General features: G+C 40.8%; 1 protein-coding gene across 1 annotated transcript; it reads left to right on the forward strand.

The window, feature by feature from the left end:
• Nucleotides 1-39,383: 39,383 nt before the first annotated feature.
• LOC142179567 (uncharacterized) lies at nt 39,384-43,473 on the forward strand. The gene is made up of 4 exons (XM_075250344.1): nt 39,384-41,064; nt 41,152-41,283; nt 41,367-42,127; nt 42,212-43,473. Exons 1-4 carry the CDS (start codon nt 40,269-40,271, stop codon nt 43,016-43,018), a joined length of 2,496 nt encoding a protein of 831 aa, XP_075106445.1. The 5' UTR covers nt 39,384-40,268; the 3' UTR covers nt 43,019-43,473.
• Nucleotides 43,474-72,089: the final 28,616 nt, after the last annotated feature.

Consider the following 72,089-nt stretch of genomic DNA (forward strand, 5'->3'; position numbering starts at 1 on the left):
CTCAATTCAAATACTTAAAGTAAAACCGGATTTTCAATAATTAGCTCAAGTATGCACTCGTCACCTCACGTACAAGTCATTTTAATTACCAAATATATCATATCCTAAGGGTAAGGTCCCTCACACAAGGTTAGACAAGCCACTTACCTCGAACCGGCTCAAAATCAAACCGAGACCACGCTCTTGCCACGAGTACTCGACTCCAAATGGCCCAAATCTATTCAATTTAATTTCATAATGTAAATAACACTTCAAGTAACTGTTTCTACAATTAAATTCTAAGTTAATACGCGAAATTAAGTAAAACGACCAAAATGCCCCTCGGGCCCACATCTCGGAATCAAGTGAAATTTACATTTTCAGAAACCTCGTACTCTCACGAGTCTACACATAACAAGAACACTAAAATCAGAGTCCAAATGGCCCTTCAAATCCTCATTCAAAGGTCTCTTAAACTCAACTCCTAATTACCCATTTTTCCCAATTTTTTCACTACTAATTAGGTCTTTAATCACATCAAAATGAGTTATGAAGTCAAGGATGTTACCTCCAAGCGATTCCCCTCGAATCCTTCTTCTATCCCCTTTAAAGAGCTCCATGTCACACCTCCTTTTTCCGCGCCCGAGGGGCACAGGGGAGTTTTTTTCCAATTTAAAGGACAATCGAAACGGGATTGGTTTAATTATTTCAGAGTCGCCACTTGGGAGATTTAGGGTGTCCCAAGTCACCAATTTTAATCCCGAATCGAGGAAAAGAATGACTCCATATTACAGTCTGCATACCAGAAATCCGGATAAGGAATTCTGTTAACCCGGGAGAAGGTGTTAGGCATTCCCGAGTTCCGTGGTTCTAGCACGGTCGCTCAACTGTTATATTCGGCTTGATTATCTGATTTTATACAAGTGTGAACTTATGTGCAAAATTTAACTTTTAACCGCTTTTATCATTTACTGTTTTTATCAAGAATTGCAACGTTGTGAAAATGTATCTCGAACCGCGTTACAATCAATGTACCCGCGGTCGTCGACACACTTTGACTCCGTTGAGATTTGGATTTGGGTCACATCAATGTGCACCCGATTTTAAGGAAATTAAATTATTAAAGGCGCGCCTAAAGCGACTAGCGTATTTATTTTGGGTAGGACCGTGGAATTTTACTAAACGGTCCATCCCGAAGTCTAAACAATTTTTAAAGCAAATATTTACTGATGGCCCCGCAATTTGCATTTTTATTTGGCGAGGCTCATCTCATTCTTATTTTTTTTTTTAAAAATGAATTTGCAACGTCATGGACACGCATCTCGAACCACGTCACAATCAATGTACCCGTGATTAGAAACACATTTCGACTCCGTTGAGAATTGGATTTGGGTCACATAAATGCGCACCCGAGTTTAAGAAGGTAAGATTTATTAAGGCGCGTCCTAAAGAGTCTAACGCATTGTTATTTTTAGGAGAGTTGTGAGATTTGCTAAACAACCCGTCCTGGAAACTAAATGCTTCACTAATATGCATTTAACAAGGGCCCCGTATCTGCATTTTGTTTATTTTTATCGAGGCTCATCTCGTTGTTATTTTTAAGGGATATCCTATAGCAACTATGTTTCTCGTCGTGTTTGTCTCTATCAATTGAAAGCAGTAAATAGCCTTAGTTGATTATAAAACCGGATTTAAAGTGCTACTACAGAATAATAAAACGTGACTGCATTTATGGACAACTAGTCGCAAATTATGGGCCCAAACCCAGCTCATGCGAGATGGCCCGACTTGGGCCCTGTTTTTCCGATACAGGCCTAGCTGATTTTCGATTTGGGCTCGGCCTTCCTGGGGTGGAGGCCTAGAATTGATTCTTTGTTCTTTATCAATTTATATGTGACAAACTAGCAAAAGGGGAAAGAACTATACTAATAGTGGATAGTTTACATGTCTGGCCTACATTAAAGAGTATGTTACGCAATTTAAACCTAAGTCTGGGATACAACCTACTGCATTAGGGATATTCATCTAACAGCCTACATATACAACTAACATTCAATCCCCATACATTGATATTTACTAGGCGGGCAAGCTGCTTCCAGCATCCAAACCAAAATAAAAAATCATTCTACATTACATGATATTTAATGCAACAATCTACGTATAAAGACATTCTTCAGGTTTTCTCATTTTTGTATTCATCCTCAATTTCCAATTACATCTGACAGTGTATTAGGTGTGTACCTGGTATAGAGAACAAAAGAAGAAAGGAATGATCAGCTGGGCAGTATGCAGTAAATACAGCAGCAGCAGACACACAGCAAAAACCAACTAAACCAAGTGTTTTCCACAGCCACAGATAACCAACAATATCTCCCAGAATACAAGGACTAGCAGATAGTCGAAACCAAGCTAGCAATCCCAGGAAAGAGTAAGGAAATAACAGCAGTAACTGAGGGTTCAAATGCAGTAAAACTAACAGTTCAACAACCAACAAACAACTCAGCCAATGCAAGCAACAGAACTTGCCCAAGACAGCTTTGACCAATATGCACTCTTGTACAATTTTCAGGCAGTGTTTGGTTACAATGTCTATTGGAAACTACCTTGTGTTTACGCTATTGTGATTTGGGACTCACTAGACCTCTCTTCAGACTAAAGTTTTTTTCTTTCTGAAGACTCAAAAGTCCAGCCCTTTCTAAGTTCTCAAATGGCCTATTTATAAGCCAAATGACTAGTGCAGCTGAGCTGCCTGCCCTGCCAATTGGCAGAATACCCATACCCTTTAAACCCATGCCTAAGCATCTTTGGTGCCAGCCCCTTTTGTTCCCCACGCCTGGTCTTGTTTAATCAGGAGTTATGGGCATCCCTTTTTTATTCAATTTAAGCCCCATACCCTTGTGTCTTGCTCCCCATTAGTATTAGTTTAATCTTAATTAGTACCCTACTTGCCAGCTTCATTTAAACTAACCTTTTCTGCCTTTTTCAAACCCCAGAATACCCCTGCTTGACCTTGATTATTACTGCCCTGCCTATTGCAGCATCAGGGCATTTTTGAACTGATGAAAGTTCAAATTCAAAACTGCCTGGACTGAACCTTTTCAGTCAGTTTCACAATGCAAACAAACCATTTCAAACAATGCTGGGGCATTCAGTCAATGGCAAGGTTCAATTAGTCATGCGACATTATTAGCTCATTCGATTCATTAGTTATAGAAAACTGATCAACGACATTTATCGAGTCGACTATACTAATCATAACAGGTAATGATCAGTCATTCAAATAAACAACACATACAGGGACCTAAAGGGCTTCGGACAACTTGGTCAGTCACTAGGAACCTATATAAGTTTATTCATGCGACGACTATACTAATCGGACATGCTTATCATAGGATACATTTAAATCATACACAAAAACCAATCGACCAAATAAAAGGTCTTTACAGAGATGAAGAAATCCGAATGAAAAATAACAAAAATAACAAACAAACCCAACGAAACATGCTGACCACTTAATTAAAACTAACACAAAAGAAAGGAAAACGTACCGAAAATGTTTAAATCAAACAGACCCAAATCTGATTCAACTTCGAACTTTTGAGGCCGAACAAACTTTAATCAGGGTGTTCTCACATGAGAACACCTTGATTAAGGTCTATTAGACCTCAAACCCATGTCCAAACCGGCCGGATTCCCCAGGTGCATGTGTTCTAAAGTCTGGATTTCCAGATCTGATTTTTAGGGAGTTGTGGGTAGATTCGGACCAAACCAAGTTTGGTTTGGTCACGAGGAAGGTCAGGGGAGTGTCTGGTATGAAGATGGGATGGTTTGGCATAGATCCGGGTTCGACTCAAATCTTCAAATGAAGATTCGAGACGAACGAAAGTGATTCGAGGCTCGTGGTTAGTGGATTCGTGTTCAGGACAGTGAGGTGGTCCTAGGGTGTTCAGGAGGCGGTCATCGGCGTTCATGCTGCCGGCTTTAATGGCGAGGGATACTGGGGCGGCTGCTAGGGTTCGGGGGGTTTCAGATTTGGGTTTGGGGACGATGAAGGGTGGGGTTGGTATAGGGGGTGCGGGGTACGATAGGAGGCTTATATACGGGGAGGCTGATTGGATCTGAGCCGTTAGATCAGATGATCTCAACGGCTTAGATCTGATCCTGAGAAATGAGACGGGGTCGTTTGGTAGTGAAACGAGGTCGTTTGGTTTAAATGAGGGGTTGGGTCAGGCTGGTTATTTGGGTCGGGTTTTGAAACGGGTTACTGATAGAGGCCCTGAGCCGTTGGATTGGCCTGGACGGATGGCTCAGATCGAACGCCCTCATACGGCGTCGTTTGAATTGCTGCTTAGGCAGCCGGTTTTGGACTGGACTCGAGTGTCTGTTTGGGCCTGCATTGTTTTATTTCTTTGGGCCCAAACCGATTTTCCTTCACTCTTTTGCTTTTTTTTTCTTCAAATTAAACAAAAATTCCTAAAACAATGTAAAAATTAAAATAAACCTACACACATATTGAGTGATACCCACAACGATAAACACAAAAATGAACAAATAAAAATAAAAATAAAAATGGTTAGCTCACAGCTGAGAATGAACGATGCACACATACACATTTTTTTGAATTTTCTTTTAACGACAGACATTTTTGTATTTTTGTTTGATAATGCCTAGATGCAAAATGGACAGACCCATAAATGACTAACAACACATGTCACGGAAAACTCGAAGAATTGTACCGCGAAATCATTTGTCACTATTTTTATTTTCTTTTGGAGCGATTGCTCGTAAAGCAAAAATCACGTGCTTACAGCTGCCCCTCTTTGCCCGAAGACACGAAGGGTTTTCGCGCAAAGATAAAGCGAGCGATTTTTGCCCGTCCGAATACTCCGTGTGAAGCATTTTTTTTGAAAAAGATTTGACCGAACCTTTGCTTCAGAGGTTTCCTACATATCCTGGGCTGAACAGGAATCAGGTCAATGTAGTTCGGGAAATCTTTAGTAGCTGGGACTACCGTGTGACTGTAGTGTCTGCTGTTGTTGTGCGTTGTTGTATGCTGCTGTAGGATGCTACGGCTCAACCGATCTCCCTATTACATTGCTCTAAAAGGGAAAACAAGAAGCTAAGCTAAACTGAGGATCCTGAAATCTCATCCATCTTCGACTTGTTCTTGTTGCCTTGCTTTCTTGTCGGCTATCGCTTTCCTCCGATGCCTTTATCTTGTGACTTTGGGAGATGATGTTGGTCCTTTGCTGACGTTTGAATGCCAGTTTTCATCACTTTGCTTGATCCGCTGGGGATACGGCTTTCTTCTTTAAATCTTCCAATGGTTTCTTCAGTGGTATGTTTCTTCATCAGCATCGTTATACTGGGCATGCTACAACGTTCCCAAACTGCTTCTTTTGAGACGCGTTCCTTTTTCCTTTTGAATTATGCGCTTGCCCCTGCAGTTGTTTGCTTCTTGGTGCTGGGATTTCATTGTTTCCCGTTTGGGGATCTCTGTTGTACCCTTCCGTCTTCAGGTGGGGTGACTGATTCCACAATCTAGAGCTGAATGTATTCCCGCATTATACTGGTGGGCGACCTAGAACTTAAATGTATTCCCGCATTATACTGGTGGGCGACCTAGAACTTAAATGTATTCCCGCATTATACTGGTGGGCGACCTAGAACTTAAAATGTATTCCCGCATTATACTGGTGGGCGACCTAGAACTTAAATGTATTCCCGCATTATACTGGTGGGCGACCTAGAACTTAAATGTATTCCCGCATTATACTGGTGGGCGACCTAGAACTTAAATGTATTCCCGCATTATACTGGTGGGCAACCTAGAACTTAAATGTATTCCCGCATTATACTGGTGGGCGACCTAGAACTTAAATGTATTCCCGCATTATACTGGTGGGCGACCTAGAACTTAAATGTATTCCCGCATTATACTGGTGGGCGACCTAGAACTTAAAAGTATTCCCGCATTATACTGGTGGGCGACCTAGAACTTAAAATGTATTCCCGCATTATACTGGTGGGCGACCTAGAACTTAAATGTATTCCCGCATTATACTGGTGGGCGACCTAGAACTTAAATGTATTCCCGCATTATACTGGTGGGCGACCTAGAACTTAAATGTATTCCCGCATTATACTGGTGGGCAACCTAGAACTTAAATGTATTCCCGCATTATACTGGTGGGCGACCTAGAACTTAAATGTATTCCCGCATTATACTGGTGGGCGACCTAGAACTTAAAAGTATTCCCGCATTATACTGGTGGGCGACCTAGAACTTAAATGTATTCCCGCATTATACTGGTGGGCGACCTAGAACTTAAAATGTATTCCCGCATTATACTGGTGGGCGACCTAGAACTTAAATGTATTCCCGCATTATACTGGTGGGCGACCTAGAACTTAAAATGTATTCCCGCATTATACTGGTGGGCGACCTAGAACTTAAATGTATTCCCGCATTATACTGGTGGGCGACCTAGAACTTAAATGTATTCCCGCATTATACTGGTGGGCAACCTAGAACTTAAAATGTATTCCCGCATTATACTGGTGGGCGACCTAGAACTTAAAATGTATTCCCGCATTATACTGGTGGGCGACCTAGAACTTAAATGTATTCCCGCATTATACTGGTGGGCGACCTAGAACTTAAATGTATTCCCGCATTATACTGGTGGGCGACCTAGAACTTAAAAGTATTCCTGCATTATACTGGTGGGCGACCTAGAACTTAAATGTATTCCCGCATTATACTGGTGGGCGACCTAGAACTTAAAATGTATTCCCGCATTATACTGGTGGGCGACCTAGAACTTAAATGTATTCCCGCATTATACTGGTGGGCGACCTAGAACTTAAATGTATTCCCGCATTATACTGGTGGGCGACCTAGAACTTAAATGTATTCCCGCATTATACTGGTGGGCAACCTAGAACTTAAATGTATTCCCGCATTATACTGGTGGGCGACCTAGAACTTAAATGTATTCCCGCATTATACTGGTGGGCGACCTAGAACTTAAATGTATTCCCGCATTATACTGGTGGGCGACCTAGAACTTAAAAGTATTCCCGCATTATACTGGTGGGCGACCTAGAACTTAAAATGTATTCCCGCATTATACTGGTGGGCGACCTAGAACTTAAATGTATTCCCGCATTATACTGGTGGGCGACCTAGAACTTAAATGTATTCCCGCATTATACTGGTGGGCGACCTAGAACTTAAATGTATTCCCGCATTATACTGGTGGGCAACCTAGAACTTAAATGTATTCCCGCATTATACTGGTGGGCGACCTAGAACTTAAATGTATTCCCGCATTATACTGGTGGGCGACCTAGAACTTAAAAGTATTCCCGCATTATACTGGTGGGCGACCTAGAACTTAAATGTATTCCCGCATTATACTGGTGGGCGACCTAGAACTTAAAATGTATTCCCGCATTATACTGGTGGGCGACCTAGAACTTAAATGTATTCCCGCATTATACTGGTGGGCGACCTAGAACTTAAATGTATTCCCGCATTATACTGGTGGGCGACCTAGAACTTAAAATGTATTCCCGCATTATACTGGTGGGCGACCTAGAACTTAAATGTATTCCCGCATTATACTGGTGGGCGACCTAGAACTTAAATGTATTCCCGCATTATACTGGTGGGCGACCTAGAACTTAAATGTATTCCCGCATTATACTGGTGGGCGACCTAGAACTTAAAATGTATTCCCGCATTATACTGGTGGGCGACCTAGAACTTAAATGTATTCCCGCATTATACTGGTGGGCGACCTAGAACTTAAATGTATTGAAATTGTTTCCCCGTTCTTCCGAGAAAATTTTCGACAATCGGCAGAAAATTTTCTGCCCCAGTTTTTGGTGACTTCCATGGCGTTGCATCTTGCTGCCCTCATCAATCCTCTGTTCCCCTGCAACAGACAAAAGGATTTGGTCAGTTTTAATCGTGGTGGTAGAGGGTGCCTTTCTGGCGAGCAATTTTTCTCTCTTCCTCTTTTCTTGCTCTTTGTCCCCATAATTGGTTGGCGGGCAAAGTTGCCTGTTGGGGGTCTCTAGCCTGCTGGGGATTGGTTTTCAATTTATCCCCTTTTCTGCTTTCTTTTAAAACACATGATGTGGGAGTCTGCTTCTAACTCCCGAAACCACTCCCTTTTGGAGCTTACTTCTTCCAAAATTTTCGGGCACAATCACTGCATTGCCCGGGACCGGCCTTTAAGACTGTTTGTATTATCCTGCACTGGATGAATTCCCCTTTGGTTCCTGGTTGTAAGCTTTTTTTTTTTTTTTTTTAAAAAAAAAAATCCTTTCAAGTCACATTTTAGGAAAAGAAATAAAAGATATGGAAAGGAGAAAATCTCTCTGAACCAATATTTTTTGTGGGAGGAGACAATCAAAAGAACTTATCTGGAGGACACAACTGGTCCCCGTGATCATGGCATGCACCATAGATTCCGACCCAGTCTATTTGTATCAATCGATTTGTCCGATGGTCTGACTTGCTGGGGATGATAAATGGATGTTCATCTTGTTGCGAATGTGGTAGCTTTTGCTGCTCTATCTTGTCGCCTCATAGTGTCCTTCGAGGGGTTTTCACTAATGAGACTCTCTCTTTTCTTTCATCTCCCGGCGCCTTATGGTGCCTGTGAAGGTTTTCACCAATAAGACTCTCTCATTTCATATCCCTCATCTTACATCGCCTCTTGGTGCCTGCGAAGGTTTTCACCGACGAGACTCTCTCATTTTATTTCTTTCGATGAATCGGGGCGTTGTAGATACGACCCTCTCTTCTGGAGATTCCTTTGATTATCAATTCATTCTCAGTCTCACGATCCTCTTCTTTGCTGGGGATCAGTGTATTATTCTCGGTCTTATTTGCCGGATTTGGCATCTCTCGAACATTGATCGGGAGGTCTTTTGGATGTTGATGTTGGTTTTGGTGTGGGATTGAAGAAGGGCTATAAAAATGAAAACAACTTGAAGGGTGATGTGCTACAACTTTTGGAATCAGACCTTTGTTGGAATTTAAAACATAACCTCTGCCCCGGTTTTCTTGCTTGGGGAATTTATTTTTTTACGCTTATGTTGAGTTACGTGCGTTACGCACATTGTGCTATATTGTGCACACTATGTACATTATGCATTATATATTCTCTATGATGCATACTATGACCGAGCCGTGAGGCGCCTACGTATCCTCTTTGAGGAATCAGGTCAAACGTAGTTCCCACGGTTTTATATTCCTTGATTTTTCTTTTCTTTCTTTTCATTTTCTTCTCCTTTTCTTTCTTTTTCTTTTCTTTTCCTTTTTTTTTCGTATCTTTCCCATTAGTGATTCCAAAAGAGGGGTATTGAAAGAATTTGCTTAAGGCTCAAAGGGGGAAGCGAGGGTTAAAAGTGTTTGGATAGAAGAAAGAATTGCTTCCGTCATCTCATTATTCAATAAATGCCAAATACAAACAAATAAACCAAAATTGCCATAATTGAAGAAGTTACGCATAATATCTCTTGACTGCATCTGAATTGATAGCCATGTCGACACATCTACCTTCGACATCTGTCAAACACAAAGCACCGTTGGACAATACTCGGGTCACAATATAAGGCCCTTGCCAATTTGGGGCGAATTTGCCTTTTGCCTCGACCTGATGTGAGAGGATCTTCTTTAATACCAGCTGCCCTACATCAAACTTCCTGGGGCGCACCTTCTTATTATACGCTCTTGCCATTCTCTTCTGGTACAGCTGACCATGGCACACTGCTGCCAATCTTTTCTCATCTATCAGGCTCAACTGTTCCAATCGAGCTTTGGCCCATTCATCATCATCAATCCCGGCTTCAGCGACAATTCGGAGGGATGGAATTTCGACCTCCGCTGGTATCACGGCCTCAGTTCCATACACCAACAAATAAGGAGTTGTGCCTATGGAAGTCCAGACGGTAGTGCGGTAACCCAGCAAGGCAAAGGGTAATTTCTCGTGCCATTGTCTGGACCCTTCCACCATTTTTCGCAGTATCTTCTTGATATTCTTATTGGCTGCTTCGACTGCTCCATTCGCCTTGGGACGATATGGGGTGGAGTTGCGGTGTATAATCTTGAATTGTTGGCATACCTCTCTCATCAGGCTGCTATTAAGATTCGCACCGTTATCCGTGATGATCACTTTTGGGATCCCAAATCTGCAGATGATATGGGAGTGAACAAAGTCCACCACTGCCTTCTTGGTTACTGATTTGAAGGTTTTAGCCTCAACCCATTTGGTGAAGTAATCAATGGTCACTAGAATGAACCTATGACCGTTGGACGCTGCTGGCTCGATGGGCCCAATGACATCCATGCCCCATGCCACAAACGGCCAGGGTGCTGACATCGTATGTAACTCTGTTGGCGGAGAGTGAATCAAGTCTCCATGTATCTGGCACTGATGGCATTTCCTCACGAAAGTGATACAGTCGTGTTCCATGGTGAGCCAATAACACCCTGTTCGAAGGATTTTTCTTGCCAATACATATCCACTCATGTGTGGCCCACAAACTCCAGCATGTACTTCTGCCATAACCGTTGTTGCCTGCCTGGCGTCTATGCATCTCAACAATCCCAGATCCGGGGTTCTTTTGTACAATATTCCCCCACTGAGGAAGAAACCATTCGACAAACGCCGGAGGGCTCTTTTTTGGTCTCCAGAGGTATGTTCTGGATATATCCCCATCCTGAGGTATTCCTTGATATCATGAAACCAGGGTTCGCCATCTGCTTCTTCTTCTATGGCATTGCAGTAGGCGTGCTGATCACGGACCTGGATGTGTAGAGGATCAACATACATTTTGTCAGGGTGGTGCAGCATTGATGCCAAGGTGGCCAAGGCATCCGCAACCTCATTGTGAACTCTCGGGATGTGTTTGAACTTCACCGATCGAAATTGCTTGCTCAGATCATGCAAGCATTGTCGGTATGGTATGAGCTTTAGATCTCGTGTTTCCCATTCACCCTGAATTTGATGTACCAAGAGGTCCGAGTCTCCCAAGACCAAGACGTCTTGGACATCCATGTCGGCAGCCAGGCGCAGACCCAGAATGCAAGCCTCATATTCGGCCATATTGTTGGTGCAATAGAAGCGCAGTTGAGCCGTAACAGGATAATGTCGTCCTGTTTCAGAAATGAGTACTGCTCCTATTCCAACCCCTTTTGCGTTCGCAGCTCCATCGAAGAAAAGCTTCCAACCCGGTTCCTCAGGTAATTCCAACTCATTCGTATGCATCACCTCTTCGTCAGGAAAATACGTTCTTAAGGGCTCGTATTTTTCATCAACGGGATTCTCTGCCAAATGGTCTGCCAGTGCCTGGGCTTTCATGGCCGTCCTCGTTACGTAGATGATATCAAATTCTGTGAGCAGAATTTGCCATTTTGCCAACCTTCCCGTGGGCATAGGTTTCTGAAAGATATACTTCAACGGGTCCAAACGGGATATGAGATAAGTAGTATACGAAGACAGGTAGTGCTTCAATTTCTGAGCTACCCAAGTTAGGGCGCAACACGTTTTCTCGAGTTGAGTGTACTTGACCTCATGCACTGTGAATTTCTTGCTAAGATAGTAGATGGCCTGCTCCTTCCTTCCTGTGTCATCATGTTGCCCCAGTACACAACCAAATGAATTTTCTAAAACCGTCAGGTAAAGGATTAGAGGTTTCCCGGGCTTAGGCGGGACCAATACGGGTGGATTAGACAGATACCCTTTGATTTGGTCGAAAGCCTCCTGACACTCTGTCGTCCAACCTACTGCAGCATCCTTTCTCAGTAGCCGAAATATGGGCTCACAAGTTGCTGTGAGTTGAGCGATGAACCTGCTGATGTAATTGAGTCTACCCAACAAACTCATTACCTCTGTTTTGTTCCTTGGCGGTGGCAAGTCTCGGATGGATTCAATTTTGGATGGGTCTAACTCAATCCCCCGTCGACTGACGATGAATCCTAGCAACTTTCCTGATGGAACCCCGAATGCGCATTTGGTCGGGTTAAGCTTGATATCATACCTCCGGAGTCTTTGGAAAAATCTCCTTAGGTCTGCCACATGGTCCTCCTGACGCCAAGATTTGATGATCACATCATCGACGTACACCTCTATTTCTTTGTGTATCATGTCATGAAACACAGCAGTCATTGCTCGCATGTACGTTGCCCCGGCGTTCTTTAACCCGAACGGCATTACCCGATAGCAGTAGGTTCCCCATGGCGTAATAAACGCTGTCTTCTCAGCATCCTCTTCGTCCATTAGGATCTGATGATAACCCGCATAGCAATCCACAAAGGATCCGATCTCGCGCCCAGCGCAATTATCGATCAGGATATGAATGTTGGGTAACGGGAAATTGTCCTTGGGACTTGCTTTGTTGAGGTTGCGGTAGTCGACGCACACCCTAATTTTTCCATCCTTCTTTGGGACTGGTACCACATTGGCCAGCCACTCGGGATATCGAGTGACCCGAATGACCTTCGATTGCAACTGCTTGATCACTTCTTCTTTGATTTTTACACTCATTTTTGTTTTAAATTTCCTTAGTTTTTGCTTGACCGGAGGGTATGCCGGGTCAGTGGGTAGTTTGTGAACCACTAAATTGGTGCTCAATCCAGGCATATCATTATATGACCATGCAAAAACATCTTTGAATTCCCTGAGAGTTTCGATCAATTCTGCTTTGACATTCGGCTCAATGTGGATGCTAATTTTGGTCTCTTGGATGTTATCAGCGTCTCCTAGATTCACAGCCTCAGTGTCATTTAGGTTAGGCTTGGGTTTCTCTTCAAATTGGCACAGTTCTCGGTTTATTTCTTCGAAGGCTTCCCCTTCGTCACATTCGGATTCATTATCACAAACGACCTCTTGCATCATTGAGTCAGATTCAGATTGATTTATTAGACTAGGTCGAAGATCCGTTGTGCATGCCATGTCATTAGGACCAGTAAAAAGAGAACTGTTCAGAAAGAAAAAGAACAAAACAAGAAATTAAAATGGGACAAAAGAAAAGAACTTTATTAAATTTGCAGGATAAAAAGGGTTCACACTTTTACAAAACGAAAGTAAAATTGGGATTACACCCTTGAATAATCCGATCAAACAAACAAACAAACAAAACATTAATCAAAGCCTACTACCAAGACTCCCCTCGGACAGGAAGAGGAGTAACCGTCCAATTGTTGGTCTTGGCCTCAGGCCCCACGAATTGTATCTCTGCTCTGCTGGAACCCTCTCCAGCTTCCACCATACTGACATCCGCGAATAGTCTCTCACGACTCTGATTCAGGTCTTCACTTATGCCGATCAAAGGTCCTCGAATCTTTGGGATCGCTGACCCCTTGGCACTAGCTTTAACAAAAGACCTTGAGAGGCGTGGCACTGGTTTAGGCAGAGACCAGACTCTCTTCTTCATTTTTCGCGCTTGCTTCCTGTCTGCTGCGGTTGGTTTGAACCCCAACCCGAAAGTTTCCAGATTCTTAGGAAGGGAGACAGGTTGGACTATCCCTTGAAGTTCAACTCCCAGGCCTTTTCCCGGCACAAACCCATTACCCAGCATTTCTGATACCATCATGACTGTTGCGGCAGTCACCCTAGGGTGCGGGATGATTTCTCCTTCAGAAATTTTGTTGGCCGACCCTGTATCGAGAATCTGGTAGACCCAGGGACCCTTGTCATCAGTGGTCTCTATGAAAGGCACAATGGTTCCGCCCATGGTGCATGTTGTATCCTCGCCGTGCAACACGACCTCTTGTCTTTCCCACTCGAACTTCACTGTCTGATGTAGGGTGGAAGGCACCGCTTTAGCTGCATGAATCCAAGGTCGTCCTAACAGCAAGTTGTAAGATACCGTGGCGTCCAATACCTGGAATTCCATGGTAAACAGGACCGGGCCAATGGTCAGTTCAAGTACAACATCCCCCACAGTGGCTGTTCCGTTTCCGTCAAACCCCCGGACACAGATGCTATTCTCCCGGATTCTTCCACGATCAATCTTTAACTGGTCCAGGGTGGATAATGGACAAATATTGGCGCTTGAGCCGTTATCCACCAATACTCGAGTTACCACCGAGTCTTCACATTTGACAGCTAGGTATAGAGCTTTGTTATGCTCCGTACCTTCCACCGGCAGGTCATCATCTGAGAATGTTACCCTGTTCACCTCGAAAATCTTGCTGGCAATGGTTTCCAGGTGGTTTACAGAAATCTCACTGGGTACATGGGCCTCGTTCAATATCTTTAACAGGGCCCGGCGATGTTCCTCGGAATGGAGGAGTAATGACAATAGTGAGATCTGGGCAGGTGTTTTTCTCAGCTGCTCAACCACAGAATAGTCTTGCACTTTCATCTTCCTCAGGAAGTCTTCAGCCTCTTCTTCTGACACTGGCTTCTTGGTTGCCACTGGGTTGGTTTTTCTTAACTCCACCGGAGCAAAACATCGACCTGATCGAGTCAGCCCTTGCGCTTCACAACTGACTTCTTCCACCTGTTTTCCTTGGTACGTCACCACTGCTTTTTCATATTTCCAGGGCACAACCCTGCTGTCAAGCATTGGCAGTTGGACCACCGGCTTTATGGTCACCCGTTCTCCACATACCCCTTTCAACATGACTGCCGGTGTGGGCAGGATCCCTGGTATTACCAACTTGCTTGGCTCGGGTTTGCTTGCTATGACGGACGGGCTCTTCCCCTATATTACTACCGGCTTGACGCCTTCTCCCTGCGACTGTACATTTGTTCCTCCACTGGTTAAGACTTCTTTTGGGGCAGCTTGGATCATCATCACTGTTTGTGAGGGTTTTCTTAATTCTCCTCCCTCACACACCAACTCAATCATGTGAGTTTCGTGGTGCGCTGGCAGTGGGTTTTGGTTGATGTTAGGAGCCTCCGGTGTCTGGACATCGATCTTATTGGTGTCAATAAGATCCTGTATGGCATGCCTTAACTTCCAGCACTTCTCGGTATCGTGCCCGAGCATCCCTGAACAGTATTCACAACTGATTGAACGATCCAAATTCTGAGGCGGGGGATTTGGTTCCCGAGTATGGACAGGACTAACCAAACCCAATTGCCGCAGCTTGTGGAACACAACGGTGTAGGTTTCTCCCAGTTCGGTGAAGGTTCTTTGCTTCCGCAACCTGTCATTTCTGGCATCTGGATTTCCCCGGAAACCTGCCCCTGAAGGATTTCTATATGCCCTTGGTGGAGGGTAAGTGTTTTGTGGTGGTGCATATATGTTCTGGGGAGCCGGTGCACGCCATTGTGGGCGAACCGGAGGCTGAGTGTATACCTGGGCTTGGTGTACGGAACAATGTGGTTCTCGAGGTGGATAGAAATTTTGTGGTGGGTTGTATGGGTAGTTTGACCTGTGAGGCCTGGGTTGGTTGTAGTGCGGCCTGCCAGCCCTGGACCAACTGCTTGCCTCGATCGTGGCAACCTCTTCTTTCTTTCTTCTTAGCGCACCTCCCGTGCCGCTTTGAATAGCCTGGGTTGTGGCCTTAAGTGCCGAATAGTTTAAGATCTTGTCCGACCTCAAACCTTCTTCTATCATGACCCCTATTTTGACCACCTCATTGAAAGATTTTCCAACCGTTGTCACCAAGTGACCAAAGTAGGTTGGATCCAATGTCTGCAAAAAGTAGTCTACCATCTCTCCCTCTCTCATGGGAGGATCGACCCTAGCTGCTTGTTCTCTCCAGCGGAACCCGAATTCGCGAAAACTTTCCCCGGGTTTCTTCCCAGTTCTCAATAACGTGAGACGGTCAGGGACTATCTCCAGGTTGTACTGGAAATGACCTGTAAAAGCCTGCGCCAGATCATCCCACGTGTACCACCTGCTGAAATCTTGCCTGGTATACCATTCCAGTGCAGATCCACTCAGACTTTGGCCGAAATAAGCTATCAAAAGCTCATCCTTGCCTCCTGCCCCTCTCATTTTGCTACAGAATCCCCGCAAATGTTCCATGGGATCACCGTGCCCTTCATATAAATCAAACTTGGGCATCTTGAACCCAGCCGGGAGTTGGACATCTGGGAAAGGGCACAGATCTTTGTATGCCACGCTGACTTGATTGCCCAGCCCGTGCAAGTTCCTGAAGGATTGCTCCAGGCTTTTGAACTTTCTTAACACTTCATCCTGTTCAGGGGCCTTAACCGGCTTCTCAACCTCTGCCGGTACTTCCAAATGGGGATTGTAAGCCTGTGGTTCCGGTGCGTGGAATGTAGGCTCAGGGGGATAGTATTGTGTATCGTGAGCCTGAAACAATGGCTCACTGGTCGTTCGCTGCAAAGGGGCTGATGCAGGTCCCACAAAAATGGGAATATTGGGTGTTGGGAGAGGTTGATGGGGTGGTGGAGCTTGGGAATCATGAGGGCTTCTTTCTTGATGATAGAGGGGATTTGGGCGGCTTGTGGAAGGGCCAGAGTGAGGGTACTCCGGCACGTGTCCCAGTGTCTCAGGGCTCTTTTGCGTTTTGGCCAGGGCTAGCTGCATTGCATGCATCTCTAGTCCCATCCTTTCAATCTTTTCCATTGCCTCTTTTAGCAACTGGCTCATCGGCCTTTCTTCCTCATTACTATTCTCTGAAGTAGTCATGCTTGTTGCTACCGGTCCTTTGGATCTGGTTTGGTATGAATGTGTTGCCAGAATTCTTTAACAACTAACTGTCTGGTATTAGACAACAACAAACTTTGTTAGTGTTAGAGCTTAACAGATTTGATCGTAACACATAGAGGATGCAATGCACCTAGGCAGTTAACCGTTTCTACATGCTTTGCTTCAAACCACATGCGTCATTCCGGCTTGTTCATTCGTCTCTTTTAAAGTATTTTGCGAAACTCTGCGTTTTATTTTACTTACATTTTCTTTTATTTATTTATTAAAAGCGGTCGAATCTTATGGGGATTGCCTACGTATCACGTCCCCGCGTGAATCAGACCAGGCGTAGTTCTGCCTTAAAGTAAAGAAACGTACAATTCTTGTGAAATCATTAAATTCATTCCCAAAATTTTTGCTATTACAAATTACTTCAAGCAAGGGATAGCAATAGTACAGACTCCACAGTTCTTAACCCGTTTTGACTAAAAGAAAGGAAAACAACATATGGAAAAGCGACAAAGCCAAATAAACAGGACTCAACCAAAGATTAATTTTCCAACTTAGGGACCCGCGAGGCATCATTCGGCCTTTCCGCGGCCCTAGGTGTGAGGTCCCTCTGCAGGTTTTTCAGCTCATTCATGATTCGGTGGACGCAACCCATGATGGAAACAAGGAGGGTCTTTCGAGGCTTTTGCTCGCATGTCACGCATCTCATGTAGATGTAATGCCCGATCTCGTCGATCTTTCCCCGAATGTTGTCCCTTTCCGCGAACAACTGCCTTATCTGTCGGTTCTTCAATCCTAGTGTTTGTGCATTGCTGGCAAGCCGGTCTTGGAACATCTCCATCTGCCTTTCCATTCTGGTCATTGCCTCGTAACATTGCCTTCTGTCGGCTTGGGCATCTCGTGTTTGCTTGAAGATCCTCTCTTGAAGAGAGGCATTCGTTTCCCTTAATGTCCCGATGCTCAGTTCATAATCCCTTATGACTCGTTGCAGGCGCTGCCTCCGAGCTATCGCACCCTTTGCCCACTTGGTTCGCAATTTTGTTGTGCTGTCCCTGGCTTTTTCCAAATCTTCCCGGCATTCCGCAATCTGATCCTTTAACCCTGCTATCAATCTTTTATCTGCCCGGCTTCTCAGCTGGCTATTAGCCTCTTTTTTCATTCTCCGGATCTGAGCTTTGAGGATCTCGCCTTCTCTGATTAACCTGCTCTTTTCTCCCTCGTGGGCGGCAGACTGTAATTGGCACTCAAATCTCATATCCTGAACTTGTTGCTTCAGTTTGCCTGCTTTGACAAGATATTCCTGCTCTTTGGCCAACCAGCCCCACTGTTCTTGTGAAGATTTGGCAAATTCTTGCAGGTGAGGTCTTTTGGTCGGTCTTCCAGATGATGTCTCCCCTTTGTACCAGGCCTGATACCCGGGCGAAACTTCCCCTTTTGCCCGATTCATTACACAAGTATTTGCTTCTAAGTATTGACATTGGCTCCAAATTTGACGAACCCTTGCTTCAGGAAACTGGCCGTCGGGACTGATCTCGATTACCTGGATGCTCAGATCCTCATCTTTCGGCACTATCTGATACCTCCCAAGTTGCCTTAAAACCCGATGCGACGCGTATGGTTGAATACTTTTAAGTCCCATTAAGAGAAAATGGGGCCTGGCTGCTGGCATGTATATGACTTCGTCGATCGGTAACCACCCTAGCGCCCACTGTATTTGACTAGCGTTGAGGGTATGGAAATATGAGGTCCATGCTGTGACCCCTTCTGGTAGGTAGGTTTCATCAACTCTGGTATAGAACTCCTCTATGCAGGTCTTTCCAGCGGATCCATGGCTCAGAAACTGGGCTCGGTGACCTAGGTGTTCGGTCATCCACATTTGCAACAACAAATTGCAACCCTCGAAAAAGCTTCCTCCGGCTTTGCAAGAAGTGAGTGCCCGGAATATATCAGATACTATCATGGGTGCCAACGTACTATCACTCTGTGTGAGCAACGTACTGACGACCCCTGCTATCTTTATGTCAATATTCCCATCTTTTCTTGGGAATACTAGTAGTCCTAGAAAAGTTATCATGAAAGCAATCCGTCTATGTTCTTCCCACTTTTGGCGATTACCTTTGCTGCACAACTGGTTTTCTGGCTTGTCGAATCCTCCTATGTGACCATATCTTTGATATACGAAACTCATGCTGCAAAAACCTTTTGCCAAGTCAGGGTTATGAATTGTTCTGACTATCTTTAAAGAGTCTAGGAACCTGTGTATTGCTACAGCTCTTGGAGCAATCAGATATTTGTGCCTCAAAGGAGTCTCAGTGCTGCCGATATACCCTGCTATTTCTTCTAAAGTTGGGGTAAGTTCAAAATCTGAGAAACGGAAGACATTGTGCGCAGGATCCCAGTGGGGGACTAGTGCCCTTATGATATCTCCTCGTGGCCTGATATCCAACAAACTCGTGAGGCCTTTCAGATACTTCTTGATTTCGTCATGCCCTTCTTTGCCCAAATCATTCCACCAGAGCCGCAATTGGAGGGGGATTTTATTCATGATTGAAAAGGGTTCATTCGGAATCGTGCTCATTCTGCACATTTATTAATAAGATTTTAACAAACGACACTTATCCTGATAAAAACAAAAATATATGCGATTTTTTGTGAATTTTGAATTTTCGTATATATATATATAAAAACTTTCTAAAGAAGTCAATAACGGAAAATATTTTGGATTTTTGTTTCGAAAACTGGGAGCCTGAAAGGACTTTTCTAGACCTTTAGCAAGACAAATACTTTTGCCACAAATAAAGATATATATACATTTTGAAGTAAAGCAAAACTTTTGAATTTTTCATATATATATATATATACATACATATATTTGCAACAAATAATAAAAGTAAAGACAACACAAGACTCTTTTTATTATTATTTTCATAAAAAACCATTTTAAAAACAAGACAAACTCTATATTTCTATTGATATTTTTTTTTTTTTTGAAAAACAGAACGACTTTTTTTTCAAAATTTTGGCAGAGTTTTGACAGTATTTGTTTTTTTTCTTTTTTTCAACAATAAACAATCAATTCCTAACCGTTATTTCACTCTTTTTTTTTCCACAATATTCCAAATATTCAAACACCGGTCAGCATGCGGGCATGAGACAAATAAATGCACGGACAACAATAGGATGCATCAGAATGGTCTTTTCATATCAGGTTGCTAGTCCTAGACGGACCCAACCCCTGTGTTGAGTCCCCTAAGTCATATGCAACATGATGCAAATAAACGTTCCTACTAGGGATCCGGCATGAAGTCACGTTATTCTATGTTCAAAACCTGGGTCGGTGTTCTAGACAGTGTACCCGAGCGGACAACTCGAGTTGAGGAAGGAGCTCCTTTCCGGGAACCAAAAGGCCAGCCGGCTTAGAAACTTTCCGAGCCTCTTTTATTTAGGGTACGACACTAACAGAATAGGGAGTCTCAACCAGTAAGCACATCCCCAGAGGTAAGAAGAGAAGGGTTTCGGCACAGTTTATATACAGTTCAAATAATATCAAAGCGGTAAAAGTAGCATTTTGCACATTTAGGCTAAAACAAATAATAATAAAATCAGATAATAAATAAAGCCAAATAATAACAATTATTCTAAGCTCGAATTCTTAACCCTGAACCAGTGGTTCTGGGTTAGATCCCCAGCAGAGTCGCCAGAGCTGTCACACCTCCTTTTTCCGCGCCCGAGGGGCGCAGGGGAGTTTTTTTCCAATTTAAAGGACAATCGAAACGGGATTGGTTTAATTATTTCAGAGTCGCCACTTGGGAGATTTAGGGTGTCCCAAGTCACCAATTTTAATCCCGAATCGAGGAAAAGAATGACTCCATATTACAGTCTGCGTACCAGAAATCCGGATAAGGAATTCTGTTAACCCGGGAGAAGGTGTTAGGCATTCCCGAGTTCCGTGGTTCTAGCACGGTCGCTCAACTGTTATATTCGGCTTGATTATCTGATTTTATACAAGTGTGAACTTATGTGAAAAATTTAACTTTTAACCGCTTTTATCATTTACTGTTTTTATCAAGAATTGCAACGTTGTGAAAATGTATCTCGAACCGCGTTACAATCAATGTACCCGCGGTCGTCGACACACTTTGACTCCGTTGAGATTTGGATTTGGGTCACATCAATGTGCACCCGATTTTAAGGAAATTAAATTATTAAAGGCGCGCCTAAAGCGACTAGCGTATTTATTTTGGGTAGGACCGTGGAATTTTACTAAACGGTCCATCCCGAAGTCTAAACAATTTTTAAAGCAAATATTTACTGAGGGCCCCGCAATTTGCATTTTTATTTGGCGAGGCTCATCTCATTCTTATTTTTTTTAAAAAAAAATGAATTTGCAACGTCATGGACACGCATCTCGAACCACGTCACAATCAATGTACCCGTGATTAGAAACACATTTCGACTCCGTTGAGAATTGGATTTGGGTCACATAAATGCGCACCCGAGTTTAAGAAGGTAAGATTTATTAAGGCGCGTCCTAAAGAGTCTAACGCATTGTTATTTTTAGGAGAGTTGTGAGATTTGCTAAACAACCCGTCCTGGAAACTAAATGCTTCACTAATATGCATTTAACAAGGGCCCCGTATCTGCGTTTTGTTTATTTTTATCGAGGCTCATCTCGTTGTTATTTTTAAGGGATATCCTATAGCAACTATGTTTCTCGTCGTGTTTGTCTCTATCAATTGAAAGCAGTAAATAGCCTTAGTTGATTATAAAACCGGATTTAAAGTGCTACTACAGAATAATAAAATGTGACTGCATTTATGGACAACTAGTCGCAAATTATGGGCCCAAACCCAGCTCATGCGAGATGGCCCGACTTGGGCCCTGTTTTTCCGATACAGGCCTAGCTGATTTTCGATTTGGGCTCGGCCTTCCTGGGGTGGAGGCCTAGAACTGATTCTTTGTTCTTTATCAATTTATATGTGACAAACTAGCAAAAGGGGAAAGAACTATACTAATAGTGGATAGTTTACATGCCTGGCCTACATTAAAGAGTATGTTACACAATTTAAACCTAAGTCTGGGATACAACCTACTGCATTAGGGATATTCATCTAACAGCCTACATATACAACTAACATTCAATCCCCATACATTGATATTTACTAGGCGGGCAAGCTGCTTCCAGCATCCAAACCAAAATAAAAAATCATTCTACATTACATGATATTTAATGCAACAATCTACGTATAAAGACATTCTTCAGGTTTTCTCATTTTTGTATTCATCCTCAATTTCCAATTACATCTGACAGTGTATTAGGTGTGTACCTGGTATAGAGAACAAAAGAAGAAAGGAATGATCAGCTGGGCAGTATGCAGTAAATACAGCAGCAGCAGACACACAGCAAAAACCAACTAAACCAAGTGTTTTCCACAGCCACAGATAACCAACAATATCTCCCAGAATACAAGGACTAGCAGATAGTCGAAACCAAGCTAGCAATCCCAGGAAAGAGTAAGGAAATAACAGCAGTAACTGAGGGTTCAAATGCAGTAAAACTAACAGTTCAACAACCAACAAACAACTCAGCCAATGCAAGCAACAGAACTTGGCCAAGACAGCTTTGACCAATATGCACTCTTGTACAACTTTCAGGCAGTGTTTGGTTACAATGTCTATTGGAAACTACCTTGTGTTTACGCTATTGTGATTTGGGACTCACTAGACCTCTCTTCAGACTAAAGTTTTTTTCTTTCTGAAGACTCAAAAGTCCAACCCTCTTTAAGTTCTCCAATGGCCTCTTTATAGGCCAAATGCACTAGTGCAGCTGAGCTGCCTGCCCTGCCAATTGGCAGAATACCCATACCCTTTAAACCCATGCCTAAGCATCTTTGGTGCCAGCCCCTTTTGTTCCCCACGCCTGGTCTTGTTTAATCAGGAGTTATGGGCATCCCTTTTTTATTCAATTTAAGCCCCATACCCTTGTGTCTTGCTCCCCATTAGTATTAGTTTAATCTTAATTAGTACCCTACTTGCCAGCTTCATTTAAACTAACCTTTTCTGCCTTTTTCAAACCCCAGAATACCCCTGCTTGACCTTGATTATTACTGCCCTGCCTATTGCAGCATCAGGGCATTTTTGAACTGATGAAAGTTCAAATTCAAAACTGCCTGGACTGAACCTTTTCAGTCAGTTTCACAATGCAAACAAACCATTTCAAACAATGCTGGGGCATTCAGTCAATGGCAAGGTTCAATTAGTCATGCGACATTATTAGCTCATTCGATTCATTAGTTATAGAAAACTGATCGACGACATTTATCGAGTCGACTATACTAATCATAACAGGTAATGATCAGTCGTTCAAATAAACAACACATACAGGGACCTAAAGGGCTTCAGACAACTTGGTCAGTCACTAGGAACCTATATAAGTTTATTCATGCGACGACTATACTAATCGGACATGCTTATCATAGGATACATTTAAATCATACACAGAAACCAATCGACCAAATAAAAGGTCTTTACAGAGATGAAGAAATCCGAATGAAAAATAACAAAAATAACAAACAAACCCAACGAAACATGCTGACCACTTAATTAAAACTAACACAAAAGAAAGGAAAACGTACCGAAAATGTTTCAATCAAACAGACCCAAATCTGATTCAACTTCGAACTTTTGAGGCCGAACAAACTTTAATCAGGGTGTTCTCACATGAGAACACCTTGATTAAGGTCTATTAGACCTCAAACCCATGTCCAAACCGGCCGGATTCCCCAGGTGCATGTGTTCTAAAGTCTGGATTTCCAGATCTGATTTTTAGGGAGTTGTGGGTAGATTCGGACCAAACCAAGTTTGGTTTGGTTACGAGGAAGGTCAGGGGAGTGTCTGGTATGAAGATGGGATGGTTTGGCATAGATCCGGGTTCGACTCAAATCTTCAAATGAAGATTCGAGACGAACGAAAGTGATTCGAGGCTCGTGGTTAGTGGATTCGTGTTCAGGACAGTGAGGTGGTCCTAGGGTGTTCAGGAGGCGGTCATCGGCGTTCATGCCGCCGGCTTTAATGGCGAGGGATACTGGGGCGGCTGCTAGGGTTCGGGGGGTTTCAGATTTGGGTTTGGGGACGATGAAGGGTGGGGTTGGTATAGGGGGTGCGGGTACGATAGGAGGCTTATATACGGGGAGGCTGATTGGATCTGAGCCGTTAGATCAGATGATCTCAACGGCTTAGATCTGATCCTGAGAAATGAGACGGGGTCATTTGGTAGTGAAACGAGGTCGTTTGGTTTAAATGAGGGGTTGGGTCAGGCTGGTTATTTGGGTCGGGTTTTGAAACGGGTTACTGATAGAGGCCCTGAGCCGTTGGATTGGCCTGGACGGATGGCTCAGATCGAACGCCCTCATACGGCGTCGTTTGAATTGCTGCTTAGGCAGCCGGTTTTGGACTGGACTCGAGTGTCTGTTTGGGCCTGCATTGTTTTATTTCTTTGGGCCCAAACCGATTTTCCTTCACTCTTTTGCTTTTTTTTTCTTCAAATTAAACAAAAATTCCTAAAACAATGTAAAAATTAAAATAAACCTACACACATATTGAGTGATACCCACAACGATAAACACAAAAATGAACAAATAAAAATAAAAATAAAAATGGTTAGCTCACAGCTGAGAATGAACGATGCACACATACACATTTTTTTGAATTTTCTTTTAACGACAGGCATTTTTGTATTTTTGTTTGATAATGCCTAGATGCAAAACGGACAGACCCATAAATGACTAACAACACATGTCACGGAAAACTCGAAGAATTGTACCGCGAAATCATTTGTCACTATTTTTATTTTCTTTTGGAGCGATTGCTCGTAAAGCAAAAATCACGTGCTTACACTCCAAAAACGATTAGAAATGATTAAAATAAACCCCCAAGTCGCGGAACCCCTTTTAAAATATTGCCCAGCAGTTTCTGCATCTGTGGTCATGGGACCGCATTTGCGGTCCCGCTTCTCGGAACAAATGTCGCATCTGCGACTTTCACTTAAAGAGCCAGCTTCAGCATCTGCGACTCCCAATCCGCAGATGCGGTACCGCTTCTGCGGTTCCTGAAGAAAAGACCAAAATCTACTTCTGCGGCCCCTTAGCTGCTTCTGCGGTGCCGCACTTGCGGTCCCCAAACAGCAGATGCGAAAATACCAGAAGCAACAAAAATACAGCAGCTACAACATTTCCTCAAACTTCTCGTTAACCATCCGAGATCACCCCGAGGCCTCCGAGACCTCAACCAAAAGCACAAACATCACCTAATACCTTATTCAAACTTGTACCAATCCTTAAAACACCTAAAACAACATCAAGACCTCGAATTAACCATGGATTTAAGCTTAAGAACTCCAAAATTCTCAAAATACGCTTTCGGTTAAAAAGTCTATCAAACCTCGTCCGAATGACCTAAAATTTTGCACACACGTCACATTCAACACTACGGAGCTACTCCAACTTCCAGAATTTCATTCCGACCCTTGGATCAAAATCTCACTCTCGGAACGAAAACTTCAAAAATTCAACTTCCGGCATTTCAAGCCTAAATTAGCTACGGACCTCCAAAACACACTCCGAACACGCTTCTAACCCTGAAATCATGCAATGGAGTTAATGGAACCATCGGATTTCCATTTCGAGGTTGTCTTCACACTGTTCTGACTACAGTCAACTTTTCAATACTAAAGCTCTCATTTAGGGAGTAAGTGTCCCAAAACTCTCCGAAACTCAAAACCGAACATTCCGGCAAATCGAAATAGCAGAAATAAACTTGGGGAAAGCAGTTAATAGGGGATCAGGGCGTTAATTCTTAAGACGACCGGCTGGGTCGTCATATCCTTCTACACTTAAACATTTGTTCGTCCTTGGACGAGCATAAAGACATACCTAAAGTAGTGAAAATATGAGGGTAACGGTTGCGCATATCCTGCTCGATCTCCCAGGTCGCCTCCTCGACCGGCTGGCCCCGCCATTGAACCTTTACTGATGCAATGTTGTTTGACCTCAGCTTTCTAACCTGCCTGTCCAGTATTGCCACTGGCTCCTCAACATAAGATAGATCCTTGTCCAATTAGACTGAATTGAAATCCAACACGTGCGACGGATTGCCGTGATACCTCCGGAGAATCGAAACATGAAATACCGGATGAACTCCGGCCAAGCTGGGAGGTAAAGCAAGCTCATAAGCAACCTCTCCAACACACCTCAATATCTCAAAAGGGCTAATAAACCTCGGACTCAATTTCACTTTTTTCCCAAATCTCATGACGCCCTTCATAAGCGAAACCCGAAGTAGAACCCGCTCTCCAACCATATAGGAAACATCACGAACCTTCCGGTCCGCGTAACTCTTCTATCTGGACTGGGTTGTACGGAGTCTATCCTGAATCACCTTAACCTTCTCCAAAGCATCCTGAACCAAGTTTGTGCCCAATAATCTGGCCTCACACGGCTCAAACCAACCCACCGGAGATCTACACCGCCTACCATATAAAGCCTCATACGGTGCCATCTCAATGTTGGATTGATAACTATTGTTTTAAGCAAACTCCGCCAATGGCAAGAACTAATCCCAAGACCCTCCAAACTCAATCACACACGCACGAAGCATATCCTCAAGAATCTGAATAGTGCACTCAGACTGTCCGAAATTTTGTCACTTAGTCTCTACGACCCCGATTCGCCCTCCGTGAACCATCGTGATGGCACCTAGTCTCTACGACTAGGTAAGCTTAAATTTGCGGAAGAAAACCAAAATTTGCGAAAGTTAAATAATTTAAAACAGGAATAAAGTAATAATATTGTTTAAATGTGCCACTCGTCATACACCATGTTTAACCCTCAATACCAAAACATAAATCCAAGACCTTAAAATCCACGAATCACAAGCTGAGATCAACACTACATAGCTCTAACTCCGGAATGTCTAATAAGAACAGAAAAAGTACAGAAGGGCTAAATAATAAAAGTAGGAATAGAAAGGGACTTCTCGATCTGCGGACGCGGCAGATGTACTTTGAAGTTTCTAGAGCAGTCACCTCCTCAAAGATGATAGGCCTGAGCAGCAGTACCTGGATCTGCACATGAAAAACATACGCAGAAGAGGCATGAGTACACCACATCACTACTCAGTAAGTGCCAAGCCTAATCTCAGTTGGGTAGTGACGAGGAAAGTTAGGGCCCTACTGAGACTAAATAATTATAAAGATGAAAGGATAAGATAAGCAGTACAATTGAGAATCTACAGTAAGAATCTACATAGGATGATAAGAGTACAATAACGGAAACAGAGATGAAGGCAAACCACAAGGAAGTAACCGGGGTTCTCTCAGTATCCCGAGGATCTCTTAGTACTCTCAATATATGCCAAGGATCTCTTGGTATCCCGAGGATCTCTTGGTATCCTCAATATATGCTAGGGATCTCTTGGTATCTTGAGGATCTCTTGGTATCCTCAATATATGCTAGGGATATCTTGGTATCCCGAGGATCTCTTGGTATCCTCAATATATGCTAGGGATCTCTTGGTATCCTGAGGATCTCTTGGTATCCTCAATATACGTGCCAGGGATCTCTTGGTATCCTGCACCTCAGTCCAGATCATAAATACGTACAGGGGATCTCCCGGGATGTCGTCCCGTAGTCCCAAATTAAAACACATAGAGGCAACACAAGAATACTCAATTAAAAGCAAATTTTGTACCAAGTAAACATTTAATTCTAGCCTAACATGCTTCACATAATGCAATTAAAGCAGTTTAAGCAAATAGGCAATTAAGTCAACTAATTATGCTTTTCTAAACTACAACAGGCTAAATTCGCAAGTAGAATAAAGCAGGAAAAAGGAACTCAATTGAAATACTTAAAGTAAAATCGGATTTTCAACAATTAGCTCAAGTACGCACTCGTCACCTCACGTACAAGGCATTTCAATTATCAAATATATCATATCCTAAGGGGAAGGTCCCCACACAAGGTTAGACAAGCCACTTACCTCGAACCGGCTCAAAATCAAACCGAGACCACGCTCTTGCCACGAGTACTCGACTCCAAATGGCCCAAATCTATTCAATTTAATTTCATAATGTAAATAACACTTCAAGTAACTGTTTCTACAATTAAATTCTAAGTTAAAATGCGAAATTAGGCATAATGACCAAAATGCCCCTTGGGCCCACGTCTCGAAACCGAGTTTACATTTTCAAAAACCTCGTACTCTCACGAGTCTATACATAACAAGAACACTGAAATCGGAGTCCAAATGACCCCTTAAATCCTCATTCAAAGGTCTCTTAAACTCAACCTCTAATTACCCATTTTTCCCAAATTTTTCACCACTAATTAGGTCTTTAATCAAATAAAAACGAGTTATGAAGTCAGAGATGTTACCTCCAAGCGATTCCCCTTGAATCCTTCTTCTATCCCCTTCAAAGAGCTCCAAAAATGATTAGAAATTGTGGAAATAAACCCCCAAGTTGCGGAACCCCTTTTAAAATAATGCCCAGTAGTTTTCGCATCTGCGGTCATGCGGTCCCGCTTCTGCTGAACAAATGTCGCATCTACGACTTTCACTTAAAGAGCCAGCTTCTGCATCTGCGACTCCCAACCCGTAGATGCGATACCGCTTCTGCAGTTCCTGAAGAAAAGATTGAAATCCGCTTCTGCGGCGCCGCACCTGCGGCCCCTAAACCGCAGATGCGAAAATACCAGAAGCAGCAAAAATACAGCAGCTACAACATTTCCTCAAACTTCTCGTTAACCATCCGAAATTACCCTGAGGCCCCCAGGACCTCAACCAAAAGCACAAATATCACCTAATACCTTATTCAAACTTGTACCAATCCTTAAAACACCTAAAACAACATCAAGACCTCGAATTAACCATGGATTTAAGCGTAAGAACTCCAAAATTCTCAAAATACGCTTTCGATCAAAAAGTCTATCAAACCTCGTCCGAATGACCAGAAATTTTACACAGACATCACATTCAACTCTATGGAGCTACTCCAACTTCCGAAATTCCATTCCGAACCTCGAATCAAAATCTCACTCTCGGACCAGAAACTTCAAAAATTCAACTTCCGACATTTTAAGCCTAAATTAGCTACGGACCTCTAAAATACACTCTGAATACGCTCCTAACCTCGAAATCACCCAACGGAGCTAATGGAACCATCAGATTTCAATTCCAAGGCCGTCTTCACATTGTTCCAACTACGGTCAACTTTCCAACACTTAACCTCTCATTTAGGGACTAAGTGTCCCAAAACTCTCCGAAACTCAAAACTGAACATCCTGGCAAATCGAAATAGCAGAAATAAACTTGGGGAAAGCAGTTAATAGGGGATCAGAGCGTTAATTCTTAAGACGACCGGCCGGATCGTCACAAAGTCTCTTGGAAAAATCGCCTCTAGGAGTTTAGGGTTGAGAGTTTGAAAGAAATGAGCTAAATCCCGTTTTCCCCTCTTTACCAGCTGTGGATGTCGCAATTGCGATATCTTGTTTGCAATTTCAAACATCACAAATGCAAACCCTTCTCAGAAAGTCAGTCATCACAAATGCAATGTTTTGGTCATAAATGCGAACCCATACCACTCGCAAATGCGGACCATTCCTTCGCATATGCGATGGTAGCCCAAGACATACTGAGTCGCAAATGCGACTCTGCCTTCACAAAAGCGGCAACTGCAAGTTTGCAAATGCGAACATTTACCTAGCAAATGCGAGACTCCTCGAATCCATCCCATGCTCGCAAATGCGAAGCCTTGTTCACAAAAGCAATGCTCGCAAATACGAGATCTACAACAGTGCACAAGCAACAGTAAAGGCATCAGCTATACTTCTAAGTTCAAAATCATATGTAGCCTATCCGAAAATCACTCGATCCCCTCGGGCCCCAAATCAAACATGCACACAAGTGAAAAAATATCATAAGAACTTGCTCGCGTGATCAAAACACCAAAAATAACACCTAGAACTATGAATAGGACACCAAAATTAATGAAATTTTCAATAAAACTTAAGAACATGCAATTTCTCAACTGGACGTCACAATCATGTCAAATCAATTTCGTTTTGCACCAAATTTTGCAGACTAGTCATATATATTATAATGAACTTATACCAAGTTTCGAAATTAAAATCCACCCGGTAGCAACAAAGTCAACTTACGATCAAACTTAGGAATTCTTTAAACCTTTAAATTACTAGTTTTTAACAATTTATGTTAAATCAAGTTAGGGACTTTCGGATTTGATTTTGGGCATACGTCCAAGTCCCAAATCACGATACGTACCCGTCGGACCGTCAAATGCTGAATCGGGTCCGTTTACATAAAACTTTGACCATAGTCAACTCAAATGAGTTTTAAGGTACGATTTCACATTTTTATCAATTTTCTCATAAAAACCTTCGGGAAAATGGACACAGATTGTGCATGCAAATCGAGAAAGTCTAAATGGAGCTATTGGAGGTCTCAGAACACAGAAATGAAGGATAAAACTATAAATGACCTATCGGATTATCACATTCTCTACCTCTAGAATAAATGTTTGTCCTCGAACGAACATAGAAAAGTACCTCGACTGGTGAAAGGGTATGGCCATCTACTCCGCATCCCCAACTCGGACTCCCACGTGGCTACCTCGATCGGCTGACCTCTCCACTGCACTCAAACTGAAGGATAACTCTTAGACCTCAACTATCGGACCTGCCGGGATAGAATAGCCACCAGCTCCTCCTCATAAGTCAAATCCTTGTCCAATTGGACTGAGCTGAAATCTAACACATGGAACGGATCACCCTGATACTTCCAGAGCATGGACACATGGAACACCGGATGGACTACTAATAAACTAGGTGCCAATGCAAGTTTTCAAGCCACCTCACCCATTCTCTCAAGAATCTCAAAGGGTCCGATATACCTAGGGCTCAACTTGTCTTACTTTTCGAACCTCATCACACCCTTTATGGGTGAAACCCGGAGCAATACCCTCTTTCCAACCATGAATGCAATATCACAAACTCTACGATCGGCATAACTCTTCTACCTAGACCGAGCGGTGCGAAGTCGATCTTGAATTATCTTGACCTTATCCAAAGCATCCTGAACCAAATCTGTACCCAACAACCGAGCCTCCCCCAGCTCGAACCATCCAACTGGCGAACAACACCGCCTTTCATATAATGCCTCATAGGGAGTTATCTGAATGCTCGACTGGTAGCTGTTGTTATAGGCAAACTCTACAAGCGGCAAGAACTAATCCTAAGAACCCCCAAAATCCATAACACAAGCGCAAAGAATATCCTCCAATATTTGAATCGTGCGCTTGGACTATCTATCTGTTTAGGGGTGAAATAGTGTACTCAACTCCACCTGCGTGCCTAACTCGCGCTATATGGCCCTCACGAAGTGTAAGGTGATTTGTGTACCTCGATAAAAAATGATAGACGCGGGCACACCATGAAGACAAATGATCTCGTGGATGTAGATCTCAGCTTACCTCTCTGAAGAATAGGTAACTTCCATTGGAATGAAATGTGACGACTTGGTCAACCTATCTACAATGACCCATACCACATGGAACTTCTTCTGAGTCTGTGGGAGTCCAACAACAAAATCCATTGTGATAAGCTCCCAGTTCCACTTAGGAATCTCTAACCTCTGAAGCAAACCACCATGTCTCTAATGCTCGTACTTTACTTGCTGAAAATTTAGACACCAAGCTACATATGCAACTATATCCTTCTTCATCTTCCTCTGCCAATAATGTTGCCGCAAGTAATGATGCATCTTGGCGCCACCCAAATGAATAGAATACCGGAAACTGTGGGTCTCCTCAAGAATCAACTTACAAAACCCATCCACATTAGGCACACAAATACGACGGTGCATCCTCAAAACCCCATCATCTCAAATAGTAACCTGCTTGGCGCCACCGTCCCGCACCATGTCCTTAAAGACAAGCAAATGATGATTATTATACTGATTCTTTCTAATTCTCTCACACAAGGAAGATCGAGCGACTATGCAAGCTAGAACAAGACTGTGCTCTAAAACATCTAACCTCATAAACTGATTAGCCAAAGCCTGAACATTTGTGGGAAGCGGCCTCTCACCAAATGAAATATATGCAAGGCTACCCATACTCACAACCTTTCTACTCAAGGCATTGGCCACCGTATTGGCCTTCCCGGGATAATACAAAATAGTAATATCATAGTCTTTCAACAGATCCAACCACCTCCTCTACCTCAAGTTCAGATCCTTTTGCTTAAACAAATATTGTAAACTCCAATAATCCATGAATACCTCACATGAAACGCTGTAAAGATATTGCCTCCAAATATTCAGCGCATGAACAATGGCTGCCAACTCTAAGTCATGAACATGGTAATTCTTCTCGTGAACCTTCAACTACCGTGACTCGTACGCAATCACCCGCCCATCCTGCATCAATATTGAATCGAGACCAATACGAGATACATCATAATACACCATGTAGGATCCTGAACCTATGGGTAATACCAATAGTGGCGTCGTGGTCAAAGCAGTCTTGAGCTTCTGAAATCTCAACTCACACTAATCCGACCATTTGAATGGGACACCCTTCTGGGTCAATCTATTCAATAGGCTGCTATGGATAAAAATCCCTCCACGAATCGACGATAATAACATGCCAAACCTAGGAAACTCCGGATCTCTATAGCTGAAGTAGGTCTAGGCTAGTTCTGAACTGCCTTAATCTTCTTAGGATCCACCTTTATGCGCTCTGTAGATATAATATGCCCCAAAAAGGTGACTGAGTCTAACCGAAACTCACACTTTGAGAACTTAACATATAACTGGCTATCTCCTTGAGTTTGAAGTACAATCCGAAGATGCTGCTCATGCTCCTCTAGATTGCAGGAGTAGATTAAGATATCATTCATGAATACAATCACAAAAGAATCTAAGTAGGGCTTGAACACCCGGTTCATCAAATCCATGAATGCTGTTGGGGCATTTGTCAGCCCAAATGACATCACTATGAACTCATAATGCCCATACCGCATCTGAAAATCCATCTTAGGTATATCAGATGCCCTAATCTTCAATTGATGGCAGCTAGACCTCAAATGAATCTTCAAAAATACCTTGGCACCCTGAAGCTGATCAAATAATTTATAAATCCTCGGCAACAGATACTTGTTCTTGATTGTGACCTTGTTCAACTGTCGATAGTCTATACATATTCTCATCGATCCATCTTTCTTCTTCATGAATAACACGGGTGCACCCCAGGGCGAGAAATTAGGTCTAATGAATCCCTTGTCAACCAATCGTGCAACTGCTCCTTCAATTCCTTCAACTCTGGCGGGGCCATACGATATGGTGGGATAGAAATGGGCTGAGTGCCCGGAGCCAAATCAATACAGAAGTCAATATCTTTGTCAGGTAGCATCCCCAACAGATCTGCAAGAAATACCTCTGGAAACTCACGAACAACTGGTACTGAATCTATGGAAGGAATCTCCACACTAGAATCACGGACATAGGCTAAATAAGCTCAACACCCCTTCTCGACCATACGTCGAGCCTTTACATAAGAAATAACTCTACTGGTAGAATGGCCAGGAGTCCTTCTCCACTCTAATCGAGGAAACCCCGGCATGACTAAGGTCACCGTCTTGGCGTGACAGTTCAATATGGCATGATAATGTGATAACTAATCCATACCCAAGATAACATCAAAATCTACCATATCAAGAAGTTGAAGATCTACGCTAGTCTCAAGACTCCCAATAGTAATCACACATGAGCAATAAGCATGATCCATAATAATGGAATCTCCAATAAGTGTGGACACATACACAAGAGCGCTCAAAGAATCACGAGGCACAACCAAATATGAAGCAAAATAGGATGACACATAGGAATAAATAGAGCCTGGATCAAATAGAACTGACGCATCTCTATGGCAAACTAGAACAATACTTGTGATAACAGTGTCAGATGACTCGGCCTCGGGCCTAGTTGGGAACACATAATATCGGGTATGGGCCCCACCACTCATAACTATATCTCTGAGATGGCCTCTAGCTTGCTAGCCTCCACCTCTAACTGCCTGACCTCCACCTCTAGCTGCTTGACCCCTTCCTCTAGCGGGCAGTGGAGCAATCAGTGCTGGAATAGTGGCACGAGAACTATACTATGGTATATCGCCCAATAATCTCGGACAGAATCTCCTGATATGACCAATACCACTACACTCAAAACACCCATCCTACTGTTGTGGCTGCTGAAGCTGAAGCTGACCCAAACGAGCCGGATAACCTCTGTGATAGCTCTGAATCAAAGGCGCACCGATAGTAGCTGATGGTGCACTATAGGCTGGCTACCCTAAATGAGGCACATAAGGACCACGATGCCCTGAAGCACCGTGAGATGCCTGAAGCGCTGAATAAAATGGCCTGGGAGGATGGCCTCTACCAAAAGTACCCTTACCTCCAGATGAAGCGCCATTGAAACTACCGGAATGACGAGGTTTCTTATCACATTCCAACCCCCTCTCCTAAGCACGAACCATCTTGATCCGCCTAGCAATATTTACGGTCGTCTTGAAAGAAATATCACCCCCGGTCTCATTGGCCATCTGTAGCTTGAGAGTGAAAGTGAGCCCATCAATAAATCTCCTTAGTCTCTCAAACTGCCTGTGATACTCCTCTCTTAGAGTGATAGGAATGAACTTCTCTAGAAATAGTTGTGAGAACGGATCCCAGGTAAGTGCAGGCAACCTTGCTGCTCTCCATCATTTCTGGGCAGAACCAGTCACTTGAAATGCTGCAAAATCGACCCCATTGGTCTCAACTATGCTCATATTGTGCAACACCTCATGGCAACGGTCTAGGAAATCATGTGGGTCCTCAGAAGATGTACCACTGAAATGAACAGGAAAGATCTTGGTAAACTTATCCAACCTCAACATAGCCTTAGAAGACATAGCGGGCCTATCACTGGCCCGTGCCGCAACAACCGGCTGAATCACCCTAACTGGCGGGGTTGCTGGAGTCTGATACTGGAGAGCCACCTACTCTGGGGGTAAGTAGCGGGAGTATGTACTTCTCCCCCAGCCTGACAGATGATTGGTGTCACCCGTGAATGTACCGGTCTGAGCCACACTCTCCATAAGGCTCATCACACGAACTAGAGCGTCCTGAAGCACTGGAGTAGCTATGAACCCCTCTGAAACTTGAGCTGGTCAGACGGGTACAGTCTGAACTGGAACCTCATCATCATAATCCAACTGAGGCTCCACTGAGAGTGCTACCGCTCAAGCTCTAGGCTGAGCTCTGCCTCGGCCTTGGCCTCTGACACGACCTCAACCTCGCCCTCTGCCCTTGGTCATAGCTGCCATAAGGGGACTCCAGCTCATGTCCGGTTGTAGATGCAGTGCGTGTTCTCTCCATCTGCGAGAGAACAAGAATAAAATGGTTCAATCATCAATAATAGAATAAAATCGCACGATAGAGGAAGAAAGAAGTGAAATTGTTCCTAAACTTCATAGCCTCTAGAAGATAAGTACATAAGTCTCTGTACCGATCCTCCAAACTCTACTAAGCTTTTGCGTGACTCGTGAGACCTAGGCAACCTAGTGCTTTAATACTAACTTGTCACGACTCGGGATTCCCAACCTCGAGACCGTGATGGAGCCTAACATTTCAATTGGTAGGCATGCCAACGTTAGAATAGTCTTTAGCTATTTTTAACAAATTAAATTAACTAATACCAGTTAAACTGTCATAACTGAAATAAAATTGAAATAGAGTGTGAAAAACCATAATAACTGCAATAACTAGATACAATCCCAGAACTAGTGTCACAAGTGCACGAACGACTAGAATAATACACATAATGGTATGAATGAAAGTAAAACTGTCTAAAATGAAATAACAGCTAGGATAAGATATAAGGGACTTCAGGATTACGAACACTGAGTAGTCGTCCTCAAGTCTTCAATCCCGAAATCAATCCGAGCAATCTACTGACTGCCGCTATGATCGACTCCAAAATCTGCACAAGATTATAGAATGTAGTATGAGTACAACCGTCCTCATATACTCTGTAAGTGTTGAGCCTAACCTCAATGAACTAGTGACGAGGCTAAGGCGAGTCACTTACAATAATTTGTATGCAGTAGAATAATAACTACAGGAAAGGAATACATGAAAGTAAGGTAGTTAACTTATGAAAATAAACACAATACTCGAAATAGGTAAAACCAGAAACACCAGTACTCAGAATCTCATATGAAAGCATCGAAAGCTAACACAGTACAACAATGAATACAAAACACACAATCCGTTGCGGCGCGCAATCCGATCCCGCCGTACCAACACAATTCTTCCTTATTTCACCATATCAATATCAATAATAACATGTAAAATTTGTTGCAGCGTGCAACCCGATCCCACCATATAATCAGAATCAATATCATATTCCTCCCTTATTTCACCATATCAAAATCACATATAAAATTCGTTACGGCATGCAACCCGATCCCGCTATATCAATATCAATCCTCCCTTATTCCACCTGTTGTGTCGTGCAACTCGATCCATAAATAAAAGTCAATAAATGTAATCAACCCAGCAACTCAAATTACAAGAATCTCTACGACTAACGAATATTAAAGCAAAACCATAAAGAAATCTCGTACCAAATCAAGAAATGCTACAATTAATACTAAGCAACAAGACAAGCCAGATATATGACAATTAAAGTGCACAAGTAAGACAATTAAGACAAGTAGCAATTAATCATGGAAGCATGGAAGAAACTAACATTCTAATACGAGAATAGTAAATGACAAGTAGCAAGTTAAGGCATAGGAGGCAATTAAAACATGTAACAATTAAGACATGGAATAAAATAATTAATGGAATACGGAAAAGCATGAAACCAATTACCTTGACGGCGTATATACACTCATCACCTTGCATATATGCCGCTACATGTGTAATTCACATAACACATAGCTCAAGGGTTCATATTCCCTCAAATCAAGGTTAGACCCAATACTTACCTCGCTCTGCATGCAAATCAAAGTTCTACCGGACCCTTTCCTCTAAAATCCGCCTCCAAACCAATCGAATCTAACCAAAATCGACTCAATAACATGAAATTATGCTAGGAAAATAAATTACAATATATAAAGTTAAGATCTTTACATTTTTTTCAAAAAGTCAACAAAAATCAAACTCGAGCCCGCTTGGTCAAAACCCGAGATTCGGACCAAAACCCAATTACTCATTCACCCACGAGCCCGATTATGTAGTTAGTTTCGAAATTCGACCTCAATTTGATATCTAAATCCCAAATTTACAACAAAAAAAACCCCAATTCTTCCCAAATCCCTAATTTCCATCATGAAAATCCTAGATTTGATATTGAAAACTTATGAAATGTAAGGAGTAATTGAAAAGAAGTAGAATAAAGTCACTTATCAATGAACTTAGGAAGAAAATTTCTTGGAAAAATCGCCTCTTGGGAGTTTAGTGTTACACCCCGTAAGTTTAACAACCTTGATACTGTCAGAGATTATGTTAGTGTGGTATTTTCTTTTAAGTAAAGCTTCTTAGTAAAAGTTTTATAAGTAATTTTGGATAGTTACACTTATTACTACTTTTGAATATATTTTAAGTTATACACAATAATATATGGATATTTTATTAGACGATATTTTATTAGACGCTATTTTAAGACGGATGAATCTGAATAGATGATGGCATCTTTGTCATTTCAGTAGTTTTAATTCATGAATTGCTAAAATATATATATTCCTATTTCATATTTTAAAAAAAATAAAAATAATATATATATATATATATATATATATATATATATATATATATATATATATATATAAAAAAAGAAGAAACAAATTTACAAACAATCAGGGTGCAAATTATGTTGATTTTTAGTGAGGAGATTGATTCTTTTTGTTACCAAACAATGTACTACTAGCTATGTTGAGTATAACTAGAACTTATTTGACTGATTATATATATGTAACATAATTGAACTTATTTGGTTTCGTTGAAAGAATATTTGCGATTAATTGAAGTGCTTTTACATATTGTAACTATATTTTTAATTGATGGCCAAATGACTTCCATACTCTTAAATTAAGTTAAATAATTCGTTGTCGAGACTAAAACAAATTAAGATAGTAATCTTTTTAATATTATCTAAAAATCTAAAATTATTATCTACGCACAAAGTTGACGTTGAATTACTTTGTTTATATATTTAAAATGTATTTTATTAACAGTACTTTACAAACTGAAGTTTTTATCAAATCCAACAAAAGGACTAAACTTATATATTATATCAACATCTCTTCAGTTTTGGAGAAAAAAAAAACAATTTGCAAGTTTAATTTTGTTCAAACAAGTGATTGATGCTATCAACCTCCATTATTTTACTCCAAACTAGTGATTGATATAATATTAAGATTACAGTAATTCATTATTATTTTAACAAGATAGTGATGCAAATACACTGTATAGCATAATATGAGAAACGTTTATGAGATTTTTTTTATTATAAAGATAGAAATTATTTTGTCAGAAGAAAAGAAGATTATCTTTTTACCATTTTAAGAATTGAGCGTACGAAAATTTATACTCTTTATATGAGATTAGGAAAATTATAAGTTAAGAAAATATATATGTTTTTTTTCATGGATATTTTAATGAAATAATAGTGTATATATTTATTTTATATATTACCATATGACCATGATAGTATAACGTATAAGGGGTATTAAAAATAAATAGTATATTAAGTAATTTGAAATAATTTTTAATTATACAGGTAATTGAATAATTACCGAGTAACGAGACATTACCTAATTACCTAATAAGTGGATAAAGCCTAAAAAAAAAAAGCCTTAATCTGGCAGCCTCATATGGTCATTGAGTGACTCATAAGCTAGGAAGCAAGGTGTCACATGGTTAGGGCATACAACAAGATTCTACATCCACTCTCTTTCCTTTTCTTTTTTTCTGCACTTACACACACACATACAGGGACGCACTTTTGTATTATAGGTTGACGCATACAACACCTCTGAAGCTAAGCTCAGCTCTATTGAAGGAGCAAAACAGCAAAAAGAGGAGTTTTTCTAACAATGGAGAAAGATTTAACTAAAGTTGGGAGCATTAAAGTTGGAAGCTTTTGGTTAATCAAGAAAGCTAAAGAAGAATTTAACAATATCTCTGGAGATATCAATGTATGTTCCCTCGTTTCTTCATTTTTTTAACAATCAAGATTTCACCTTTTCTTGATTTTGGTTGTTTTCATTTGGGGCATTCCTGATTTAGTATTTTGATTCTTCAATTGTATCCACTTAACCCCCTTATGCTCATTTTTTTAATTGAACATTTAAATCATTGCCACAGTTGTAACTCCTTCAAAATGTTCAGATTGCTCTTGTTGATCAGCACGGGATTCAGCAACAGGAGTGCCTTCACGAGATTGACGTGGTGAATTTAAAGGAGAGGGAACCACGGTATCTTGATTTTGATGTTTGATTTTCATGGTTTCCCAATGTGTTGTTACTGTTGTTGTCGGCGTTATTGTTTGACATGGTAACGATAATAGATAAGATATAGCTTAAAATGAAAGATTATCAGATTCCCGGTAACGGAACCAATTTGTTTAACCAAAAATCTGAGTCCTTGGTCAAAGCTAAAAGAAAAATTCGGGTTACTGATAATCAGGAGACAAAAAATAAAATACTTTTGAGAACAATGGTAGAGGGTAAATAGATAAGTATTTCAGTGTATTCTCAATAGTATATCGTGTCCTTACAAATGATGATACTTCTTCCTTTTATAGATCATTCTAGGTAAAGGAATAAAGCATCAGTTTTAATGACATAATCATGAGCAATAAATGACATTAAATAAGCCGTTATACAATCATTCCTATTAAATATCAACTTTATAACGTATCAGACATTTAATAATGAATTTGGACTCCTTTCTGTCATCTGATCCTTGTTTTTAATGTCTTCTAATCCGTTGACTGTAAATAATTTAAATTGGTACGAGACTCGTATCTATACATCGTCTCGTGCCTATTTAAATTCTTCTTCCCGTGGCTGTTTTCACCGTGTTTTCACCGTACCTCTTAGTCAATTGCTGTTCTTTGACCATTCAACTAATCCACGTGTCATGCCACATCATTTTTAATATAAATTCAGTTTTTTCCCAATACAGATAGTCCCCCCACTTTCCATTTTTTTTATCAATTAAATAATTGGGAAGTGGATCTTCATGTAAAAAGAACTTTTGCCACAATTAATGCTCATGACAGTACTAACGTCTCAGCAGTCTTTTCCATTTAATGTTCTGTCCATGTGTCATTTTATAATTGATTCTGCTATTCATACCCTTCTTCGAGACTTCTTCAATCTCACTATTTACGAAGTGACAGCTGCCTTTATTATAGGCTTTTCATCATTATACTTTAAAATTTGACGGTTCCCATTTTACACATACTTTGTCTTCCTTTGTCTTCTTCACAAATTTTCAGCACATACTTTCTTCTTAACAATGTCTTCTTCAAACCCTAACCGTAAAAAAGTTCCAATTCTAGATCAGTTCCCCAACGCCCCTGTTAGACACAGAAGATGCGGAGGAAGTAGGCCTCGAACAGGGTTAGAATCTACGCGAGACTGTTCATCTGGTTCTTCTTCAAGGAGTTTTATCCCAAAAGCCCCTTCTTCTAAAAGTAGGGAAATTCTTGATACTTCTCAAGAACCCTCAGTTGATGATATAGTTCCCGGCGATTTGTCTTTTGAAAGTGACAAAACGTCTCTTCAAAAACAAATTAAAAATTTAGAAAGAGCCGATACTTACCCAACATTAGTAACTGAGCTTACAATCCCCACCATAAGAAAAGATTGTAATTGGAAGGATAGTCTTCGAATGTCAATTCCTTCCCCAAATCAAAGAATTTCCTCTTTTAGAAATGGGTATTCTTCTGTTTACACTTACCCCTTCACTTTAGGTTTTAATCCTCCAATTGACCCAGTTATTCTCGATTTTTGTCGTTTCTTTACCATTTGTTTGGCCCAAATTGGTCCATTGGTGTGGAGAACAGTGGCTTGTTTGAGATATTTATCATCCAAGGCCAATGTCAATTTCACCTTTTCTCATCTCATTCATCTATACCATCCCAACTTAATACGCCATGGGGTTTTCACCTTAACTGCAAGGAGCAAAAAAGTTTTGGTAAACCCTGAGGATGACAGAGATCGTGGATGGTATATCCGTTACGTTGCTGTCCGTACAGTGGATTTGATTGGCAAAACAAATATTCCCTTTCCTGAGAAGTGGAATTTTGAACGTAAGTTTCCTCTTATTTACCGTACCTACTTTTGAGAATTTCAAAAGAATGTTGTTTTTAACCTCGTCCCTTCTTGGTTTTTTGTAGCAACCATGGGAGATGTGGAACCTATTCCCAACTTTCGTGGTTGGGTAGACTCACTTTTGAAGATTGCTACTAGGGAGCAGAGAACTTGGAAATCAATTTCTTCTTTACATGGCTGGAAAGTCAAAACACATGGTATCCACCCTTTTAAAAATTTTGTTTTACATGTTAAGCACTTTTTCCTCAACTTTAATCATGTATATCCATTCTTTAATCAGGATTTGGCATTAGAGGAATGACAGCTGAAGTAGCTATGGCCATTCGCATGTCTGCGAATGCTGCTCTGGATTTAGATAAGGCTCGAGCCTTGCTGCCTAAAAGAAAAGCTACAAAGGAAGGTTCTGAAGAAGAAGAGGAGGGTACCTCCTTAATTACCAGGCCAAGGGCCAGGAGACGAATAATCATTGATGATGAAATTGAAAACACTCATGCTCGTACCTCCGCCACCGAGCCTGTTTTGATTCAATCTGATGAGGATGCCGAACCAAGATATAACAATGAATCAATTCAGCACCTTTTTGACAGTGGCTTCGGGAGTGGCGAGCTCGGACCTGTTTTTGATGAAGCTCCTCTTTCCTCATTTGTTCCTATTCCCTCCATTCCTCTGCCAGCCGTAAGTGTTTCTTTACCAGCTTTAACAACTTCCGTTTGTTTGCCAATCTCTACTGCTCCTATATCTGTTCCCTTGGCTGCTTCAACCGCACCTGCTTCTGCTCCGGTGTTGGTTTCTACATCTTTTCCCTCCATTCCTTCCGCTGCTCCTCTTCCCTCTGTTCATCATACAGAGACAGGTTCTAGCAGCGGAAATATAACAATGAGAAGTGTTACTTTGGAGGTTCCTGCCAATCATAGCCTCCTGAGGAAAATCGGCAGAGCCGATGTTTGGCTCGAACCTCTTATTGGAGATATCGAGAAGAAGAAGATGGAGAGCCATAGCTGCTTAACTTTGATGAACGACGTAGTTCATTCTACTTTGAAGGTATTTCAACCAACAAGTTTTTTTTCTCTTCTCTTTTTTTTTAAATTATCTTCAATTTCTCATTTCCATGACTTACCTCTGTAGGCTAACCTTATTAGCACGGAATTAATGAGAAGAATTTCCTCACTGGAAAGAAAAGCTCGTGAGTCTGAGAAGTCTGTCCACGAGGCTGAGGAAATTGCTAGGGGAGCCCAACTTGAAGCAACCAACTGGAAGGAGCAGTTCGAAAATGCTCAAGGGACTATAGAAGAGTTGCAAGAAAATAAAAACCTCCTAGAGCAGCAAAACCGTGGTTTAACTTCTGAGCTGGCAACAGTCAAAGCTTCTTCAAGCCAATTGAAAAGAGACAAAGAGCTTTTGGAATGCTCTTTATCAGAACAATTATCCAGAGCTAGTGAAGAAGTTAGAGAGCTGAAGGCACTTTTGGCTAAAAAGGAAGAATATGCAGGAGAGTTAGTGCAAAGCTTGACTCAAGCTCAGGCTGACTTACAGACTTCTTCTGTCGAGATTCAAGCCTTGAAGAGTTCTCATGCTTCTCTTGAAGCTTCCCTTGATTCCCATTTAGCTGAAAATCAAATTTTAAAAAACGATCTTGCTATGTGGGAAAAGGAATATGGACTTCTAGAGGAAAATTTTAACATAGAAGTGAGTTGGGCTTTTCTGAATTCTCGTCGTGATGCTTTGACGGAAGCTGCTCAAGAGGGTTTTGACTTGCAGTCTGAACTGGCTAAAGTCATAGATACCATCGAGAAAAGCCAACAGTCTACTGATACTCCTTCTCCTGCCCTTGAAGTTCCTGAAAATGTTGCTATTCCAGCTTCAGAGGGTGAAACTTCTACAACCCAGTCTATGGAAGTTGAAGCTTCCGTGACAATCCCCTCAACTGAATGATGGTTTGATCCCTTAGTTTTTTTTTTAAAGGATTTTTTGGTGAAAGTCCCCAGTTATCATAATGGGGCAATTGTATAAACTTTTATTGACTAAGTTTCTACTTAGTCTTTTTAATTAGATCAAGAAGTTTGTTAATACTTCAATGTGTTCTACTCTTGCCTTTTCTTTACTTATTTAGGACTTATAGAATAGTTTAGCATTTTTATCCTTTGAAAATGCTTTATGATTCTCCCATGACTTATTGACATGAGGCTTATAAAAGAGGGCCCTTTTATTTTATCGACACTTAATGAAGAAGACGTCTCAACTTCATAATGGTGTTAAAATACGATGAAAGTAATAGGAAAACACACGTTTTGTATGAAACAACTTTGGCAAGTTTTCATTCATAAACTTTTAACAAGTGTTTGACTGTTACATGTATTACAATACATCTACAACTTTTCTCGTAACTGTTTTTCTTGTAACAGATTTGTAAATAACATAAACTAAACAAGGTTTTTTTTATAACCTGTTTCAGTACATAGTCATGACCCTATCTTTACATGTTAAGAAGGGTTTGAGAGGTGACTTTGTTTATGAGTTTGAGAGATGACTCTGTTGTTCTCATGAATGCTGAAGACTTCGTAACTTCTTCTCAACACTTGCTTCAGTTTGGCCGACTTTTATTCGATACTCGTATCTGTTTCTTTGCACCTATCTGTGTATAATATGTAGTCCCCCAAGTGTTTGAGCGGTGAAGTATGAAGCCTCGAACACTTGTTTATTTCTTTTTACTTTGGCCCTTTTCCTGAAACAGAAAGATATACGGGACTCGACTATGTGATTATAGATGAAGACTGCCTAACTCGTGTGTATTTCCATCAGATTAATTGTAACCCTGGGCTAGAAATTTATGCATACTCCATTTTGCCTTGCAGGTTGTGACTCATCATTTGGCACGAGTTAGGATATTTAGCCTAGCATCTAAAATCGTTAGTAAAATATTAAAAAATCAAGAGAAGAATTTTTACATGATGATACCTGACCGTAGGTACTTTCTTAAAAGTAATATCTTTTTAAGTGGACAGCATTCCAATGTGAGGGTAAAACTTTACCATCCATTGTTTCCAACTGGTATGCTCCTTTTCCCGCAATGCCACGAACTTTGTATGGTCCTTCCCATGTTGGACTTAGCTTTCCTGAGTTAACAGCTTTTGTAGATTGGAAAACCTTTTTAAGCACGAAGTCCCCAATTTTGAAAAATCTGAGGCGTGCTTTCCTGTTGTAATATCGTTCTATTACTTGCTTTTGTGCTGACATCCTTATCAAAGCAGCTTCTCTTCTTCCTTCAAGTAAATCTAGGCTAACCCGCGTCTCTTCATTATTAGATTCCTCCGTTGCCTGATCGTACCGTGTGCTTGGCTCACCTATTTCAACTGGTATTAAGGCTTCCGTACCATAAACCATCGAAAATGGTGTTTCTCCAGTGCCTGTTTTGGTCGTTGTACGATAAGCCCATAGTACTCCGGGTAACACCTCAGGCCAATTACCTTTTGAATCTTGTAACCTCTTTTTCAAGTTATTGATAATAACTTTGTTAGTTGATTCCGCTTGTCCATTCCCCACTGGATGGTATGGCGTAGATGTTATTCTTTTGATCTGCCAACTTTGAAAAAATTCTGTAACTTGTGCTTCAATGAATTGTGGTCCATTGTCACATACGATCTCCTTTGGTACTCCAAAGCGGCATATTATATTGCGCCATATGAAGTCTTTAACTTCTTTTTCTCGTACCTGTTTAAATGCCCCTGCTTCTACCCATTTAGTGAAATAATCTGTAAGTACGAGTAGAAATTTTACCTGACCTTTTGCTTGTGGAAGTGGACCTACGATATCCATTCCCCATTTCATAAAGGGCCAAGGGGCTAAAACAGTATGTAGTAACTCAGCTGGTCTGTGCATATTATTGCCGTACCTTTGACATTTATCACATTTGGACATGAAAATGGTTGCCTCTTCTTCCATCTTAGGCCAATAATATCCTGTGCGAATTAACGTTCTTACCAGTGACCGTCCTCCTGCGTGATTCCCACAATGTCCTTCATGTACTTCTCTCATGACATATTCAGTTTGAGAAGGGCCGAGACACCTTGCTAGTGGTCCGCCGAACATCTTTCGATAAAGATTACCTTGATATAAACAATATCGTGCAGCTCTTTTGCGAAGCGCGTAAGCCTTTCCTTTATCATTAGGCACGGTTCCGTGCTGTAAAAAGGCAACAATTTCATTTCTCCAATCCCATGTTAGATGATTAAAATTTACCTCGTTTTTGTCAGGTTCAAGAACGGAATGAAATAGATGTATGACTGAAGCATCTGTATTGTTTGCCACGTCTGCTGCGGATGCAAGGTTTGCTAAAGCATCTGCCTCTGCATTCTCATCTCTTGGTACTTGCACTACTTTCCAAGTTTGGAATTGCTTTACTAACTCCCGTACCTTTGCGAGGTATTCTTGCATTCGTGACTCTCTGGCTGTGTAAGTCCCCAACATCTGATTAACCACGAGTTGAGAATCACTCTTGATTATAATCTGTGTTATGCCGAGTTCTCGTGTCAATTCTAAACCTGCAATTACAGCTTCATATTCTGCTTCATTGTTAGTTATAGAATGACATTTTATAGCCTGTCTAATGGTCTCACCCGCAGGTGGTACGAGGACTATTCCTAAGCCTGCCCCTTTTACATTAGATGAACCGTCAGTGTATAAAACCCAAGTCCCCGGGTTCGCACCATTAAAAACTAATAATTCTTTTTCTGCTTCTAAATGCATCCCCTGGCTAAAATCAGCCACGAAATCAGCTAGTACTTGAGACTTTATAGCGGTCCTGGGTTGATAAATAACTTCATATTCACTTAGTTCTATAGCCCATTTTGCTAATCTTCCTGAAAGTTCATGTTTATGCAAAATATTTCGAAGCGGAAAAGCAGTAACTACAACAATGGGATGACATTGAAAATAAGGTCTTAACTTTCTAGATGTCATGACCAAAGCTAATGCTAATTTTTCTAGCTGTGGATATCGTGTCTCAGCTTCCAATAAGGACTTACTTACGTAATAAATAGGAGATTGTTTACCTTGGTCCTCGCGGACTAAAACAGCACTTACCGCGACTTCAGACACGGCCAGATAAATGAGAAGTTTTTCCCCTACCTTCGGTTTTGCCAACAACGGTGGTTTTGACAAATAAGTTTTCAAATTTCTTAGGGCTTGCTGACAATCTTCATTCCATTCAAAATGATCTTGCTTTTTAAGTGCAGAGAAAAACTTAAAACACCTTTCTGAGGATTTGGAAATAAATCTCCCCAAAGCTGCAATTCTTCCCGTTAATCGTTGTACTTCCTTTTTATTAGTAAGGATATCCGGGATTTCTTCTATTGCTTTGATCTGAGAAGGATTCACTTCAATACCACGGTTAGAAACAAGAAAATCCAAAAACTTACCTGATGCAACTCCAAATGCACATTTTTCTGGGTTGAGTTTCATATTAAATTTTCGCAAAATTTCAAAAGTAATAGATAGATGAGAAATATGATCATGAGATTGCTGGGTTTTGACGAGCATATCGTCTATATATACCTCCATTGTTTTCCCTAAATGTTCTTAGAACATTTTGGTGACCAACCTTTGATAGGTTGCCCCAGCATTTTTGAGACCAAAGGGCATTACTTTGTAACAATAAGTCCCCCTATCTGTGATGAAAGAAGTTTTTTCTTCATCACCAGGATCCATTTTGATTTGATTATATCCTGAGTATGCATCTAAAAAACTTAAAAGTTCATGACCTGCGGTCGCATCAATTAGTTGATCTATATGTGGTAAGGGAAAGGAATCTTTTGGACATGCTTTATTTAAATCAGTATAATCTACACAAACACGTCACTTACCATTTTTCTTGGGTACAACCACCGTATTAGCTAACCAAGTTGGATATTTTACCTCACGGATTGATCCGATTTTTAATAATTTTTGGACTTCGTCCTGAATCACCCGGTTCTTGAAAGCACCTTGTTTCCGTTTCTTTTGCTTTATTGGTGTGAAAGAAGGGTCCTCGTTGAGTTTGTGAGTCATCACATTTGGAGGTATCCCTGTCATATCAGCGTGGGACCAAGCAAAGCAATCTAAGTTAGCTTTTAAAAATTCGATTATCATACCTCGCATGTTCGTGTTTAAATTAGCTCCAATATAAACCTTCCGTTCAGGTTGTTGATCAAATAACATCACTGCATCAAGCTCTTCAATCGTCGTTTTGATGCTTTCATTCTCTTCAGGTTCTTGAATTGTGTCAGGCCTTGAATCCAAATCTGTTTTCTCTTGTTCAATTGAAGTTTGATCTTTTTTACTTTCAACTGTTTCCTGTAATTGCTATTTTGCTTTATTTGCGCCGCTCGTACTTGTTACAGCGTTGACATTTCTGGCCATCTGCTGATCCCCACGAATTTGACAAATTCCCCATGGTGATGGGAATTTGATAACTTGATGCAGGGTTGATGGGACAGCATCCATATCGTGTATCCATGGCCTTCCCATGATCATATTGTAGGCCATTTCCATATCAACTACCTGAAATTTAGTTTCCTTCAAAACACACATAGCAAAAGTTGTTAGTATTACCTCACCTTTTGTTACTACACTTGAATTGTCGAATCCTGATAAGGTGTGCGCCTTGGGTAACATTTTGTCTTCAGCTTGCATTTCCCGCAGTACCCTTAGTAATATAATATTTACAGAACTTCCTGGATCAATCAAAACTCGCTTTACATTAATATCATATATAAGTAAAGATATTACCAGTGCATCATTATGTGGAGTTGTCACTCCTTCGTTATCTGCGTCATCGAACGAAATGCTTTCATTGTCAAGGACTTGCCGCACCCGTTTCCCGTGTGTAATTGTTACCTTTGAAACCTTGTTGGAAGCTGTGTAAGTTATGCCATGAATATCTTCTCCCCCGCTTATGACATTCACTGTCCTCTTGGGTGAAGGAGGTTGTGGTGGTTCTTGTCTGTTTTTCATATAAGCTTGTTTTCCTTTCTCACTAAATAACTCAGTGAGGTATCCTTGCTTCAATAAATGATCTACTTCACTTTGCAGGAATCTGCATTCTGAAGTTTTATGCCCGTGATCGTTGTGAAATTCACACCAATGATCCGGATTGCGTCTACTTGGATTTGACCGCATTTCTTTCGGCCACCGTACCTTATCTCCCATGCTTCTTAAAACAGCTACGAGCTCGGAGGTAGAGACGTTAAAATTATATCCACCGAATCGTGCCTTTAAATTTCTGTCATCATCACGTGATTCCTGTCTATTCCGATCATTCCTGAACTTTGAAGAAGAGCCAGAATCCCGGTTCCTTGACTTTTGATCGTATTGCTGGTTATCTTGCTTCGACCGTGGGTCCTTTCCTGCGGGTCCCATATATGGATCGTACCTGTTTTTACCTGATCTTTTTTCGGAATCTGACCTTCGGGTACCGCCCCTTTCTTCATGATGGAGCTTAGGTACGGTATCTTCTTCGATTCGCAGCTTCGTGCTATACCTGTTGTAAACATCATTCCATGTAGTTGCAGGAAATTCTCTAAGACTTTCTTTGAGTCGTCTCGTGGCTTCAGAACTTTTGTCATTTAAATTACTTGCAAAAGCTATAGCAGCCCAATTGCCAGGCACACGAGGTAGAGTCATTCTTTCACGTTGGAATCTATCAACGAAGTTTCTAAGCAACTCTGAATCCCCTTGTTTGATTTTGAAAATATCTTCCATCCTTTTCTCAACTTTTTGTGCTCCCGAATGTGCTTTAATAAAAGAATCTGCAAGCTCAGCAAAAGAATTAATAGAATTTTCAGATAAAAGAGAATACCAGGTTAATGCACCCTTGGTGAGTGTTTCTCCAAATTTCTTGACCAATACTGATTCAATTTCTTGTTTGGTCAAGTCATTGCCTTTCACGCCGGTTGTAAATGCAGTCACGTGGTCACGTGGGTCTGTAGTACCATCATATTTCGGGATGTCAGGCATTTTGAATTTTTTCGGAATTGGAAGGGGAGCAGCACTAGGCTTCCATGGTTGTTGTGAGTATTTGTCCATGTCTACTCCTTTTATTACAGGTGGAACTCCAGGGATTTGCTCTATTCGCTCATTTTGTTCCTTCAACTATTTCTGCAAGGTTAGTACTAAATTTTGCAAATATGAATTATTTAAATTACCTGGTCCTCCTTCTTGTGGTTCACTGGGGGTTGCTCCGTTTCCAGAATTATCAAGACCAGAATGAGGGTTCTCCAATGTATTATTATTAGGAGTCGGTGTAGGTGGTGCAGCAGGCAATCGACTAACAAGTGCCTGAAGAGCTTTGCCGACTTGTGCATCGATTAGCTTTTGCAAAGCTTCAGTTGTAACTCCTTCAAAATGTTCAGATTGTTCTTGTTGATCAGCATGGGATTCAGTAACAGGAGTGCCTTCACGAGATTGACGTGGTGAATTTAAAGGAGAGGGAACCATGGTATCTTGATTTTGATGTATTTGATTCTCATGGTTTCCCAATGTGTTGTTACTGTTATTGTCGGCGTTATTGTTTGACATGGTGACGATAATAGATAAGATATAGCTTAAAAAGGAAAGATTATCAGATTCCCGGTAACGGAACCAATTTGTTTAACCAAAAATCTGAGTCCTTGGTCAAAGCTAAAAGAAAAATTCGGGTTACTGATAATCAGGAGACAAAAAATAAAATACTTTTGAGAACAATGGTAGATGGTAAATAGATAAGTATTTCAGTGTATTCTCAATAGTATATCGTGCCCTTACAAATGATGATACTTCTTCCTTTTATAGATCATTCTAGGTAAAGGAATAAAGCATCAGTATTAATGACATAATCATGAGCAATAAATGACATTAAATAAGTCGTTATACAATCATTCCTATTAAATACCAACTTTATAACGTATCAGACATTTAATAATGAATTTGGACTCCTTTCTGTCATCTGATCCTTGCTTTTAATGCCTTCTAATCCGTTGACTGTAAATAATTTAAATTGGTACGAGACTCATATCTATACATCGTCTCGTGCCTATTTAAATTCTTCTTCCTGTGGCTGTTTTCACCGTGTTTTCACCGTGCCTCTTAGTCAATTGTTGTTCTTTGACCATTCAACTAATCCACGTGTCATGCCACATCATTTTTAATATAAATTCAGTTTTTTCCCAATACAACCCCTTTGATGGATCTAATTGCACTCTTCATCAGCAATTTGCTTACTTTGTATTAAAAGTTTTTTTAAACAAAGAAAGTTTGTGTTAGAAGTTTTATCCTAGTCTTTCAAGTCCAAGTTATGTGAAAATTTCGATTTCTATGGATGCCCTATCAAGTTTCCAAAATAATGACAACCTAAAGAATGATAGCACAGATGTTTATTCCACATATATTTTGAATATAGATATTGAGAAAGGAAAGCTCATCCAGTTCCTGATGAATCACAACTTTGAGTTACCCAAGTTCACTATTAAAGATAAATGGGTGGCTGATAAAATCTTTGATACTTCTAGCAACAGAGTGAGGAAAGACAAGCGCACTGCATCATTTTATTCAAGAAGAGTTGTTATCCTCCACTGTACTAAGTGTCTTTGACCGTTTAAAATGGAGTATACCACTGACCAAACATCTCATGGAATAAGGATTTTATCCAACTTAGATTATGAAAGCTTAGGCAGAATCGGGTCAGGTATGTTAAGGTTACCCCTTCTTTCTTTTTGGCATGATCTATACGAACGAACGAAACGAGCAAATGTACAATTTTCATAAATTACTCTATTCATAGAAATATTAGAGATGAGCATGTTCTTGATTTCCCATGTATCATATTATTCTATCATCCGTTCATGGGTCTCAAAAATACATAAGTTGATAAAGTTTACGTCATGATATTAATTAAAGGCATAATGGTCTTATGACGTACCGAGAGATTTTATTAACATATTTCATATGCATTTCATGCATTTATACATGCACATTGACCCATGACCAGATGACGTTATATACGCGTATATATGTATGTATATATATGTATATGGGATATGGAAAAAGGTTACGGCGTCATATACGCACCACTACCTGATCAGCTGGTATGTGATGATGATGTTGCCCACATTGGCTGAAATATGACTCAGATGGCATTATATACGCGTATATATGTATATATATGTATATGGGATATGTGAAAAGGTTATGGCGTTATATATGCACCACCACCTGATCAGCTGGTATACGCTGATGATTTGCCCACAGTGGCTGAAATGATATGATGGGATGCCCTCAGAGGCTTTATGATGTTATATACGTAAATACATATGCATTACATGACATTTATACGCATATGCATGATACTATAAATATTTCATGGTTTACAAAGCTATCTAGACTTACAGGTTGAGTCCTTTACTCCATGTTTCTTCCATGTCTATTTTTATAACTGATTACATGCCTTACATACTCAGTACATTATTCGTACTCACATCCTTTTATTGGGGACGCTGTATTCATGCCTGCATGTATAGATAATCAGTTTGACGAGCCCTCATCGTAGACGAGGTTGGCATCCAGCGAATGATCGGTAAGACTCCATCTCATTCGGAGTGCAGCCAAGTCTATGAGTCATCATGTCAGAGTTTTACTGCAAACTTATGGGCAGGCTGGTACCCTGTCCCATTTGATGTCAAATAATCTTAGAGGCTTTGTAGATAGAGGTTCATTTTGTACAATATATCAGAAGCCTTGACGGCCCATATGTATTCATGACTTAAGAAAAATGGTTCAGTGATACAGTGTTGCCCACCTATAGTTATACATTATGAGTTGTGGCTATGTTGGCCCATAATAGTTAGAAGAAGAAAAAAGAGTTGCAGAGTAGTTCGTTCGGGCCAGTGCGGCACCGAGTGCCAGCCACGCCCCCAGGTTTGGGGCGTGACATTTAGAGTTAAGTGTTTGAAAAAAAATGAGCGAAATCCCATTTTTCCCTCTTTTACCAGCTGTGGATGTCGCAATTGCGATATCTTGTTCGCAATTGCGAACATCGCAAATGCGAAAAAGAGGTCGCAAATGCGAACCCTTCTCAGAAATTCAGTCATCGCAAATGCGATGTTTTGATCGTAAATGCGAACCCATACCACTCGCAACTATGGATCATTCCTTCGCAAATGCGAAGGTATACTAGGACATACTGAGTCGCAAATGCGACTCTGCCTTCACAAAAACGGCTGCTGCAAGTTCGCAAATGAGAACATTTACCTCGCAAATGCGAAACTCCCCTAATCCAGCCCATGCTCGCAAATGCGGAGCCTTGTTTGCAAAAGCGAGGCTCGCAAATACGAGCCATATCTCGCAGATGCGAGATCTACAGCAGTGCACCATCAACAGTAAAGGCATCAGCTATACTTCTAAGTTCAAAATCATCCGTAGCCTATCCGTAACTCACCGGAGTCCCTTGTGCCCCAAATCAAACATGCAGACTAGTGTAAAAATAACTTACAAACTCGCTCGCGCGATCAAAATACCAAAATAACACCTAGAACTATGAATTGGATACCAAAGAAAATAAATTTTTTAATGAAACTCAAGAACATGCAATATCTCAATCAGACATCCGAATCATGTCAAATCAACTCCGTCTTGCACCAAATTTTGCAGACAAGTCATAAATAATGTAATGAACTTATACTAGGTTTCAGAACCAAAATCCAAACCTGGTAGCAACAAAGTCAACTTATGGTCAAACTTAGGAATTCTTTAAACCTTTAAAGTACTAGTTTTCAACAATTTACATTAAATCAAGTTAGGGATTTACGAATTCAATTCTGGTCATACGTCCAAGTTCCAAATCACGATACATACCCACCAGAAGCATCAAAATACTGATCCGGGTTCGCTTACATAAAACATTGATCGTAGTCAACTCAAATGAATTTTAAGGCACAATTTTACATTTTTATCAATTTTCTCATAAAAACCTTCTTGGAAAATGGACACGGACTGCACATGCAAATCGATGAAGGATAAGAAGAGCTATTCAAGAACTCGAAACACAAAAATAAAAGGTAAAACTTAAATGACCTATCGGGTCACATCTTCGAATCTAAGTTAGCACGTGTTACTGTTGCCTTGTTAAAAACCTTGCCGTAAAAATCATTTTGGGTCAAAACAGGTTCAAGGAAAAAAGAGTGCAACGCATTCTTTCAGACCTAATAGCCACATCCATCCTTGGCCGTTGCGTGCAAGTGTTAGTCCGATTCATAACGTAATTAAGGAGTAATTGAGATCGTATCTTAGCTGTAGTACCGCTTTAAATGGGTCACGTTCCAGTTGTTCAGTAGTTGCACACCGGCTCCTGCTTCAAGTTTATATGAGCCTTTGCCGGTGATTTTGACGACTCAATATGGTCCTTCCCAATTCGGTCCCAGCTTCCCCTCATTCGGGTTTTGGGCGTTTAATGTTTCTTTCCTCAACACCAAGTCACCGATCTTGAAGTGTCGGAGGTTAGCTCTTCGATTGTAGTATCTTTCTATCCGCGTTCTGAGCTGCCAACCCGACTAGGCGACCTCACGTCTTTCATCCAATAGTTCCAAACTCGTGATCATGGCCTCGCTATTTGACTCCTCGGTCGCATATTGGAACCTGAGGCTCGGTTCTCCTACTTCGACTAGTATTAAGGCTTTTCCCCGTAGACAAAGAAAACGGGGTGGCCCCGGTACTATACTTCGAGGTCGTACGGTATGCCCACAGGACATCGGGTAGGATTTCCTTCCTTTTCCCTTTAGAATCGGTCAACGTCTTTTTTAGGTTTTGAAGTATGATCTTATTTATTGATTCCGCCTATCCATTCCCACCAGGATGGTAAGGTGTAGATAGTATCTTCTTAATCTTGTGATATTCGAAAAATTTATTTATATTGCTGCCGATGAATTGTTTGCTATTATCGCAAATGACCTCGGCTTGTATCCTAAATCAACATATTATGTGGTCCTAAATGAAGTCAAAGACTTCTTTCTCCTAGTCCTTTTCGAATGCTTGAGCCTCGACCCATTTGAAAAAATAATTGGTCATGAATGGTACGAATTGAGCTTTATTGGGTGCCCACGGTAGAGGATCGATGATGTCCATTTCCCACTTCTTAAATGGCCATGGGGACAGGACCGAATGGAGTAGCTCTCCCGGTTGATGGATCGTCGGTGCATGTCTCTAGCTGTCATCGCTTTTTCATACGAAGTCTTTCACATCTTTCTCCATTTCGGTGCATTAATAGCTGGCCCTGATTAATTTTCGGACCAAAGATTCTGCCCTCGAGTGGTTCCCGCAAGTACCTTCATGAACTTCTCTCAAGGCGTATTCGGTATCTCCCGGTTACAAGCATCTGCCTAGCGGGCCACCGAACGTTCTCCAGAACAATGCCCCTTCAACCAAGCTGAATCTGGCAGCCTTGGTCAGGGGTCTCGATTCTTTGGAATCTGAGGGCAATTTCCCAGTCCTCAAGTAGTCTATGTACTTGTTCCTCCAATCCCAGATTAAACTAGTTTTGCTCACTTCAGCGTGGCCTTCTTCTATCACCGACTTCATGAGTTGTATGACTGTTCCCGAACTGAATTCATCATCATCAACCGATGAGCCAAAGTTAGCGAGAGCGTCGGTCTCGCTGTTCTGATCTCGAGGCACGTATTTAGGGTTCATTCCTTAAATTGATGCAGCGTTACCTGTAACTTGTCTAAATACCTTCGCATTTGTTCCTCTTTCACTTCGAACGTCTCATTGACTTGATTCATCACGAGTAGGGAATCATACTTAGCTTCGATCACCTCAGCCCCAAGGATTTTAGCCAATTCGAGACCTGTAATCATGGCTTCATACTCAGCCTCATTGTTAGTCAATTTCACAGTTCTAAACTTCTAATAGACTGCCTAACTACATTTCTTGTAGGTGGTCTTAGCACGATGCCAAGCCTGGACCCCCTTGAATTCGAGGCACCATCCGTAAAAAGGGTCCAAATTCTTGAGGTAGTCCCCGAGGTTAGCAATAATTCCCTTTCGACTTCGGGCATTAAGGCTGGTGTAAAGTCGTCCATGAAGTCTGCCAAAATTTAAGATTTTATTGCAGTTCGAGGTCGATAATCAATGTCATACCCACTGATTTCGATGGTCCAAGTGGCCAACCAGTTTGGGAGCTCAGGTTTTTGCATAATGTTTCTCAGTGGGTAAGAGGTTATGACATATATGGGGTTGTATTGAACGTACGGTTTTAACTTTCTGGAGGCTCTTAGCAAAGCGAGCGCCAATTTTTTCAGGTGAGGATACCTTGTTTTGGCCTCGCCTAGAGTTCTACTAACATAGTAAATAGGAAATTGCGTACCTTATTCTTCCCAGATTAAGACTCCATTTACCGCCACCTCAAAAATCGCCAAGTAAAGGTATAATCGTTCATCCGCCTTCAGAGTGTGGAGTAGGGGCAGACTCGAAAGGTACCGTTTGAGTTCTTCCAAAGCTTGTTGGCATTCTGGGGTCCAGTAAAAGTTTTTCTTCTTCTTCAACAGTGAAGAACCGATAGCTTTTGTCCGAGGACCTCAATATGAACCGTCCCAAGGCGGCTATATGCCCGATCACCCTCTGAACGGCCGTGACATTGTCCACCACGGTGATGTCTTACATGGCTTTGATTTTGTCGGGATTGATTTCGATCCCTCGATTGGATATCATGAACCCAAGGAATTTTTCGGATCCGACCCCGAATGTGCTCTTTCCCGGTTTTAGCTTCATATTGTATTTCTTCAATATGTCAAAGATTTCCTGCAAATGTTTCAAATGGTCCTCTGCTCGCAGAGACTTGACAAACATGTCATCAATATAAACTTACATTGATTTTCCTATCTGTTTTTCAAACATCTAGTTTACTAGGTGTTGATAGGTGGCACCAGTATTCTTTTATTCGAATGGCATTAAGTTATAACAATAGGTGTCACGACCCAATTTTGTTATAGGTCGTGATGGCACCTAACACCATTGTCAGGCAAGCCAACGCGGAAATATTAATAAGTTCTCATTTTACTTTACCAAAACAAGTACAACAATTTCTTAATTTAAAGTTAAAACAAGTGATAATTAGTAACGTACCAAAAATAATTATACAATCCCCAAAAGAATAGTCTACTAATGTGTGTGCCAAGACCTGGTGTCATAAGTATGTGGCATCTAGTAGAATATACAAAAGAGTAAATCTATCCTACTGTCTGAAATAGAATAGACAGCCAAAAGTAAAGAGAGACTCCATCAAGCTGCTAAACGGCATGGGAAGGGAGCAGCTCACCGTGGAAGTCTCGGACTATGATCAGGAACGCGCACCAGACTAGTAGCCAGATGTACCTGCCTCAGATCCTGTACAATTAAGTACAGAAGCGTAGTATGAGTACATAAACAATATGTACCCAGTAAGTATCCCGTCTAATCTCGAAGATTTAGAGACAAGAGATCGACTTGATACTTACTAGGGTCAAATAATATAATAAAGTTTTATGCTAAGCATGGATGTCACAGATAATATCAATTTATAGCAAGAAGTGATAAGTCATGCCTAGATAGTATCACCGTTAGCCATTTACATTTCAGAGCATTTAACAAAGTAAGTCATGAATAATATTTCACATAAATATCATGTGCATGTTATGCCGAGGTCGTATGGCCCGATCCAACAAAAAGAAACTGTGTACTGCCAGAAGGTCGAATTGCGCAAACCATAGATGCATCTATTTCTATCGAGGCTATCAGCCCAATCCACAAATATCAATTATCATCAAGAAAGTACACAATGGTGCATTTAAATTCAAATAAATTCATAAAAATGTTCAAGCAAGTGAATATGTTCATATATGTTCATTTCCAAGTCTCTAGCATATCTTAAGTGATCTCATTAGCATGAAAGGATATAAACATTCACAAATATGGCATGATACGGGTCCTAAACTACCCGGATAATTAGCATAGTAGTAGTTACGTACAGACTCTCATCACCTAGTGTGTACGTAGCCCCCTGCATTTAGTGGTAATTTATTCAATTATTACACATATGTGGACAATTCCCTCTTACAAGGTTAGAAAGGAGACTTACCTCGCTCCAAAGCGTACTTTCAATACCAAGAACGTGCTTAAACCCTCAATTTGGAGCCGAACGATCCAAAATTAATTAAACGAGGTAGGAACTAGTCAATACAAGCTCACAAGTTCGCATTCTAACTATTAAAGTAATTTCACAACCCAAATCACAAGTTCCCTAAAATCTTACCCCGGGCCCACGCGCCCGGATTCCAAAATTTTCTTAAGAAAGTTGTTCTTTATAACCTAAGGATCAATAATATATGATTTCTACTTCATTTCATAACAAATTTCGTGGTTAAATCTAACTTTTATCAAAACCCTAGGTTTTGCTCTAACCCCATGATTTTTCCTTAATCCTTGTGTGTTAATCTACCCAAGACTCAAATATTAAACTAAAAATAAGTAGGATGAACTTACCTCAAGATACTAGGTGGAATATCTCTCTTTGGAAGCTTCAAAATCGCCCAAACAATGGTGGAAATGTGTCAAAAATGACACATTCCCGTATTAAATGAAGGCACTGCCTTCAGCGATTTCCGCACCTGTGATTAGGGAACCGCATCTGCGGTCTCGCTTCTACGAGAGGGGGGCCGCATCTTCAGAATTGGGCCAGGGGGCTGGGACCGCTTCTGCGGCATTGGAACCGCTCCTGCGAAACCGCTTCTGCGGATAAAGAGTCGCATCTGCAGTTCTTGGGCTCTTCCCCTTGCTTGCTTCTGCGATGAGTCGACCGCATCTGCGGTCTCGCACCTGCGGCTGACCAACCGCAGGTGAGGTTATGATAGATAGCTGGAGCTTCAGCTCCTTGCCAATTTTTCCAACTTCAATCGAGCCTCGTCTGATTGACGCTCGGGGCCCCCGGCCCCGTCCGAACATACCGACAAGTTTGAAATCATAAAATGGACTTGCTCGATCCCTCGGAACGCCCGAAACAACGCCAAATCTAAGAATCACCCCTTAAAACCAATTGAATCCAACTTATGAACTTCAAGTTCTTAAATTCACTTCTAACGCACCGAAATGTACTTATACTACTCGGTTGACACCAAATTTTGCGTGCAAGTCTTAAACATTATATTGGACACGTACCAGGCTCCGAAACCAATATACGGGCCCGATACCAACATGATTAAGCATTATTTAATTTCATTAAATCCTTAAAATTTCGGTTTAACAATTTCTAACAAAAATTCATTACTCGGGCTAGGGACCTCGGAATTCGATTCCGGGCATACGCTCAGGTCCCATATTTTCCTACGGACCCTTCAGAACTGTCAAAATACAAGTCCGGGTCTGTTTACTAAAAATATTGACCAAAGTCAAACTTCGCCTTTTAAGAAAATCTTAGGAAATCAAGTGTGCGTATTTCAACCCAAACTCTTCCAAATTTCGAACCAACCATCCCTGCATGTCATAAATTAGTTAAAAGAAGCGTGTGAAGTCTTATTTAGGGGGATGGAGTTCTAAAAAGCAAAACGACCAGTCGGGTCGTTACAATAGATGCCAAATTTAGTGATAAAGGAAGTATTTTCTTGATCACCCGGGTCCATCCGAATTTGGTTGTACCCAGAATAGGCATCAAGAAAGATGAGTATCTCATGCCCGACCGTCGTGTCGATCATCCGATCGATGTTAAGCAAAGAAAAAGAATCCTTAGGGCATGCCTTGTTCAAATCTTTGTAATCCACACACATTCTCAACTTATTTCCTTTTTTAGGTACTACCACTACGTTAGCTAACCAGTCTGGGTATCTAACTTCCCGAATAGACCATATTTTAAGGAGTTTAGATACCCCGTCCTTGATGCATGTATGCTTGACCTCGGACTATGGTTTCCTTTTGTGCTTAACCGGATGGAACTCCGGGTCCAAACTCAGCTTATGAGTGGTTGCCTCCGGCGGGATCCCTACTATGTCAAGATAGGACCAAGCGAAACAATCTATGTTAGATATAAGAAATTCAATAAGTTTTTTCCTGAGCTCGGGAGTTAACCTCATGCCCAGGTATACCTTCTGATCGGGTAAGTGTTCGATCAATATGACTTGCTCCAGCTCCTCGGCCATTGATTTGGTGGCATCAGAATCATCAAGAGCTATGAACGATCTAGGAACTCAGTAATCATCCTCCTCATCTACTCCTCGCTCTTTCGGTTCGATCGGGACCGGTATTAGTGATTGCTATTTAATTTCTTCCTTCTTGGTCGGCTCCGTGTTCTTTGATGTTGAGGCCATGGGCACCAGGATCAACTCGTCGATTGCGAACATTTCCTGTATACATTTCCTTTGCGGTCGGCTGCTCTCCGTAGACTATTTTGATTCCTCCCGGCATAGGGAACTTTAGTGCTAGTGTAAGGTTGATGGTACCGCCCTCATGTTATAAACCCATTGCCTTCCGAATAGGGCATTGTATATTATATCCCCTTCGATCACATAGAATTTTATATCTTGGATCAGCCCGACGGTGTTCACTTACAGGGTTATTTCACCTTTAGTAGTTTTGCATGCCATGTTAAATCCATTCAACACCCAGACCGCCGACACTATTTGGTCTTATAACCCCAACTGCTCTACGACCTTTGATTTGATGATGTTGGACGAACTGCCTGGATCAATCAACATACGTTTGATTCGAGATTTATTGATAAGTATGGATATCACCAGTGCATCATTACGAGGTTGTACGATGCCCTCAGCATCCTCGTCGCTGAACCAAATGGTTCCTTCCGGGACGTATCTCGAGTCGATTTTTCCCTCGTGATGGATACTTTAGTGCGCTTTATCATTGGCCCCTGGGGGACATCGATCCCTCCATTAATCATGTTGATGACGTGCTAAGGATTTTCTTATTCTGTTTATTTGTTGGACTCCTTGTTCCTGAAGTGGTTTTTGACTCGATCACTCAGAAATTCTTGGAGGTGCCCGTTATTAAACAACCGGGCAACTTCTTCTCTCAATTGTCGGCAGTCCTTGGTCCTGTAACCAAGAGTAACATGATACTTAAACATCGTGTTAGGATCTCTCTGGGTAGGGTCGGACTGAAATGGTCGAGCCTGTTGATAGTCAATTTTGACCCTCTCTTTTAAAATTAATTTACCTACACTTAATAATTTGCAATAAATATTTTGAAAGTATTTTCTATCAATAAATACCTATTTCTGAAAATTTATTAAATATTAGTTTGAAATTAATCACTTAGTATTAGTATTATGTAATTACAAATATCTTTCTATTTTAATACTATTAAAATAATTCTTTAAATATGTCGTAGAGGGTTTTATCATTAATTTAACAATTTGCTTCTTAAAATTTTAATTAATTAAATTATTATGTTAATAATTCAAAATTAGTGTTGTAATTTAGAGAACAAAGTATTTTATAAAGAATTAATTACAATAATTAATAGTATATTTGATATTTGTAATTTTACTAAATTTTTATTGGAAATTAATTAAGTTTAATTAAATTAATTTTAAGAAGGTTAAAGACTAAATGGCTAAAATTGCAATTGTACAATTAAACAAAAATTGACCATTCTTTAAAATTGCATCCCAATACCTAAGCCCAATCATATCTGACCCAGTCCAAGTCCACACCCCTCTTTCCACTTTGGCAATCCGCCCTAACCCATGAGAACCAATCACAGCATGCCACGTCGCCTTTCCCATCCCCTCACAAAAGAAACACAACCCATCCTGGCCGTTGATTCATATCATCAACCGACCAGGATTAATCTCATTTTTCTATTTTGTTTTAAAACCCATCTCATTTTATCTCCGCTGTTGGATCACAAGAATCAAACGGCCATCAAATTTTCTCCATAAAATCATTTTTTAATGCCTAACTCTCAAAATAATCGGAGCCGTTAATCAAATGAGCCAACATCTCCCGTTCCATCTCCCATTTTAAACCTGGAGACACCACCCAACCCTAATTATTTTCTCCCAAGACCGACCGCCCATCTTTCCCAAAACTCTCTTTTCTCTCATCCCTTCAACCACCATTAATCATGGAACTTTGCACAAATCAGTGCAAAGTTACAAAATCCCTCATCAAATCGTCCTTCCATGTTTCCTCATCCAAGAATCCTGGTGATCTTTCCCTTTTGTTCTTCAAATCTGAAACACCAAAACATGGAAAATAAAATAGAAGCACCTGTTTCATCTTCGTTCTTTCAAATCCAAACTCAGAAGATCATCTGCTTTGTCCCAAGGCTATGAGGCCTATGATTCACTTTCCATTTTCACTAATTGGATTCAAAAACTCCAAATTTGAAACCCTAAACTCAAAGGTGAAATCAAGTCTCCAGATTTCGTTTGTGCTCGGTCAAATCGGACCATGCATGAGCATATCTCAAAGCCTCATTGTGATTATTCAAAGTCCAGAGGTCAAATGCAATGACCTCTGGACATTAGAGCTTTGACCGATGGGGTTTGCCTTCAACGGCCAGTCTTCCCCACTTAGGTAAATCTTCTCATGATTTTCCCCTGATTTCTTCAATTTTCAGTCATTTCTTGCATCATATGAGCTTCGTCACTTTCCCTTATCATTTTGAATCCTTTAAAACCCTAAGGCATTGAATGCACTATAAATAGAACCTTCAATGCTCTCACCTAACAGACCAGGAAAAAAGCGAGGATGTAATGACCCAGCCGGTCGTTTCATCTGTATTTCATCGCATCGTGTTGGTTAGGTTGGGTTCGGAGTGGTTTTGTAGAGAAATGAGACACTTAGTCTATTAAGTTGGCCTTTTAGTTGGAAAAGTCAACAGAAAGTTGACTTGTAAGTAAACGATCTCAGAATTTAGTTTTTATGATCCGGATAGCTTCGAGAGGTGATTTGGGACTTAGGAGCGTGATTGGAATGTATTTTGGAGGTCCGGATTAGATTTAGGCTTGAATTGACGAAATTGGAATTTTGGCATTTTCCGGTTGGTAGCGGAGATTTTGATACATGGGTCGAAATGGAATTCCGGAAGTTGGAGTAGGTTCGTTGTGTCATTTGTGACGTGTGTGCAAAAATTCAGGTCATTTGAACGAGGTTTGATAGACTTTTTGATCGAAAGCGGAATTTGGAAGTTTTTGGAATTTTTAGGCTTGAATCCGATGATGATTTAATGTTTTGATGTTGTTTTGAGTGTTCCGAGGGTTGGAACAAGTTTGAATGATGTTATGGGATGTGTTGTCATGTTTGGTTGAGGTTCCGAGGGCTTCGGGTGAGTTTCAGGTGGTTAAACAGATCAAATTCATGTTTGAAAAGTTGCAGATTTTCTTCAGTTCTGTTGCAGGCATTTTTGTTCTTCGCGATCGCGTAGAATGGCCTGCGATCGCGTAGGCTCGGTCGAGCAGGGGTGATATTTGTTCTACGTGATAACATAGGTAAGGGCGCGATCGCGTTTGGCTGTGAAGTTGTTGTTCGCGAACGCGGGGTCATGGTCGCGTTCGCGTAGAAGGAAAGGAGCTGGTGAGGAGTAGGCAGGTTGTTCTATACGATCGCATGGGAGAGGCCGCGATCGCGTGAGTTTGTAAAGACAGTGCTTCGCGATCGCGTGGAGGTGTTCGCGATCGCGTAGAGTTAAATGGGACCAGTCATCATTTGTGATTCGCGATCGCAGGGCTATTTCTGCGATCGCGGTGAAGGAATTTTAAATCGCTAGGCAGAATGTTTCAAAAGCCATTTTCGCGATTTCTGGCCATAGTTCACCATTTTTGAGTTAGTTTTGAAGCTTCTTGGGGGAAATTGAAGAGGGAATTCAAGAGAACTTCTTTGAGGTAAGATTATTGAACCTAAAACTTGATCCTATGTTGATTCTTACTGGTTTAAACATGAAATTTGTGGAATCTAAAGCCTAAAATTGGGGAGTTAGGGCTTGAAATTGGAGACATTGATTTGAGGATTTGAGGGGTCATTTGTGGACGGATTTTGATGTATTTGATATGTATGAACTCGTGAGAGTGTAAGGATTCTAATTTTGTGATTTTTATCGGAATCCGAGACGTGGGTTCAGGGGTGGGGTTTGGCTAATTTCGGGATTTTTAATATAAATTGGTTATTTTTGAGTGGGCTTTGTTCCCTTAGCATATTTTGATGGTATAACTCTATTTTTGGTTAGATTTGAAGTATCCGGAGGCCAAGTCAAGAGGCAAAGGCATCACGGGCTAGAGTTTGGACCGGATTGAGGTAAGTAATGATTGTAAATATTGTCCTTAGGGTATGAAACCCCAGATTTCACATCGTTATGCTACTTTGAGGTAACGCACACGCTAGATAATGAGTGTGGGGTCATGCACCATTGGGGACTATGACTTAGTCCGCTGTATGACTGTTAAGTCACGTATTTGATCGAAAACTGTTTGATATCATCGTGTTTTGGAAAGTATTATCATGTTTTGAGCTGAATGACATATTTGGGCCTCGTGCCAATTGTTTTGGACCCTTAGGGGATTTTTACTACTATTCCTCACTGTTTTGACTTTATATTTGTACTCGGTCATGCTGTATTCTACTGTTTTCATAACACAGTCATATTTTCTCCGTTTTGACATTTTAAATGATATTTTGGGCTGAGCATCATGTTTTACTATTGCCCGAGTGGCTTGAGGGATTTCTGACTGAGTGAGGCCGAGGTCCTGTGTTGTGAGGATATTATGGGATCGGGTTATACGCCACAACAAGTTGTACTGATTCATGATTTTGAGGCCGAGGTCCTGATTTGTTATGCTACGAGGTGGCTTATTATGAGGACGAGGGCCGGTTTGATTATGTCGCGAGATGGCTTGTTATAGCGCTTGGGCTGTAGGAGCCCCTCCGAAGTCTGAACACCCCCAATGAGCGCGGGTACCCAGTGTGAGATGTGATATTGCCCGAGGGGCTATTGCTATTTCATGTTATTGCCCGAGGGGCTGATACGAGTGATTGTGAGGTAGCCCGAGAGGCTGGTTCTGTTGATATTTTACCCGAGGGGTGGTTGTGGTATATGTTTTGCCTGAGGAGCTGTTTACTTTTCTATCATTTTCTCACTGTTTTCACCACTCATTTGAAACTATTGAAAGATGTTTTAAAAAAAAAGTTTTGTTGAACTGAGATGTTTTCACGTGTTTTACTGCTTTACTGCATTGTTCTGGACTTATACTATTTTGCTGTAGCGTTATGCTGTGGTTTACGTATTTTCTTACTACTCAACTGCCTTTAATTTTATTACTTACTGAGTTGGCGTACTCACATTACTCCCTACACCCTGTGTGCAGATCCAGAAGTCTCGGGACACACTAACGAGTGTCGATTTGTCTTCCAACAGGCTTTCAGAGTTGACTAGGTAGCTGCTTGGCGTTCGCATCCCAGTATTTCTCCTTCCTATCTTATTCAACTTTGTTTTAGCTTTGTTTCAGACTATGTTGTCTTTTCATATTCCTAGACGAGTTATAGTTGCTCATGACTAGTGACACCCCGATGTCGGGTTATGTTTTATTTCTGCATTGTCTACTTTAACTTATATTTTGGGATTTTAGCTTATTAAATGACTTATTATAATTGTTTGGTTGGTTTTGAGGTTTGTGTCGGCTGGCCTAGTTTCACGATAGACACCATCATGACCGGGTCCGTTTTAGGGTCGTGACAGAGAAAGAAAGCAACACTAAGATTTCATTTAAAAAGTTTTAGGTTCCTTACTAATTTTTGATTCTCTTTCGTTTCTGAGTTCTTTCGCTGCTCAAGCTTGAGGCTTTGGCTCCTAGGCAATTTAAATTGAATTCCTGTTTGGTCTGCTGACCTAGCAAAGGTCAGTACACCACCACATTTTCTCTTTTGATTGTCTTATTTGAATATCACGAACATGCTATTGTCTTTTATTAATTGTGTTCGTTTATGATATTCGTCATTAGTGTATAAATATGATTTCCAGTTCATGATGATGTGTTGTTAATTTGTGCTCATCTGTCATGCTTTTTTAGTATCTCTAATTGGTATCAATTGAGTTGCTATGTGACCTTAATGACTTTCATTCTGAATCCAAATAGTCTACATGATTAAGTTTCCTTAATACGCCTTAATAACTTCTCATATTTGCCTAGACTTCAGATTTTCTTTAATGACTTTGCTGTGATGTCTACCCATACCACACTATTTCTTGCATTCCGTTATTCTGTAGTCGAGGTTGTTGTTTAATAATTCTAACTAGAACAAACATGAATTCTCGTAGTTTAATCCTTCATCATTTAGTTTAAGCATGTGAAGTTTAAGTGTTTAATTGCTCCCCTTCTTTGAATAAGTATTTGTTAACTCTAGGGGCAGCTTCTGAGTCATTATTATGAGAGTCTTTTGCCTGTGTATAACCGTTGGTTACATCTCTAAGTCTCTTTGTATGAAATAATCTCACCAAGGTGAACTCCTATGAACAGCAGTAACCATTCTGCATATATCCTATTATGATCAAGTTATCTTTCATAAAATATGTTATAGTCGTGTTTGCTATAGTTGAATGATAGCTGTTTTACAAGTTGAGTATAACTACATCATGTTTAAATGTTAATCTTAGTCTGTACAACTGGATTAAACCTGTTTGGTATAAGATCTTCCTTGTCTTTAACTCCCTTTTTTACATTGTTGACCTGGTCTCATAATGAATGAAACTCATCCTACTTTTTGTAAGATCCTGACCTTATTTGAAAAATCTGTGTAGTTGAATGAAAATGCTGCATGTACCTCTGTTTGTCTTCATGATTTCATATTCATGTACATTATTTTGAAACTGCACTCAGTCCTCTCTTTCCCTACTAATCTAAACTGAACCTGGTTTGTAAATCCTAAGAGAAACTTCTTATTTCTACTACTTGGACATAATAGTTTACCTATTTCAATATAAGGTTAGTGTTTTTATAAAGATGTGGTTCTACTGTCAATTACAAAATGAAGTAAGATTGATAATATGTGATCCTGTTAAGTACCTTTAGGAATTCAATGTTTGAATCTGTAAACTTGTAGTCATGCTAAGAATTATGATTATATTCTGGTATCTTTAATAACACCTGTAGAGGTTGCTAACTATGACTGTTTCTCTGAACCTTTGTTGATGTTTTAAAGAGTTCCAAGTAGTATTGTTAACCTATGTGTGTGCTAGTGGCAAGACCTAAGCTAACCAATCTGTGATTAGTCTGCTAGGATAGAGGCATCTTATTTCTAGGTTGTTGCATATCTGAACTGTGTGCTCTTTATCTATGCTGAAAATGTGATCCCAGGTGTTTTTTTCTTTAGCAGTAACATTATGGTGTTCCTACCTCTATGTGTGTTTGGAACCTGACCTTCAGACTTGTTTAATGTGTGTTTTATTCACTTAGTAAGAAATATAGTTATAAATAAATGAAACTGTTTCTGTGTCCTTATGTTATTCTACTAAGAAAGAAGTATACTTTTGTGGTAGAGGGTATTATGGTAATTGGTTCGCATTTAAAAAGCCTCATTGGCACTTAAACCTATGGAGAAAAATGAGTCATTAGTGGTTAGGAGTATTTGGGAGTAGAGTTTAACTCTAGGTTGGACTGCTCTCCCCGGCACAGGCATTGCCCTGGGCCTTGAGACCTTTGGGAACTTTGAAGTGTCGGGGGATTCAAATAGGGCATCGTCCTGGAGTGGAACTCTCTATTTAGCCCTTAATTCGCTGACGCATGTTATTCTCTTTGGGTTTAGTGTCTAATGACAACAAAAGATTTTCAATGTAAATTATTTACCAAATATAACCGCCACATTAGTATAAGTTCTCATAGTATTTGAGTATTGGTAGTTTGTTATATTTTGCTCCAATCATTTACTTATGTGTTTCATGCATGATTGAATATACAGAATATGTATCTAATGACCTTCTCTTTTTTATATGTACATTTGTTTGGGCCTGTTGAGTTCTTAAGGAACTCAGGCCCAAATCCAGCATTGATGTGTTCTTTGGAAATTCGAAGTCAGTTGTCACCCGTGCCTATTACTGTTAGGCCTGCCTCTTTGAGGCCCAAATACCAGAGTCCAATCCTCTCCTTTAAACTCCTTATTATTTACTATTTCATTGTCTTAGCCTTAATGCCTTGTCGCATTTTGCTACGTTCTTGTTGTTGTTTTATCGCACATGTATACAACAATTATATATTCAATTGAATGCTTTACTTTTTATCTTAAGTCATATAAAACTTAGCCAAGTCTTAAAGAATATATGATTAAAAGAAGTATTAGTTAGTAACTGATCTCCCGTTCACTAATCATAAGTTGTTTGCACTATTAATCCACTATACTTTGCTAACCTTTCTTAAAAGGATTTGAAGCCCAAAAGCTTAGTAAGAGACGACAACTCCTCTTTCAAAAGGGAAAATCAGATTTGAAACGCAAGTTTAACCTTCTAAAGGGAAATCAATTCATTTCGAAAATAAGGTGTTGCCGCCTCAAGTACAGATTTTCAAACGGTTCCCTTCAAATGTTTAAAAGCTAAGGTATATCGTAGGCTCACTTTCGTATTATTTTTCTAGAGTAATATAAACCTCCATACTTCTTGAAAGACAAAACGTTTTCTAACTTAGCTCTTCTTTTCACATGTTTTTATACAAACATCATATATACCTTAAGCTCTTTTAAGTATATATATGCACTAACATCATTTTTTTTCTAAGACTCCTATTTAAATCCATCCTTTAAAACTACACTCTTTCCTCATAGGAATTATGCCCTAATATATGGTAAGCTTTAGAACACTAGTTAAGGTATAGTACAAATAATTGATTCCAAATCTAGTCTAAGTCCTATGGTGTTACCTCAGGTAGATTTTAAGGGGTTCCTAACACCTTCCCCTTAAAAGAACAAGAACTCTTACTCATAATCTCACCGGTTAGCAGACTAATAACTAATATGACTTAGTAATTAAATAGTTATCCTAGTATACCTTTAAATATTAGGTGGCGACTCTCTTTCATCAACAACATAGAAACCACAAGTTAAATCTTGTTTTGACTGGTGCAAAATAGGATGCAATAGATGCCACTTGGTTTCTTTGATGCGCCCAATGGCTAATACGATGTTGGCTGCAAACTTTGAAGTTTATACTCTGATAATCTTGGTGCTTCCCTTACCCCGAGCGGTTTGTCGAAACCATTTTTTCTCATTAGACCTCAGCTATTGGGCCCTCGATCGCTTCTCTTTTCGTTCCTTGTAGAGTTGCACCCGGACCCGTTTCCCCTTTGATCTGTACTTTATGGTTAATATCGATCTCGGACCGGACTTAATTCATGATCAACGACTCTCTTAGACCTGTTGTCGGTTCTAATAGGATAAACAGACCCAGAAGGGGCTCCAAGTTGATCGTCCTTGACTCTAATTTTTGACTAGTACATATTGTGGACGTCGGCCCAAGTTGTCGCCGGGTACTCTACCAAATTTTGTTTAAGCTACTGCGAAGCCAAGGAGCTCCGGTGGTTAAGTCCTTGAGTTAATTCATGAACGGCCCAATCATCCGCAACCAGAGGCAAGTCCATCTGTTCCCTTTGGAACCTTTATACGAACTCCCTGAGCATCTCGTTTTCTCTTTGCTTAACATTGAAAATGTCCGATTTTTTGGTCTCGACCTTGATGGCCTCGGCATGAGCCTTCATAAAAGCATCTGCGAGCATGGCGAATGAGTCAATAAAATTTGGGAGGTAAGTTGTGGTACCATATCATTGCTCATTTTGATAGAGTTTCCCCGAACTTCTTTAACAACACTAACTCGATTTCATCGTCTTCCAAGTCGTTGCCTTTGATGGCGCATGTGTAGGAGGTCACATACTCATTCGGATCCGTGGTTCCATTATATTTTGGAATATTGGGCATACGAAACCTCTTCAGGATTGGCTTTTGTGCCGCGTTCTGAGGGAAAGGCTTTTGGACAAAATTTCTTGGAATCCGGACCTTTTTATATCTGGGGTGCGCTTGGGATTTGATCGACCCTAGAATTATATGTCTCCACTTTTTTGTCGTTTGCCTCAATTATTTCACCTGATTCCACCCGTTTCGTTAATGCTTCAAGCATTTTCATTACTTCGGGACTGACACCGGACTCAGCTTCACACGGTCTTTTGGTGCTTTGCTCATTTCTTTGGGTGTTTTCCCAGGATGGTTAGGGCTCAACTCTGCTGGGGGCGTAGCTTTGATTTTGCAGTTGCACTATCGTCGCCTGTTGAGCCTGCAACATTTCGAAGATTAACCGTAGGCTAAGCCCGTCGCCTTCGCTTGCGGGTGCTCCTCGAGCCGTTAGTTGGGCTCCTCCGCAAACACTGTTCTCGGGATCGGTAGGCAGGTTAGCGTCGATGACCACCTACGAGTTAGCATTGACTGGGTTTGCAACTGGGACTCCATTGGGATCAGTAGGGGCACCTCGTTACTAGGCACCAAATTGTTGTTTTCGCCATGATGGCCAGACCAGGCTCAACGTTCAAGTGAGCAGACTGAGAATTTGATATTTTTAAGCTGACCTGAAATTGAAACCTTAAAGAACAAGTGTAAAATAGAGTGTGTTATGGAGATTTATATCAAACCACTACTATTATCCTTAACCCCACGGTGGGCGCCAAACTGTTTACCTTTAAAATGGATAACAATTAAATTTGGACGCGATTTTAAGGATATGTGGATTGATTCAAAACAAGCAATCAAGAATATTAGATAAACGAATTAAAGATAAAATGAATAACCAAACGAGTTGTGACATTAAGGTCGGGCTCAGATTTTAGCTGAACAATAGTTTTGTCCTCGACCGGGCCCTCGATTTGAATCCAAATGTATATGAAGAACTATGTCAAAATAATAAATTTTCAATAGATAGAAAGCAGAGAAATACATTTGTATTGTCTTGATATGCATGTTATAGTGTCTCTATTGAATAAAAGGCTTCCTCTTTATATAGTAGGAGAGTTTCATCCCTAGTACCATTCGAAAAAGGTAAAAATCCTCCTTTCTCGTCAATTACTGATATGCTACCGACATCGGGCGAGATCCGCACCGTAATATCCGGTTGGGTGCGGATATCACGACCCTCTGTTAGTCGTGTGCAACTGTTTGTAGTGCTTTCCGAGGTTTTGGAGCTCGTTCTGGGTTCGAGGAATGTTGTCTTATCAAGTTTGGTGGCGAGTACTCTGTTCCAGCCTCGATCCAAAGAGTTCCCAGCTTTGGTCTCGATCTCATACATTCAGACTCTTGCTTCTTTTGACTTACCGGAAAGTCGGGGTGTGCGCTAACCCCGAGTTCACCCGTATACACTGTCTCCACACATGTACGCGTGGCAGACTCAATCAAGTGATATGTCGGTAGAAAAAGAAATCTAGGTAAGTTTGATATCAGGAAATCTACTTCTGTTATGAAATAATACAAGAAGAAGAGTATTGCAGATAAAAGTAGGGAGAGAAAATTCTTATTGACTTTGATATGAATTACAATAGAATAGAACCCTCTATTTATAGGGAGAGGGTGACTTAACTACCAAGTAATAAACCCTAGAATCTCTCTAAATATAGACATTCACCGTAAATAAAATTCTATTAATAACACTCCCCCTTGAATGTCTATTCAACAGATAATGTACCTCGTTAAAACCTTGGCTAAAATAAAATCCAGTGGGAAAAAATTCTAGTGAAGGAAAACGAGTACAAATATCTAACAATACGCCTTTTGGTTGCCTCGTTAAAAACCTTGCAAGGAAAACCCAGTGGGACAAAACCTTGTAAGGGAAAAAGAGTGCAACGCGTATTAACTCCTATTGATGAGAGCATCAATTCACATCCTTGAGCCTTCGCATTCCAATCTTGTGCACTAGCTTCTTGAAGGTTGACATCGGCAGGGTTTTGGTGAATAAATCAGCCATATTAACTCCAATGAATATGTTGCACCTTGAAAATCCTCGCTATCACATTATCAAGCTTATAGTTATAGCAAGATACAAATGTGCACAAATTGCACTAAGAAAGTGGTACTTAAGGATCAAGAATTGTATATGCTTTAAGCGACTTAAATCCTTCATGGATTGTCATATAAGTTAAGTCATATAAGCAATCTAAAAAGACTTTAGATGCATATCAAGTTTTCATGTCATGCTAGACATATAAGATATCGAAAACTGATTGCATATACCAATGACTTTATACTTTCAAGTGTTTGAACTGCAGGTCCAAATACTTGTCTTTCATATGAAACCAATTCTATTCGAATTGTGTCTCTTCCATTTGGCCAATATTTTTGTGTCTGTAGGCGAAAGACTTAAGATTCTCATCTATATTTAGCGTTATCATAGATGTCGTTGACGAACATTTTATATCGATTCCAACATTTTTTCATAAAGACATAACATAGAGATCTCTTCATTCATATTTTTATGTACCTAAACCTCTCCTGAGATTTTATGAAGTGTTATGTCATGTAATCTTCTAGATCACTTGCCTCCTTTATTATGATCATTTGTTCATCTTCTTTATCAAGAAGTTTATTTGAAACCGATCTGTCTATACGCTTTAAGAGTACCATAGACCTTGTCCTTCTAGGACTTAATATGAGCATTACCAATGAGAATATAGTTACTTTCTTTAGATCAGCAAATGCGACTGGCATGCTTTGCAATATATTACAAATGAATTATCTTTTTATGAACTTCAAGTTCATATTCTCTTATTCGAGGATCTAAATGTACAAATGATAATTCATTCCACGTAACTTTTTCTCAATTGTTTATCATATCTCCCCCTCGTGTTAGAAAAACTAACTTGTTTCCTCAACTTTGAGAACTCATCTTTGTACATTATGGTGTTTATCAAAATATACACCACATATCAATAATAATAAGATAAAATTATTTGGTTCCTGACCCTAAACCACTTGTGAGGGGAGAATGTAATATACTTTCGTATATAACGTATA

This window comes from Nicotiana tabacum, chromosome 1, assembly GCF_000715075.1.
Source record: "Nicotiana tabacum cultivar K326 chromosome 1, ASM71507v2, whole genome shotgun sequence".
NCBI classification, from domain to species: Eukaryota; Viridiplantae; Streptophyta; class Magnoliopsida; order Solanales; family Solanaceae; genus Nicotiana; species Nicotiana tabacum.

What these genes read in the sequence shown, in the direction of transcription:
- LOC142179567 (XM_075250344.1), top strand. Translation starts at nt 40,269, where the DNA reads ATGTCTTCTTCAAACCCTAACCGTAAAAAAGTTCCAATTCTAGATCAG. An exon ending in TGAGAAGTGGAATTTTGAAC is followed by an intron (nt 41,065 to 41,151) that starts GTAAGTTTCCTC and finishes GGTTTTTTGTAG; the next exon opens with CAACCATGGGAGATGTGGAA. An exon ending in TAGTTCATTCTACTTTGAAG is followed by an intron (nt 42,128 to 42,211) that starts GTATTTCAACCA and finishes TTACCTCTGTAG; the next exon opens with GCTAACCTTATTAGCACGGA.